The sequence below is a fragment of the Ceratotherium simum genome, chromosome 2, assembly GCF_057802395.1.
Source record: "Ceratotherium simum simum isolate JZ-2026a chromosome 2, ASM5780239v1, whole genome shotgun sequence".
NCBI classification, from domain to species: Eukaryota; Metazoa; Chordata; class Mammalia; order Perissodactyla; family Rhinocerotidae; genus Ceratotherium; species Ceratotherium simum.
In genome coordinates, this window is record NC_141901.1 from 3,306,742 (window position 1) to 3,378,830 (window position 72,089).

At 44.0% G+C, this 72,089-nt stretch overlaps 1 protein-coding gene across 1 annotated transcript; it reads right to left on the minus strand.

Moving 5' to 3' along the window:
* Positions 1-45,925: 45,925 nt before the first annotated feature.
* Positions 45,926-59,931, minus strand: C2H1orf116 (chromosome 2 C1orf116 homolog). The gene is made up of 4 exons (XM_004425088.3): positions 59,835-59,931; positions 54,681-54,866; positions 52,090-52,267; positions 45,926-50,858 (listed from the first exon to the last, which is right to left on the minus strand). Exons 2-4 carry the CDS (start codon positions 54,783-54,785, stop codon positions 49,303-49,305), a joined length of 1,839 nt encoding a protein of 612 aa, XP_004425145.1. The 5' UTR covers positions 54,786-54,866; positions 59,835-59,931; the 3' UTR covers positions 45,926-49,302.
* Between the last annotated feature and the right edge of the window lie 12,158 nt (positions 59,932-72,089).

Consider the following 72,089-nt stretch of genomic DNA (forward strand, 5'->3'; position numbering starts at 1 on the left):
GAAAAAGTGTACTATGAGGAAGCATATGTTTCTAGAAATTATGAAGCATTCACAAATTTGCCAATCTAAAAAAATTCCTGGTGTAACTGATAGCCCACAATTGCTTACTTCTTAGTTTTCACTAGAAATTAAGGTTTCTAAGGGTTAAGAATTCTAATTAACATATGTGGTTAAAACTACTAAAAATAATAAGGGAAACATCTCTGTATACAAAAAAAGTAGGGTATGTTTTTGGGTAAGAAAAGGTAAGAGGTATGGAGATGTTTGGTTAAGGGAAAAGAAAGTAAATTTGTCATAAATTGGTTATGAGAAAGAGGAAAGGATGGAATCTGAATATAAAAAAGACTTTTGTAGAAGGCTTAAGGAGGAGGAATCTTTGGGGAGAAATTTTATGTGTGGTCGGGGCTGGCTAAGATTAAAATGAATTTAATTAAGTGAATGAATTTTAATATCAAAAGTAGGCTGCTGCAAAAGAAAAATTTGGTTCTCTCTCTCTTGAAGGGATAAAGTTTTCTTGGACTATTGGTCTGCTCTTGATGGGATATTATGAAAGGTTTTTTGTTTGTTTGTTTGTTTGCCTTTTAAATGATCTGCCTGGAAAGCAGGAGATTCTATGTTTTATCAAAATGATTTTCTGTGTTTGCTATCTTTATCATCAGGTCTCTGATTACTTAAAAATTTATGAGTCTTTTCTAGTGAAAGGGCTTTTCCTTTTTACAACCATTTAACTTGTCACTTTGTTTAAATGGATAACTGAGTATTGTTTCACAGTGACCTATGATCCTATTTGACCAAGGGTTTTAAAACAGTCTGATATTTTTGACAAACTTCCCCAAATCAAATTCTAAATGGAATCTTTTTGGCCTGGAATTAACTTTTGGATTTTTCCAGAGGGCTCCTAAAACATCTCAAAGATTTGTTCTCTGTCCTTATTAAGAAAAAAAGGAGAGATGTTACAATAATTAGGCTTATTTAATATGTTAAATTACATGGGAAGCATTGTCAAATAAGTTATGATAAACCATCTTAGGTTATATTGTATGAATGAATGTTGTTAGTATAAGTGTTCTAATAATTATAAAATTCTGATATGTCCTGGTATAATGTTATCAGTCATAATTCCTGTTATTATCTTAAAATATTATGGGTCACAGAAATAAGCAAATTTCCTTGTCAATTGCATTATAATGAACTCGTATCAGATCTTTAGCCGTGGGCATTTTTGAGTCTTTTATTATTTACCAACAGTTATTGTTTTACTCAGATGCTTTTACAAAAGCTTCCTGCAAATGTGTTTTATCTTCAGAGAAATTCATGGAAAGGAATCTGAGAAGTGCTCTAGAATACAGGTTTCTGATAACTTTCAGATCATACCACTGAACTGGCTAAGAATTTACACAGCCCTAATGGAGAAACTGATGGCTTCATAGAACTTCTAACAAAAAGACCAACATCAACAGGAATTAATTACTTGGGACTGAATGAACTGAGGAGGATGATTCAAATTTTTTTATGACATTTTTTATTTGAAATATTGCTGATTTTTCTTAATGTTTTGTTTTTCCAGATTTAAGGAAAGCTTTTTCTCTTAAGCTACCTATGACTAAAACATTTATCTTTTTCTTCCTCTTGGTCCCTCCAGAATTCAGAAACTCTCAGTGAGTATTATTATTTCCATGGCAATATAGTTATTTGCATAAGTTCAATAAAAATCTGTTCTCCTTGTAACAAGACACAACTGGAAACATTGGTTATATTACCAAGGTGTTGATTGGCATGTCATACTTGAGAGAGATATGCATAGACTCAGATATGACCAGAAACCTTTAAGGAACTAAAGCTGACTTTATGGAGCCAATAAAGTCCCTTGGAAATATTGGTCTGGTACCTTGTTTACAGGGTTCCAAGAAGCTTTACCAGGGGAGTAAAGAAGTCAATTTCTGGTAGGCCCAGGAAACTCAAAATATTTTGGGGACTTGGTGAAGAGAGAAATTAACCCAAATCTATAGCTATTGCGGGTGAAGTCTGATGGCAAGTCCTTGGTTTGACTTCTTAGTTTCAAGAGGTTTTTAAAAGTCTAATCTGACATTCCTTATGAAAAATTCCAGCAAAGCAGAAAGAAAGATTCCACATGGTCAATCACTATTCTTGCTGCACTTATGTGAATAATCAGGCCAAGTTTATTGAAACTAGACTTAATTTACAAACAAATTAGTCTTACAATGGTCATCTTTGATAGAAGTAGGGGTGATTGTAGAGAGAAAAAAATTATGTTTCAGTAGAAATTATAATACACACTTATGGATATTAGATTCTAGTTCTTTTAATTTTCTTTGAGGTTTGTTTTCTACCTGTAAACTGGACTAGATCCTGAATTCTTCCAGTTTTCTCCAATGTCTGGCTACAATTCTCCAAACTAACATTTCCAATTTTTCTCCCACCTTTCTGACTCAGAATCAATGAGAACTAAAATTGCCCTTTTCCCCTAGCCATGCAAACTAAAGTTGGACAACTTGATATAAACTTCAGATAAATCACCACAACAGCTCATGTATGGACAATCTTTATGCCTATTGCTATGTGACCACTCGGAAAAATCACCAGACCAGGAAAATCTGTCAAATTGTCACTGCCTGCCTTCACTCTATCTGAAGAATGCTTCAAATCTGACATCTAGAAATCTTCTCAACTGGCCACCCTCAAAACTCAGAAACTGGTTTATAATTCACTCCAATTATTAATCATTGTTTTTCTTGTGTTTCCATAGACATGCCTCTTATTAAATAACTGATTGCTTGCATAATATAGGCCTAACTTTGGGAGCCCTCCTGCATCGCTGCCTGCTGAAATGAATTTAACTAAACTGACCTATTCTCAGGACTAAGAAACTGGTTCAGTGAGATATGGAGCAATTTACCACCCAGCTACTAACCTGATTCTGCTCTTCACAGCCATCAGCTCAGCTTTTAATATGTAAAACTTCCAGGGAAATTTCAGAGGAGGGAACTGATGGGGCTCAGGGCATGTTGCCCCAAAATATGCCACTTTGGCATAGCAATTATTTTGAGTTAAAGTTACTTAAGAAACAGCCAGTGCAAGACCCTCCTCTCTGTCTCCCTGAAAGCAGGAAATAAATCTCCCAGGTGAAATGTAGCCTCCCTGCACCAGGAGGTAGAGAGACATCCTTGTCACCAGAGATAGGGAACTCAGGTCTAAGAAGGCTATGTAAACAAACACTGCTTCATTTCTTCACTAATTAGTACCCAAGCCTCAGTTTCTGTCTTGTCAGTTCTTCACAAATTTATTGTTTCTTTGTCCAAAAAGTATAAAATCTGCCTAGTTTGTTCATTTCTTTGGGCCTCATATCTATGAGACCTCTGTACATAAAAATTAAATTTGTTTTTCTCCTGTTACTCTGTCTTATGTCAATTTAATTGTTAGGCCAGCCAAGGAACCTAGAAGGATAGAGAAAAATTTTTTTCCTCCATGACACTGCTTTGGCTCCAGCCCTGTTGCTCATCATAACTGCATCTACCTGGCCTTTCCAATTCTGGGCCTATCATCACCATTGGTATCACTGAGAGAGATTCTCCACCTACCTCTCCTACCATCAGCCCTGGCTTATAGGGAAGAGCCCCAATTGCTCTTTTTGGTGATGCTGGTATCCTTCTCACTGATTCATTTCTTTCAGCTTTTGTGAATGGTGTATTCCATGGGCCTTCTCATGGAACAGAGTCATCTGGTAGGTCTTCCAGCCTTAGGGCATTAAATCTTATATCCCTAGAGACTGCTCCCAAATCCATAAGCTATTCTTTATCTTATCTTATGTTGCATCCCCTTTGATCCAGCACCTTCAGAATCCAGTCCCACATGAACTCCTCTGACTTTTGCTGGTACATGCTGGTTAGGACTTGCAGCTCATTTAAGGTCTATTCCCTTTCTTTTGTTATCAGGCCCAGCACATCCCAGCTGGGCTATGCAGAGACTTAACCCTAGTTATAAGTCCAGTTACTAGGAAGGGAGATGGTGGGAGAGGTCTCCGTATTGTCACCAACCAAGAAGGGTGGTTCAGGGAGTACAGAGAGTAGTGCTAGCTCTTAATAGGGAGAGGTGGGCCAATTCTGCAGGCTCAGAGAGTTTAGAAGAGTCTGGGAGTTAATAATTGGGGGTGGGGGGTCATCCACTCAGATGTCCCATTCCAAGTTCCATGGTCCCACTTCCCCCCCAAATGTCTCCATTCTCTTTGGACTTAAGCTTGTATATGTGTATGAAATAGAAAGGGAAGGTTCAACTTTCCTTTACAGAGAAATTATTATGTGACTTGCCCAACTTGCCTGAAATCCCACAGGAGCTGATAACAAGGGGCTCTCAAGGGCCATTTCCCCACCAAGTACTGAAACAAGCAGATGTATTTAGTCTCCAGATTTGTTACAATGGGACAGGCTCCAAAATGATGGGGAATTTCGTTTTGATTTAAGTTCTAAATAAAGCCTGTTTATTCACACTATCACCTTTTAAGCTCTACAGTGACAAAATTAATTAATTTGAGAAGGCAAATTATCTTCAGAGATCATTACTATTAATCCTTCATTCACCCTTTTTTTTTTTAATGGCTTTTACACAAAGATGCCTAAGAAAACGACGAAGCCTCACTCTGCATTTTGAAAGCTGATGCATAGGATCCCCAATGTTCATACCGTTATCTCCTTCCTAACTGTTCGATTTATGAAGCTGAGGTTTATCTTGAAGGAGAGAAGGTGATGGAATTCTGCAGCCCCACCTCAAAACCGTAGGAGCTTTTCTCTCTAAAAGCAAGACCTGGCTGGATCCTCCCCTCCTCTCTAACAACTCTTTACTGAGCACTCTGTGACCACCCAGCACAGTGCTGGGTGTGAGTAGTAAGGGAGAGAATAGTAAGGCATAAATACGAAGTACCATTCTCAAGAAACTTACTTCCTAATTGTGGAAGGAACATAAAAACTCAAATATCAATACAAACTTATATATTCTAAAAAATAAGACCTCAAAAGAATGAGAAAATTCAATGGGCCAAAGAAGTTAGGAAAGAATTCTCACAGAATCATAAATTATCATAGAATCATAAAGTGTTAGGGAACTTAGAAGCGACAGAATTCAAGTCTCTACTTGATGCACAATATCATCAAAGACTTCTTTGAAAAGGAGCCATTCCACCTCAGTTTGATTACCTCCTGTGACAGGGAACTCACACAAAGCCCATTCAATTTTCAAATATTTCTAATTTTTAGGAAATTCTATTTGAGAAAAATCTAACTACTTTTAATTCTTACTTTTTAGTAATGCTTATACCTTCCAGAAAGAGAAATATAAGACGAAATCTACTCCCTCTTTCCTCAGTGCCTTGAACTAGTCCACTAGTCTTCTGTTTGCTCACCTGAGCGGTCCTCATTCCTTTGGACTCAAATCATAGACTATTATTGATGCAAATAAGCATTCTTTATTGAGTGTTTTCTGCCATAATCTCATTTAAGTAATGAGAGCATATTACAATGACCCCTAGGTCAGCATTACTCTCCCAGCCATTTAGATAAGAATCTGGAGCCTCAGGGAAGTTCAACATGCCCCCCCCCCAGCACCACCACCACCCCCACACTACCTAAGTTGCCCCCTCCTAGATGAACTTGTTTGTCAGTATGTCTTAAGGCAGTTGGGAATTAAACCTGTGGGTAATGTTTTTTTGAGCAGGGTAGTGGAGTGGACAAAATGTATTGGAAAGCAAACATTTCGAAAAGTGAAAACCCATTAGGAAATTGTGATAATAACCAAAGGTGATGAGGTTGGGATGGTAGTGATGAGAAGCACAAGGTCATGTTGGTGTCAGTGGTATGGGGAGCAGGTGGGTGCAGGGCGGGTATGAGAAGAGATAGAGGAATTAATTTAATGAGATCTCAAGTGTTTATCAAGAATAAATGCACCCAGCACTATGCTGGGTGCTGGAAACGGACAGTGAACAAAACGGGTATGTCCCTCCCTTCATGAAGCTTGTGGTCTGGAGGAGGAGAGGGACAGTCATCTGATCAGCATAGAGACAAGTATATATTATAGTGTTGGTAACCATTAAGAAGGAAAAGGAGAGAGCTCTAGGAAAGTGGTCCAGGACAGGTCCGGACAGGAGAGAGCGCTAGCGACAGGTTGGTTGGCGGTTCTGATGGGTGAGAAGCCCATCTCCTAAGCAAGGAGTGATGTGCTCTAAGTTCCACTGCGGCCACCTGCCTGGCCCCTGGCAGGCTGTTGCCTGGACTGAGCGAGAATCTGACCTGGAGCTTTGGATGGCGCGGCCATGAGGCACCCTCTAGTGTTACGGAAGGGAAGTTAATAGCCTGAAAGAGGGAATTGGGCAAGGAAGTGAGAATTTAAGTGGGGACTTCTTTTGGTGGTGGGTGGCCCCATCCTTTTCTGGGGCCAAGGAGAACCCCCAGGGACTGCGCTGACAGCTTGGGGATAAGGTTGACGTGAGCATCCCCTCGGTGCCCCGGAGCACATGCCTGCATCCCAGCCAAGATCGTGAGCGAGGAACTGTCCACCACTCCACATGGTTTACTCAATGACTCCTCACAAAAGCCATGTAAGAAGGTACTAGCAGAAACCTCTTTTACAAGGATGGAAACCGAGGCACAGAGGTTAAGTCATTTGCCCAAGGCCACACAGCTTGTAAGCAGCGTAGAACAGAATGCACAGTCAGTGCTACTATCCGAGTGGCCCCGGCAGGTCTCTTGACCCCAGCACAGGATCTGGATGCTTTGGATGTGCTTGTCTCCGCTTCTCTTTGCCATGTTTTTCCTGGGGGCTGATAAAGAAACCCAAATGAAGCTGCCCAGTTAGGCTGCTCATTGCTAGGCTGCTGCAGTAGTCTAACCCTAAAATCTAACACAGCAAACTTTATTTCTCACTCAAGTGACGTCCCATTCGGGCTGGCGGGGGCTCTCTCTCAAAGAGAGCCACCTCTCAGGAACCCAGCTCCCTCATCTTGTGGCACTGCCCTCTCAACACTTGGCCTCCAAGTTTGCTGAGTCAGGGAACAAAGGGATGGAGGAGGCACACTGGCTTTTAAATTCCTCATCCCAGAAAGGCCACACCAAACGTGCTTGGCCTGGACTAGCCACGTTGCCCCAGCCTAAGTATAAAGGAGGGTGGGGAAAACGTGGAGCCACAGACTATCAGGAGATACTGGGACTGACGCCGAGCCCAGCAGCAGAGGCAAAAGTGAATGAGCACGAGGAGTGGCTCATTTCATCCCCAGAGGAAGGTAGTACCCGCCAGATTGTGGGAGAACACAGCCTGTCCCTGCCTGGAGCAGCCTGCTTTCAGCTTTCGCTCTCTGCCCCTGCCCCAGGAATTAGGGGCCTCCTTCTATGCCCTGGTCCAATTGGCAGCAGGGAGAAAGGGGCAAAGTTGGAAAGGTGGTCACCCCACAGACCAGTGAGAAGTTGCTCCCAATTTGGGAATGGGGAGGAAAAAATAACTTTTTGTCTTTTGGACGTATGGGGAGACAGTGACAAGGCCGTGGAGACTGGAGCTTCTGGAAGTTCAGCCCGGAACCTAACCCCAGGGGGATTTGTTATCCACCCTCCTCACAGATGTGGCCCCCATGGTCCCTGCCTCCTGGTCTTCATGCCAAAACCCCAAGTGTCAGTGTGATCTATGACTTACTTTTAACGAATAGAACACAGCAAGGTGATGAGAGGTCACTTCCCTGATTAAGATGCTTAACATTGTGACACCCATCTTGTGAGGAGACTCCTTCCCTTGCTGGCTGTGCTGAAGCCAGGTGCCATGTGGTGGGCTGTTCTATGGAGAGGGCCATGCGACAAGGAACTGAGGGCAGCCTTTGGCCTGCAGCCAGCAAGAAACAGAGGCTCTCAGCCGAGCGATCCACAGGGACCTGAGTCCTGCCGGTGACCACATGAGCTTGGAGGTGAATCGTTCCCCAGTGGAGCTCACAGATGAGAACCCAGCCTTGGCCAACGTCTTGACTGCAGCCTTGCAGAGAACTCAGCTTCAGCTAAGCCGGGCTGGGACTCTTGACCCAAAGAAACCAAGAGATAATAAATGTGTGTTGTTTTAAGCTGCTAACTATAGGGGAGTATTGTTACGCAGCAAAAGACACTAATACGTTGGGACTGGCAAAAGTGTGAGAGGGAAGTGCATCAGTTCCCTAGGGCCGCTGTAACAAAGTACCACAAACTGGGTGGCCGAAAAACAACAGAAATTTATTCTCTCACAGTTCTGGAGGCTAGAAGTCCAAAATCAAGGTGTTGCCAGGGCCACGATCCTTCCGAAGCCTCTAGCAGAGGATTCATCCTTGCCTCTTCCAGCTTCTGGTATCCCCAGACGTTCCTTGACCTGAGGCAGCATCTCTCCAATCTATACTTCTCTTCTTACATGGACACCAGTCATGTGGGATTAAGGGCCCACTCTACTCTGTACGGCCTCATCTAAATCAGGTGCATCTTTAATGACCCTAATTTCAAATAAGGCCATTCTGAGGTACTGCGGGTTAGGACTTCAATCTATCTTTTTGGGGACAAAATTGCACCCAATAGCAAGAAGAAAAAAGAAAAGAGCTGACAAAGTATCATCTGGAAAACAAACACCTTCTTCATGGGCCAGATGAGCATACCCCTTCCACGCAAGGACTAGTGTGTTTGTAGGTGAGGGTCTCAGAAACTGCTGGTGGAGAGGCCCCTCCCTGGTGTCTCCCAGGACATGCTTGAACCAAGGTCTGATTCCGCATGCCCAAGGAATCCCACCCTGAAGACAGCTTCTCTCAGAGCTGCCAGGGGTGGTTGCACAGCCTGCCCCTCGTCAGGGGATGGACAAGATGGCCCCCTACAAGTCCTTGCATTCTAAGGTGCCCTCATGTCGTTGGTCTGGTAGTGTATTTCCGGCCCTGTCCCGCGTTAATGAAGGGGCCACTTTCTCCACCACGGATACTGGAGCCACCCACAAGCTGGAGCACTTTTTCAACTGAGGGCAGATGCTGCCACCTTGTGGCAGAAAGGCTCCATGGCCAGGGTGACTATGCAACTTATGACTCAGACTAGGGCGCTTTTGAAAGTGAAAGGGGCCCTTTTACTCCTTGTGTTGGGACAGCAGGTGTGAACAAGGACTCTCCCAGGCACACAGGGACATATGGAACATGAGGGTACAAGAGGACACGCAGGGATTCTCTAGAAGGTTTCCACATTGTCCCACTCTCCTGCATTGATTGGCTCCTCTGCTACCCACGCAGGCCTCATCCACCTCACACAAGTAACAATGCATGAAAGAGAGGAATTCCTCTGACCCAAAGCACAAACGAAATCCCCGCTGTGCCTTTGTTAAGACGGAAAAAAGAGCTCTCTTTCCACATTGCCTATGGACTCAACATGCCCCAGAGACATTTGAAGTTTTGTTCTGACTTTAAAAACACATTTTAAATCAATAAAGGAACAAAAAGCCCAGAAAAGGCCTCCTATGTGTGTGTGTGTGTGGTGGCGGTGGTTTCAAAATTGATATATTATTCAGAATTATGAAAGCGAACTTTGTGTTGTAACTGCATTTTACTCTGGCTGCTGACTTCCGTGGACGGCGGGGCCGAGGTGGTGCTGGTGGGTGCTTCAACCTGGCGACTAACCGCAGGTGACCTCTTTCATTCTCAGAGCTCTTTCAGGTAAAGCACTGAATTCAAATCTCAAACTCCTCACAGCTTGAAGGCGTCCCTTCCACCCCTTCTCAGGACGGTGTCGGGGTGCAGTGAGGTTGCTCAGGCACCCCCTGGTCCTCCCGAGCCTCTGCTGAGAGCTCCTCGTCCTGCTTGGTGATGAAGCAGTCCAGCTGGCCTGACCCATGGGCATCACAGTGCCATCTGCCACCCACACCCCGGTCCTTGCCGTTGCCTGTGGTGTCAAGAGGGCCACACTCTGACCTTCCTTACTTAGAACTTAGCTCTCTTCTGGTCTCTCAGCTATCCCACATCTCCAGGGGTGCCAGAACACGGTAAGGTGCTCTCCCCAACGCGCTGTAGTGGGTGGCCCCTCAGAGTCTGCGCTCAGCACCTGCCCCAGTCATTGCTACGTCCCCTCTCCCGGATCGTGTCAGACACGGCATCCCACCAGCAAACAGTCTCTCTTCGAGGCCTGCAGTTTCCCCAAGCTCCACCCAGGTTGTGCAGGACGCAGCCCCTGAAGTTCGAAGATTCTCCAAATCTATCTGGTTGGTCGTTTGATCCACCTACCGCCCGCCCTGCCACACCTGTTGTCAATGTTCCATTCTGAGATGAGGGAGGAGTCAGAACATTCCAGGTGATCCATTGCCTTCCCTTCTCCCTCTGGCACCCGATTCCTACTCTCAGCACCAGAAGACACTTTTCTCTTCCTATGTGGTGGAAACTTCTCTGCCATCTTATCTCATGTTCCTCTCTGATCAATGACCTGTTCTATGATTAGTTCTCTAAGCTCTGTCTACCTGAAACCCCTCCAGCACTTCTTCTTAACTTTCTTGATATAACCTAGAAAACCAAATAGTGGCTGCCTCACTCCTGATGGTTCTTCCCTCCGACCCCTCCACCCACCGTGAAGCCACAGATGTCATTAATTCAACGTATGGGAGCCACAGGCCAATCAGAGTCTAGGCGTTACCAGGTATAATATCTCAAAAAAATACTATCCTATTTCAGTGAGAATTCAACATTTGATAAGTGTCACCAAATAATAAGTAAAGAAAGAATAGTCTTAGCTAGCAATTTAGAAAATAGATGGCTCCAATTAATTGCTTAAATAAGTTCCAAATGGATTAATTAATTGAACAACTGAAGAAAAATCAAATTATTTTTAAAAACTAGCAGGAAGTAGGGGCCAGCCCGGTGGCGCAGCTGTTAGGTGTACGCACTCTGCTTCAGCAGCTCAGGGCTTGCAGGTTCGGATCCAGGGCACGCACCAACACACCGCTTGTCAAGCCATGCATGGTGGCGTCCCATATAAAGTAGAGGAAGATGGGCACGGATGTTAGCCCAGGGCCAATCTTCCTCAGCAAAAAAAAAAAAAAAAAAGAAAGAAAGAAAAAAGAGGAGCATTGGCATCAGATGTTAGCTCAGGGCTGATCTTCCTCACACACAAAAAAACTAGCAGAAAACAGAAATGAGTATTTATCATATCCTTAAAGGACTGATTTTCTAAGCTTTAAAATCATGGAAGAAATAAACTAGGAAAAGATAAATTCAATACTTTTAAAAATCTGCCTCCCTCCAATAACATTATAAATAAATAAAAAGGAAACCAAAAGACTTGGAAACTATTCCCAGCACATATAAGAATCAAGGGCTATGAACTGTGTTATATAGCAGAAACCGTCATTGCTTCATTGTGGTATAAAATGATACCTTTTAGGAAGCAATTTGTCAATATAACCCAGGAATCTCACTATTTGGAATTTATCCTAAGGAAACAATTTAAAAGAAGACTCAAGTTATACATGCTTTTTATAACCCCGTTCATGTTGCACTGTGATGATCATTTGACACATCTGACTCTCCCACCTGACAATGGGGATTGTGTTCTTTTCACCTCTGAATTCCTGATGCTTAGTCCAGAGTCTGGTATATTGTAGGCGGCAAGTAAATGTTGCAGAATAACTATTTTTATCGTATTTTTATTATATTAAAAAATTGAGACAATCCTAATTTTCAACAATAGGGGAATGATTAAATAAAATTTAGTACAGTCACTTGATGGGAATACAGTCAATTAAAATAATAACTATTAAGTGCTACAAGACATGAAAAAAAAATCTTACATCATTGTAGCAAGTATGAATCTTGGACTATAGACTCAGTTGTGTCAAAAATGTAACTTTCCTTAATTTTCTCTAGTGAGCCTTACTTTACTTTCCAAGCCCCATTATGCTAGGTGTTGCACCCCTGGTGTGCTCCAGGGCTGATTCTGGGGCATCTCAGGCAGGTCAGTCCTGTTGCCCCCCCACCCCCAGCTGCTTGCTGTCCCCTGGAGCTGTGCCTGGTACTTTGTCATTACCTGCTCTTGCTGGCATCCACCAGGATGCCCACTGACTTATTTCTCCTTTGGTCATTGATCCATGTAGGACCTAGGTTGGCCTCTGTTCCCTAATGCAGAAGTTTCTCAGGCCAGCCTTTTCAGCCATATCCTATCTGTATCATCAAATGACCCCAGGCGGGTGGGGCGTTCTGCGAGGTTGCGCTGGTCCCCACGTCTTAGCTGGGTCACATTGCCACTGTTGCTCCCACATGGTGCTAAGTGGAAGGACCTCTGCCACGCTTGCCTCCTCCAGGCTCTTTTCAGGAAGGTGGTTCGAGTCTCATGCACGAGGTCCTGGGGGAATGAGTGTGGGATGGGCGCAAGTCACACACCTTCCTTGGATTCTTTGCAGCCCTGCCCCAGCCTAGCATCTGTTATCAAGTCTCTGAAGTGAGAAAAACTGGTTCTGACTGTTTATTTACTTCCAAATGCTTTTGCCTTTGGCCTGGACCTCAACTTTTGAAATTTAAAACCCATTATTTGACTATTTTATTATTTGGTTCTGCTTTAACAACCCTCCAGAGACAGCCTAGGGAGAGCTAAGACATATAATACAACAGCACAAACACGGTAAAAATTTAAACTCATTGATTAATGTATCAAAAAGCCCACTACAAAATGCTAAAACAAGCAAACAGGACCCCCAATTGCACGCATGACTTTTTTACATAACTATGTGAACACTGTCTGTGCACGTGTACAAACTCTGCAACGGAACAGGGGAACTATTAAGCTAGTTGGTGAGGAGAGAGTACGGGTGCTTTATTTTCTTTAACACATTTCCTTCTTATTAGTTACGTGTAAATACCAGCCATGGCATTTGTGAAAAAAATTAATTTACTTTACCTCCAATAATACAGAGCCTCCCTTCCTACATTCCCCACCTGGTCTCCATCATCCCCGATAAGGCTTCTTCGCTGCAGTAAAGCCTGTCTCCTCGCCACAGCCCGCCATGCCAGCTTCTGTGACTGCTTAGCCCAGCAGTCCTCACACTTTAGCTATGTCAGTCACCTGGAAGGCTTGTTAAAACACAGATTGCTGGGCTCCATCCCCAGAATTTCTGATTCAGTCGGGCTGGGTGGGGCCTGAGAATCTGCATTTCTAACACGTTTCCAGCGATGTTGATGTTGCTGGTCTAAGGACCCCACTTTGAGAATCACTGGCTTAGGCCTACCTCCCACCTGAAATGTCTCTCTTTTTTCCCTCCCGCCCTCCCTCCCTCCTTCCCTTTCTTCCTTCTTCCCTCCCTCCCTTCTTTCTTCCCTCCCTCCCTTCCTTCCACAAACACTTAATAGGAACCTAATATGTATAATAGGCATGAGGCACTCCTTAAGGAGTTTTTCTGGCTAGAACCAATCTATTCATCCATGTATTTCACCTACTTTTTCTCAACAAATTCTCAGAACTCTGATTATTTATCTGCACCACCCCTACCACTTATATAATCCAGCCAATGCATCAAAATAATTCTATATTATTTTGAATTTATTACTGCATACCTTTGCAATTGTTTCATACATCTTTTTCTCTCCTTAATCAGCCCTTTGAAACTCAGCGTATCCTCTTTCCCCTCCTCTGTGGGCACAGAACCAATGGGGCCCCCGAGGGGTAGGCACACAGTCTATTAACAGAGCACTGACTATAGAAACCCGGCTGATGCAGCTGCTGTCCCCACCCTCACTAGTCCTGCCCTGTCCTTGCTGGGCAATTCCACGTTCCTGCTCCCCTTTACAGTGACGGAGCCGCCCAGTACCACTCCCAACGGGCTCTGCTTACAACACCAGTTCCCAAAGACAACTGAGCTGAGGAGAGAGGAACAAACTTTGTCATTAGCTCAACATGGTATGTAAAACGAGAATTTCTTCTATTGTGTTGAGAAACGCAGTGTCCCTGCTTTCTCCCATGTATACATGTTATTAAACTTGGTATTATTTTCTCCTGCTAACCTGTCTTGTTAATTATTTGACCAGCCATAAGAACCTTAAGGGAAAGGGCAGAGGGGGATTCTCCCTCTTCCCCTACATTACAAAGCATTACCTCATATACAGAGACTATACATTATTTAACCAACCCTTGATTGGTTAATAATCAATCGCTTTTGTTAATATAAATAATGATTCAGTGAATACCCTTGTTCATTCATCTTTGTACACTTTTCAATGATTTCATCAAATGTGTGTTTTTTTAAAAGATTTTCTTTTTTTATATATATATTTTATAATTTTATTTATTTATTTATTTATTTTCCCCCAAAGCCCCAGTAGATAGTTGTATGTCATAGCTGCACATCCTTCTAGTTGCTGTATGTGGGATGCGGCCTCAGCATGGCTGGAGAAGCGGTAAGTGGGTGCGCGCCCAGGATGCGACGCAGGCCGCCAGCAGCGGAGCGCACACACTTAACCGCTAAGCCACGGGGCCAGCCCCAAATGTGCGTTTTAAAGACTGATGCATATTGTAAAATTGCCATCCACATACTTACATTCCCCTCAGCAGTGTATAAAAGGCCTACACTGTCCCTCACAGGGTGCTGCCAAACCTTAGGACCTTGCCCATCCTATCGGTGAAGGTGTGAATGTATTTCATCACTTGGAGAATGAATTTTAAATGAGTATTAATCATTTGTATTTACTCTCTGAATCGCCTTTTCGTGTCCTCTGCCCAGCTTTCTCCATATTGTTTTTATAATAGCAGATTAAGTTAGCTATTTCAACTGAACCCCCAAGATAGAAGAGATTAACGGTCCCAGAATGAGATGAGAGACAGAGCTGCAGAAAACTCCAGGAAGAGAACCAGTGCGGCCACTCTCCGCGCCCGAGGAGAGGGCCGAGAGTGGAGACCGGGAGGTGGTGAGGCAGGTGTCTATGCGGGCCTGCTGCGAGTGCCCCCCCTCCCCCAGCGAGGGAGTGTGGCGGCGCCTGCCCCCTGCCTCCAGGCTAATGACGCGGCTTCCGTGACCGCTGAGACGGCGTGTGCTCCCCGCAGTTAGGGCAAAGGCTGACTGCCCACGGAATCCAGGGGAGAGGGGAGGCAGGCTGGCCAGCCGCTTTGGGAGTGGAGCTAGCCAAGGAGATTCGCTCAGATTCTACCCAAAGAATGCGAATCTCCTGTGGACCAGAGGTAGAGGTGGCCCATTCAGGAAGGAGAAATGGACTGTAGCCGTTTGAAATCCCACCCAAAAGAGCCCCTGTAGTAGGCAGAATAATGGTCCCCCCAAAGATGTCCCCATCCTAATCCTTGGAACCTGTGAATATGTCACCTTTGACATATTTGTCAAAAGCCTCTTTGCAATAGGGCCTTTGCAGATGTGATTAAATTAAGGATCTTGACCTGGGGAAATTACTCTGCGTTATCTGGTGATCCCAATGTAATCACAGGGTCCTTATAAGATGCAAGAGGGAGTCAGGAGGGTCAGAGCCAAAGATGGAGATTTTTCTGTAACTTTTATATATATATATACATAATATTTATAAACTTCTATCATATTGTATTTTATGAGAACTCTCTCTTGTTTTCAAAATCCTTCTTTTTAAATATATAACATCATTTTCTTGATTCATGGTTGCAATATCTCCTCACATTTCCAAGGGTACTGATTATTGTTTTTTTGCAGAATTGTGTGTATAGTTTTTTTTATCTCAGCATTGTGTCTGTTTCCCCAAGCTCCTTTTCCCTGTTTGTTTATTTTGGTCTCTGGCTCTGATTTTAGAGCCTCTCTTCAAAGGTCTAGTGGTCCTTCTATGTGTGCTCATACTTAAGACTGAGGCAGCTAAACATAGATTTGACTGTGCGTATTTTTGGAGCTTGTCAATCAACTTGACAGGCATCACTGTGGGCTTTCTGTTTTGTTTTTTCAGGCGGGGACCCAGCCGTTACATTGGTGGAAACCTCCAAATTTAGTAGCAATGGTCCTTTACTCTTGGGCTGATTGGCTTCCCCAGAGAATCTTCCAACTCCCTGCCTGAAGGTGGGGGAGAGGGTATCCGCCTCTGCTTGCATTTTTGAAATCAAGTGGAGAAAGGCTGGAGGTTTCACTATTCAATGTAGATGACCAGTTGATTCCCCAGTTCTCAGCTGTGCTTAATGTTTCTGAGTTTAGAGTTTATCTGGTATAAATTCTCTTGCTGGACCCTCCCCGACTCCCCCAAGGCCTGGCTTCCATTCTCTCCACCCTGCTGGGTCAGTTCCCTTCCACCTGCTTTTCATCTTCCACTGTCATCTCCTTTGTCTTTGTGGATTTTTATGGTATTTATTCTTTGACTGTCATTTTAATGGGATTTGGGGACAAAGTGGAGATAAAATACTATATCTACTCCACCACATTTAAGCAGAACTTGGGGTTTTTTTAGATAGGTACAGTTTGATTATTATCCTGCCGTGCTAGGACCAGTGACCAAGGCTTCTGCTCACTCTCTAGGCCGGCGACACTGTCAGCTGTGGGGTTTGCTGCGTGGCTCCAGGAGTGTGAGATTTCCTGAAATATTTGGGGAGGCCTGGTCCCAGGTTGTCAGATTCTGGAGAAATGGTTCTTGGCTGCCACATGTTATAGTATCTTGTTTTATCATTTGGTGAATAGAATAATTCACTTCCAATCATTTATTTAATCTCAGTAAGACCAGCCTTTGTTTTGTGAGTCTTTGAGAAGAAGTAGTAATATACTTGGGGTGTTTTGAAAGAAGACTAGAAAATCATCTTCTAATAAGTCACTTGCATTTAAAAACACACTGATGAGAAGTTAAATTCCATTTTGTGTTAGAAAAGCCCACAGTCCTCCTAAGTGTCTTCGTTACTTTTACACAGAACACTTCATTTCTGACACTTCTGGCACCACATGTGTGGGGTTTCCCACACCAAGCACTTCTCTGACACCAGCTGGGCATCCTACAGTTTAACTCAGTTCTGACTATCTACCTGGAGATGGGGTCAGATCCCACAAGACTGTGCCCCACTCCCTTCGGATTCTAATCGTAAGCCCAGGTTGTCATCTGTGCTTCTGACCGATGGGCTATAAATCGGAGGTTCCCATGACTCCCTCAACCAGTTGGATTAATTTGCTGGAGCGGTTCACAGAACTCAAGAAAACAGTTTACTTGCTGTTTACAGTTTTTTATAAAAGAATATGATAGGGGGCCGTAGTGGTTAAGTTTGCGTGCTCTGCTTCGGTGGCCTGGGGTTCGCAGGTTCGGATCCCGGGTGCAGACCTATGCACTGCACATCAAGCCATGCTGTGGCGGCGTCCCACATACAAAACAGAGGAGCATGGGCACAGATGTTAGCTCAGGGCCAATCTTCTTCACACACAAGAAAACAAAAGGACATGATAAACGATACAGATGAACATCCAGATGGAAGAGATGTGGAGGGCAAGGTGTGTGGAACAGGTGCTGAGCCTCCATGCCCTCTTGCAGCAAGCCCATGAGATCACCAGCCTGGAAGCTCTCTGAACCCTGTACTATTGGGATTTTCTGGAGTTTCTTCCTCACGTAGGCATGATCAGTTATTAACTCCATTTCCAGCCCCTCTCCCCTCTCTAGAGAATGGGGGCTGGCCCCAAACTTCCAAGCTTCTAATCAGGGCTTGGTCTTTCTGGGGACCAGCCCCCATCCAGGAACTATCCAGAAGCCCACCTGGAGTCCCCTCACTAGAACAAAAGATGCTCCTCGTGCTCTTATCACTTAGGAATTTACAAGGGTTTAAGAGCTCTGTGCCAGGAACAAGGATGAAGACCAAATACATATTTCTTATTATAAATCACATCATCACACATTTCCTGCCTGAAACATTCAGTTTAATCTCATCTACAGGAAGTGAATAGTGTGCCAGTTTGCTAGAGCTGCAGTAACAAAGTACCACAAGCCGGGTAGCTTAAACAATGAAAATGTAACATCTTACAGTTCTGGAGGCTAGAAGTTCAAAATCAAGGTTGTTTCCCTTGAAGGCTAGGGAGGGATCTGTTTCAGGCCTTTCTCCTAGCTTCTGGTAGCTTCTTGGCTTGTGGCAGCGTCACTCCAATCTTGACATGGTATTCTCCCCCAAGCATGTCTGTCTCTCTTCACGTGAAGTTTTTTTTTGTTTGTTTTTTGGGTTTTTTTGGTGAGCAAGATTAGCCCTGAGCTAACATCTGTTGCCAATCCTCCTTTTTTTGCTGAGGAAGATTGGCCTTGGTCTAACATTTGTGCCCATCTTTCTCTCCTTTATTTGTGGGACGCCTGCCACAGCATGGCTTGATAAGCGGTGCAGATGTCCGTGCCCAGGATCCAAGCCTCTGTGTGAACTCCTGGCCACTGCCGAAGCAGAGTGCATGAACTTAGCCACTACACCACCGGGCCAGCCCCCTGAAGCTTTTTTTCATAAGGACACCAGTCATATCAGACTAGGGATCTCCACTATTACAGTAGGACCTCATCTGCAATGACCCTATCTCCAAATAAGGTCACATTCTGAGGTATCGGGGGTTAGGACTCCAACATATCAATTTTGAGGGGACGCAATTCAACCAATAACAAGTAGCAACAATGAAATTTGTGAAGGGACATCTGGCTAAGAGAGGCTGCTAAAGCTAATGGAAAAGAGCATATACTCTGGAGACTAACTTTTTGGGTTGGAATTCTGGACTTGTGAATTCTTATGTGACTTGAAGCAAGTTGCTTTAATTCTAGGAGCCTTGGTTTTCTCACTTGTACAATAAGAAGAATAGTATTCATCTTGAAAGATTGTTTTGAGGATTGACTGAAGGAATCGATTAAAAGCATCCTACGTAGAACCAGGCACACATCACTGTGCAACAACAGCTGCTCTCATTATTATTTTATCTGACTTTGGGTGGGTATCTAAGTGCCTCTCTCCTGCAGAGCTGAGGTTTATCAGAGGTCACCAAGTATTTATAATTACACACCATACCAGCTAAAAATATCTGAGTACGCATGCACTCTGTGTGTGTGTGTATAAACATATATACACACACACACATTTCTCACTTTACTAATTTATTATGTACCTTAGAATATATACACACACGGGCCGACCCCATGGCTCAGCGGTTAAGTGCTCGTGCTCTGCTACTGGTGGCCCAGGTTCAGATCCTGGGTGCGCACCAACGCACCGCTTCTCCGGCCATGCTGAGGCCACGTCCCACATACAGCAACTAGAAGGATGTGCAGCTATGACATACAACTATCTACTGGGGCTTTGGGGGAAAAAAAGGAGGAGGATTGGCAATAGATGTTAGCTCAGAGCCGGTCTTCCTCAACAAAAAGAGGAGGATTAGCACGGCTGTTAGCTCAGGGCTGATCTTCCTCACAAAAAAAAAAAAAAAAGAATATATACACATACAAAAGCAATAAAAAGAATGAGATAAATGGAAGTTTGAACAGTTTCTCCCATCACCCCGATGGAGCATCCTGTGCACCCCGTGCATTCACTTCAGAGACTTAGAGATCACCCTTGACAAGGTTAGAGAGACCTGCATTTGTCTCCAAGTTACAGACCAATGACTGTTAGTCAGCTTCCCCACACCCCACACATTCTCCACCTGCTCCACTCCACAGAGGCAACCCCAAGCAGCCATGGCTTGGTGCTCTGGACGCCCTGATAAACCCCAAGTCCCCGCTCTCCCCACTCTAACGGACTCCACCTTTGGCATAGCAAGAGTTTGTCCTGGGTCCAATTTCCCCGTCTAAAGATGGTATTAGATCTCTTGAATGGTGCTTTTCGCTGAACACCTCCCTCCTGGAGCCCTCAATGTCCCGCCCCACAGCGAGTACTATTTGCTCACCAGACCTGCTGCACAGCTGTCATCCTGGGAGTCACTGCTTTCCCGAGTGACGGCCACCGTTTCCTGGGCCCCAGGTTTTCCTGTCTTAGCTGACTCCGTATTTGCTGAATCATGTTGTTAATCATTTACTAATAAAGAAGGTTTGATAGGTAAATTTCTCCAGGCTTTGCATTTCTAAAAATATCATTGTGAATAAAACAATGAATGAAGTTGATCTAATGGACATATATTAAATACTATACTTAATAACTAAAGAAAACACACTCTTTTAAAATATATATATATAAAAAATTCTAGAATTGACTACCATTGTAAATCATAAATCAACTTTCAACAAATTTCAAAGAGTTAGTATCAAACAGATCTTATCTGATCACAAAACAATTATGTTAAAATTCAATAACAGAAACATGCCTACTTTTAAAAAGCCACATATTTGGAAATTTTGAAACAGATCTCTGGATATCTGAAGGGTTAAAATAGAAATAATAATATGAATTAGAAAAATATTTGAATCTAAAAGATAAAAAATATTAAATCTCAAAACTAAAGTAGAACTTTGAGGGAAATTTATAACCTTAAATTGCTTGTATTAGAAGAGGAGAGGGGCTGGCCCATGGCCAAGTGGTTAAAGTTCTGCACACTCTGCTTCAGCAGCCCAGGTTCGTGGGTTCAGATCCTGGGCACAGACTTCCACCACTCATCAAGCCATGCTGTGGTGGCGTCCCACATTCAAAATAGAGGAAGATTGGCACAGATGTTAGCTCAGGGCTAATTTTCCTCAAGTAAAAAAAGAGAAAGATTGGCGACGGATGTTAACTCAGGGCGAATCTTCCTCAGCAAGAAAAAAAAAGATTAAAAAAAAATAGAAGAGGAGAAAAGGCTGGACATTAAATAACGAAGTTGTTTGGATGAAGTATCCAAATAAGATGTGAGAAAAAGAACCACAGAAGAAACCCAAGCAAAGGTGAAGAGTGAAAACGTAAGACAAGGGCAACACTTAAGAAATAGAAAAGAAAGAGAAAATAGAGAGAGCCACCACAGTCAAAGTGATTGACAAAGCTTGGGAAGGCGATTCCAGCAAGGTAAGCAAAGGCACTCATAGATGATGGCAAGAATGAAGAAGGGGTTGCACAGACTAAAGATAACAGGGGAACGTTATCAATGACTGTATGTCAATACACTCATATTCTCAGGCGAAATGGATGAACTCCTGGAAAAAGATAACTGGAACAATTGCCTCTACGTGAAATAGAAAATTGGAATGGTTTTATAGCTGTTAAAGAAATGGAATCACAAAAAAAGCTCTGGGCCCAAACAATGATAAAGGTGCGTTCTCTCATGTATTCAAGAGACAGAGGTAGATAATCCAAACTTACTCCAACCCTTCCAGGAGGCAGTAGGAGGGGCAACACTCCCAAGTTTATTTTATGAGACTAATGGAAGCTGAATCCCCAAACTGCACAAAGACGGTATGAAAAAAGTTATAGATCAGTCTAATTCATGAATATAGATTTAAAAAACCCTAAGTTTAATATTTCGAACATAATCCATCTATGTTTTTCTTTAAAAAACATAAAATGAATCTATTCCAAGAAGTTATATTGGAAAATATCTCAATATAATTTATCCCGTTAGATATTTAAAGAGATATTCATCCCAATAGTTCTACAAGAAGTATTAGCTGACATTCAACATTTATTCCTTGTTAAATAAAATTAAAACCAACCTCTTAGTAAACTAGAAATAGAAGGTAATTTCCTTTACCTGATTAAGGAAATCTATTTTAAAAAACTACAGCATTAACATCGTAAGTCATTGGTTAAACATTAAAAGTATTGCTTTTAAATTCAGGAACAAAATAAAGATTGCAGTGAAGATTTTAGTCAGCTCAACAAGCCCTGAAAAAGAAGAGAAAAGGTAGAAGAATGAAAGGATGGAGTAGAACGCACGTTACCTGCCAATGCTGTGAACACCCACACAGCAAACGCCACAGAGTCTGCAGATTTATTTTTAGAATTATTAAGACAGTTTAGCAAAGTTGCCAAGTATAAAATCAATATACAAAAGTTAATTTCATTTTTTATACTAGTAATAAACAGAAAAGTATAATTTCAAATTTCCAATGATAGAAGCAGCAGAAAAGAAAAAATATCTAGGAATGACTCTCAAGATGTGCAATTCCTTCATATAGAAAATAATACGACTTTTTGAAAGATATTCAAGAAGACCTAAATAAATAGAAAGACATGTATTTGTGGGAAAGGAGGATCAATTTTGTAAATATGCACATTTTCTCCATCTTGACTTATAGAATTAAAGAAATTCTAATCAAAAGCTGGCCATGGTTTTCCATGGCATTTGACAAGCTTCTCTCAAGTCTGTTTGGAAGGGCAAAGGGCCGAGAATATCCAGAACCCTCCTGAGGAAGCACAAGATTGGTGAGGGGACAGCACGTTCTCTCTGATATCATGATTTATTATAAAACTAGAGTAATTAAAACAGTGTCATTCAGGACAGGACAGACAGACGGATCAATGGAACAGAATAGGAGAACCCAGAAACAGTCCCACACGGAGATGAAAACTTGATACTGAGGGGTGGTGGTGCCGATTATTTACCCATATGGGGAAAAAAATCGAGTCCCTAATTACACCATATACAAAAATAAATTCCAGAAGGATTAAGAACTTAAATATAAAAGACAAAAATTTAAATATTTAGAAGAAATATAGGAGAAAAATTTCCTGACTTCAAGGAAAATAAGGGGTTTTTTGTAACGAGACAAATCACAAACTAAAGGAAAAGATGGATATACTTGAATACATTAACCCGTTGTATATATTTGAATACATTGAATACTTTGATACTGTCTATCAAAGTATACCATAAAGAGAAAGAGAAGAAAAGCCACAGAGAGTATATTTGCAACATACATAAGTGACAAAGGAATTTGTATCCAGAATATAGGAAAAACACCCACAAATGATAAGAAAAAGAAAAATAAACGAAGAAAAAGATTGACAAAAGACATCTCACTTTTCACTGGAGAATAAACCTAAAATGGCCCGGAAACATATGAAAAGATGCCCAATAAGATAAGTAATTTGGAAAATGCTATTTAAAAAACTACAGTGAAAGAATATTGCAGTCACGAGATTAGTCAAGATTTTAAAAATCTGATAATGTCAAGAGTTGGAGATGATGTAGAGAAACAGGAACTCTTAAACACTGTGGATGGAAGTGCTTATTAGAATGAGGCTTTGGAAAACAATTCAGGATTATTTAATAAAGTTGAAAATGTGCATACCTTATGATCCAGCTATCCCACTTCTGGGCATATACTCTGAAGAAGTTCTTGCACTTGTACACCAGATGACTTGTAGGAGAAGGCTCATAAAAGTGTTATGTATAACAGCAAATAACTGGAAAAAAAACCAATGATCCTCAACTGTAGAATGCATAAAGTGTGGTATATACATAAAATGGATGACCTATAGTCACAGACATCAACATAAATGGATCTCAAAACATCATCTTAACCATCATCCATTGCTGGTGGGCATGTAAAATAGTACAGCCATTTTGGAAAACAGTGTTTCCATAATATGACCCAGAAATTCCACTCCTAAATTATCCAAGAGAATTGAAATATATATCTATGCAAAAAAAAAAACTGTACATGAATGTTCACGGAAGCATTATTCATAATAGTTCAAACATGGAAACAACTCAAATTTTCCATCAGCTGAAGAATGGATTAAAAAATGTGGTATATACATCCACACAATGCAGCATTATTCAGCCATAAGAGGAATGAAGTCCTGATACATGCTACCATGTGGATGAACCTTGAAAACATTAAGCTAAGCCAGTCACAACAGATTACGTATTGTATTTATATGAAATGTCCAGAATTGGCACGCCCGTAGACACAGAAAGTAGATCAATGGTTTCCAGGTGGTGTGGGGAGTGGGGAACAGAGACCGACTTCTAACGACTATAGGGTTTCTTTTTAGGGTGATGAAAGTGTTCTGGAGTTAAATAGTGGTGATGGTTGCACAACTTTGTGAATATAGTAAAAACCATTGAGTTGTACACTTTAAAAGGGTGAATTTTATGTTGTGTGAATTATATCTTAAAACTGTTATTTAAGAGCAAATATGATGTTCAGTGAAAAAAGGTCATAGAAGAATACATAAAGTGTGATTTCATTTATATAAAGACTGAAAATAAGGAAAATTAATTATATTTAAAAAATGAGGAAAACTAAGCAATTCGTTGCTTAGGGATAGATACAGATATGAAAAGCTATAAAGAAAAGCGAGGGAATGATCAACACAATGTCTGGGGGAGTGGTTACCCTAGAGGGAGCGAGGGCCACAAAGATGTCAAAGGAGCTGGTAATCTTCTCTCTGAAGCTTGGTGCTAGGAATATGAGTGCTCATGGTATTATTTTAACAGTACATATTTTCCTTTAAAGTGAGTTTCAACTCTCTCTCTCTATGTATGTCTATACAACAAGTTTCTATCTATCTATCTATACAAATACATTCTAATTTATGTCTATTTCCTAATTTCTAAAAATTATATCCCTTTTTTCTATCATTACACTTGATATGATTTATGTGTATATTTCCTAATTTCTAAAAATTATATTGCTTTTTTCTATCATTACACTTGATGTTTAGTTTGTGTCCTATTCTTTTTTTGTGTGTGAATGTAATAAATATCTCTGAGGATATTAATTTGAATATTTTAAAAATTCCATTCTTTTCTCTAAATAATCCATTTGTTTACAAACCCTCCCCCTACCCATCCTGATGGTGAAGGCTATTCTAAGATTTCTGGTGATCTTTGATTGTCTATTCACATTTTAAACCATCGGATTGGGGGTTCCATGTACATGGACATGCTTTGCTTCATGCTGGTAGGGTGCAGAGCCAGTAGTTACACTGAGGGACATCTAAAAGCCATTTGGGGAGTATCTTTTCTCTGGGACCATTCAGTTTCTCAAGGGAATAAGCCCTTCATTGTTTTCTCTTTGGGGTTTTGTTTGTTTCTGGTTTTTGGTTTTTGTTTTACTGTCTTGGGAGGTTGGTGCGTGGCTCCTGCGTATCTGAGCAAGGGCTTTGGGCGGCATTCAACTGCTCTGTGTATAGGGTTTCAGCAATGCCCCTCCCGACCCCTTCAAGCCCACGTCTCACTCCTGGCTTCACCCCACTTGGCATTTCCTAGGCACGAGTCCACTGGGTTCTGCAGAGCTTGGCAGCCCCTCCTCTGTTCTGTTTCCCCCGAGGCACCGTCACCTCCTGGCTCTGGGTTCCTGTTCTCTGCTTCATCAGTTGTCACTCCTCTATCTGCTTCATTTCTTCCAAGTATTTGTTGACTTCTCCCATCTGCTGATAACTTCTTTACTGGTCGCATCATTGCTCAGAATTTATACGTTTTAATTCTTTATTATTATTTAGAGGGGTCTTTAAAGGGAGAGGAGAAAATGTGTGTAGGCAATCTGTCATCTTTAATCAGAAGTTAGGTTACCTTTAAAATAAAAATAGTAAGAAGAAAAAGAACGAATGTTCACTGAACGCTAACTAAGGGGCAGGCACTGGTCTAAGAACTTTGCATGCGTTATTTTGTTAATCTTCGCAACAACCCTATGAGGCAAGGGTTTGTTTGGTTTTTGTTTTTTTTTTTTTCTTTACAGGTGAGGAAACTGAGAGACAGATGGTAAATAACTTGCCAAATATCTCAGAGATAAGCGAGTGGTGGACCCAGGATCTGAATGCAGATGGCCTGACTCCGGGAGCTGTGGCCCTAGTCCTCACGTGACGTATGGGTGTCTCCATCCCAGAGGTCCCACAAGCAGTGATGGCAGGTGAAAGAGGGAAAACCCTGTCCCAAACCAAAAGAGCGAAAGTCAGCTCAGAATGAAAAATTGAAAAGCAGCCCTGCCCTTAACCAGGTTGGGAAGACAGACACAGATAAAACCAGCCGCCACATTAACAGGAAACATTGTTTCTTCCAAAGTCACATGGCAGATGTAAACTGTCATCAAGAGTAAGACTGCTGTCTTTGAGTGACCGCTGCTTTCTGATCAGAGATGCTCCCAGACACGCTTTGCTCCACCCATCCATTACTGGGGGTACCCAACTGCTAAACGGCCCTTAGCTCAGGACAGCATCCAATCCCTAGTTAATTTCCACGTATCCTAATCCTGCCTCAGAAACAGTAATCAATTCAGAGCTCAACCCCACTTCCCTGAGACTCTCCTCAAAATTCTTCAGCAGGAACCCAAAACTTACAAAAGATGCGTTCCCTCTTCTCTCTTGGTGAGCCTCATTCTGCAGTTCTTCTGGAATGCCCTCCCTCACTGCATTGAGTCAATGAATGTGATTTTGTCAGACAACAGGTTTGTGCCTGGTGATCTTGGCTGATTAGGCTTTAACGTAGGTTTGCGTGTTCTTAGAGATTCATTCCTTTGGCTTAAACTCATGAGCTTTCCTCAAGTGCCAGAGCCCTGGGAGAGTTCAGACATGAAAAATCTCATGAAAACCTTAGGAGAGAAGGGCGTCCTGGGGGGAACTAAGTTTGGGACTTGGAAGGCACAGGTATTGTCCTCTGGTTGGCCTTAGTACTCTCCTTAGACCCGCCTGGTCTCAGGGCACAGAAGCCTTCCAGGAGTTGTCTCAGTTTTAGGCATCAGTTTCAACTCTGCCTGGGGCAGTGGCAACGTGCCATTTCTGAGCTGATAACTGACTCCATCCCCTTCCCGAGGAGGCACTTACTTAAGTCAGATACAGCTTCAGGGTACGTGTGTCTCAGCTGAGAGAGACGGTGGTCCAGCCCTTGTGCACAGAGCTTCCCTAACCGTGCGGCATCGCCGTGAGAGGGGCTGAGCCTGTCCCAGCCAGGACTGCTCAGCCCTGTTGCTGGAGCACCACATCCAGAGCTCCGGTTAAAGGATTCTCAGGGCTTTGACAGCCACGGATGAGTCGCCATGGACATGGGTTATTATTATTGCTGCTGTTGTTGTTATTGATAACACTTATTAAAACTTGTTACATTGGTATTGTATTTTTCACTTTTCTGAGCACCTTCACATTGATCTTCTTTCTCCCCTGTGAGGTATACACGACACGAGTGATCTTTCCCTTGTTTTACAATTGAAGAAACTGAAGCCCAGAGAAGTTGGGTCACTTGCCTATGTTGGTGACAGAGCAGAGGTCTAAAACCAAAGTGCCCTGACCCCAGTCAGTGGTCACTGCAATTTCTCACAGCAGAAGAGAAGAACACTGGACAGGGAGTGTTGAGGGATCCACCTGAGCCTGGGGTGTCTGAGCTGTGGACGTGCCCGAGGTTCACACCATCCCGTCTTAGTGGGTGGAACTACGGGCCCTAGAAACTGGTTCTTATTTCCACATCTCTAACCCAGAACCTTCCTATTAATCTCACCTCCAGAAGCCACTCAGCTCCAGACAAGAGAACGGAGCAATCCCTGGGCTCAGGTTATGTAAGTGGAGGCTGGGCCGCTGCCAGCTGTCTGGGTGGGGAGGGGTAGAGGAGGGCCCTGCCTCCGCCCTGGCCTCTCAAGGGTGAGTGTGGGCACAGGAATGCTGAGAGGCCGCTCTGAGCCAGGCCAGGTGGGTCTCTGCCTTGCAGCCAGCTCTGAACCAACAAGTTCAGACCAGTTTGTGGCTTAGCCAGCACTTCAGAATGGGGTGGTGGTTGTAGTTCTTCTTTTCCATCCCCACCCTAAACCAGGCTGTCCCATTGAGAAGGAAGGGCCCGGGCAAGATAAGAGGCGGTGGGCCGGGACGAATGTGCTTCAGGGAGAAGGGGACACTCAGGCCTGGAGGCTGCTTCTGCTCTTCTGGACACCAGCCCCTGACAGCAGCTTTCAGGCCCACAGACACTTGGGGGTTTTTACTGGAAGTGTTCCACTCATCAGTGTTTCTTTAACTCAGTTCCACTCTCCTGAAACCACCCTCGCCCTTTCATCCATTCTTCACATAGCAGTCCGAGTAAGCTTTCAAAAATATAAACCTAATCATGTCATTCCCCTGGCCTAAGACTCCAATGGTCCCCTGTTTTGCATCAAGTCCAAATTCCTCAGCATGGCTAGCCAGGCTCTGCGTGCTCTAGAATAGCCCACCTTCAGCCTCACCTTGCCCCACTCTCCTCACTGCTCACCAAGCTAAGCTCAAGTTCCTGGAACAGGCTCTGTGCTTTCCCACCTCAGGACATTTGCACCTGCTGTTTCTGCTCCCAGAATGCCCATTATCCCCACCCCTCAACCCCTTCCCCTCTCTCTTCCCACTTGTATTCTTCAGCTCCTTCAGATGTGAGCTCAGTGTCTTCTTCAGAGACCCAACACTGCACCACACATTAGGTCCCCTTACATGCTCTCATAATACTCCGTATGATGACTGTCATTACCTAGGTAATGTCTGTCTCATCCTTTGCTGGCCTTAATGCTCCATGAGGACAGGGAACCTGTCTGTTCTACTCACTACCATATTTTCAGCACTGTGTGTGAGTGAATCAGTCACATGCAATTTATTGAGGACCTAATACTCAGGTTCAGCAAAGACTGGCCGAGCATCTACTATTTGTCAAGCATGATGCAACTTCATACACAGTCTTAATTAATTCAGTCTCCATGAACTTTAAGCTAGGATTTGGGGTCCCAGAGCTGATGTCCCCACATTGAGATTATGTGTATTAGAGGAGCTCATATGTGTCGAAAAGCACGAGCCTGGCACACAGTAGGTGCCCAATAAATATTTGTTCAAGGGACAAATACATCGAAGAAAGCAACTTTCTGATGAAGTCACACATTTTACAGTTGAGAAGAACAAGATTCCCTAAAGCACAAAGCTAGTCAGTGCTAGACCTAGGATCTGGACCCAGGGCTGGAGGGTGAGTCACCCCCTGTCCCACTCAGCTCTGCTGGTCCACTGGGGAACTCAAAGAGGTAAAAGTCTGGTCTGTCCTGGAGGAACAGACAGCAAAGCTGATACGAAAAAGCTACAGACACTGGAAACAACCTGAAGACACAGTTGCCTCTGTGATTTGGTGCCAAAGAAATTGATATGGACAGTAAGTGAAACTGGAAATCAGAGAAGGGAGGGATTCTCGGAGTAGTGAGGGATGCCTCCAGGGAGGGAGAGGTAGGAAAGGGCATTCCAGGAGGGCGAGACAGCGGAAGCAAGGGCAGGCGGGAACAAGTCAGCTCGAACGGGAAGCCCACAACAGGACCGTGCATGTTCCCGAGTGGTAGGAGATGGAGCATGGGGAGAAGAGGCGGCGCCAGCGGCCGTCCTGCACGGCAGACGGAGGGGCGACTGGACTTGGCAATAGGAAGTCATGTGTGGTTCATGATCATGGGAGCAGCCGCTGCGCTGCGAGTGGAGCTCCGGGAAGATCAGTCTGGGAGCGCTGCACACGAGGAACTGCAGCAAAGAGGAGAGAAGCAAAGGCAGGGCGGAGGGAGCGGGAGGGACTGATGGAGGAGGGAGAGAGAGGCAGCATTTGCTGGGCACCTAGGAGGCCCTTCATAAAAGACATCTCATTTAATCCTGTCAACAACACTGAACAGTGTGTATTACCCGTGTTTTGCTGATAAAGAAGCTGGGAAACAACTTGCCCAGGGTTGCTTAGACAGATAGGAACCAGAACTAATGCCTGGGTGTTTTGCCTCCAAGTCCAGCAACCTTTCCACTGCATCACAAGGTGCCTCAGACAGAGAGCCCAGTTAGGAGGTCCTTCCAGCAGGGAGGTCAGAGGTGGTGGCTTTAGGTCTGGAAAGGGACTTCTCGAGCTAAAATGAGTGCGCCTGTCTCTGGGGCCCAGCTCTAAAAGCATCACAGTGTTCGTGCTCTAACGAGTTAGCGATGAGCTCAGGAGCAGGGCTAGGTCAGTCCTGGGAGAAGTGGCCAGTGTGGAGCCACGCGGAGACTGGAGCTCAAAGCAAAGTCTTAGGAGATGTAGTTAGAGCCGGGCACTCAGCCCAGCCTGGCGGTCACGGTAACAGGGTTCTAGTCCTGGAAACCTCGCTTTGGGACTTTGGGTCAGTCATTTAAACTCTTTGAGCCTCAGCTGCCTCATCTGTAGAATAAAATTTAAAAATCTCAACTTTCCTCATCTTCTGTGTTTTGAGATTAAGATGAGATTGCAGCTGTGGGCAAGTTTTGTTGACTGAGAAATGCTGGGCTGAGGAGGGGACGGTTGTTATCAGCAGAGATCAGGAGGCGTTGAGCTTGCGAACCCACAGCCTGAGGGGCTCACCATGACCTGATGGACGCTCTCGCAGAGCTTCGGCCCTGAACTGGCTGTTTGACATCAACCATTTCTCCCTCTGCTTTATCACTTCCGGTCAACTCACTGCTCATTTCTTGAGCACCCACTCTATTTAAATCTGTAGGCTGAGCCGGTCTTGGTCCAATCTTCTTAACACACTTCTTTTGCTTTCCTCTTCGCTCTATGTTGAAAGAGGTAGTCGGATAAATCCACTGTGCTATTGGTAAAAAGTGAATCACCTATACCTAAATATTGAGACGTATTGTAGTGCCTCTTTCACATTTTCCTCAGCCCCTCTCCCTTCTCCGCTGAATTCACTGTCTGTGGCACATTTGTCTCATAAATTACAAGTATAGCTCCTCAGATTCAGTTGTAGAAGGAAGAAAAAGGGAAAAAAATGCTGACTAGTTTTCACTACTGGTGACCTTTGAAACACAATGCATTTTATGCGTTGGGGAGAGGAAGCCTATGCGTTGGCCGACATGATGCCTGGAGAATTTACTTTCACAGAAAATGCATGTTGGGGTTGGTATTTTCATTTATTTGTGCCAACGCCTCAAAGAAAAATAAAATGCCAGTGTGTTGCTCAAGTGTGTACATTCTAACAAAACAAAACTACCACGAAATATCTGGATGCACCAGATCCATCCCGGTAGCCTAAGGAGATAGTGCTCACAGGGGTCTTTGGGGGCAGGTGCCTCTACAAACGTGCTTGCTGGAGGCAGTCGTGCCTTTAGCTCACTGTCCTTGTCTGTCACATCTGCTCAGCTCTCAACACTTGAAGGAGCTGTGGGTCCCTCTGGAGATCAGAGTCAGAGAGGCCAGTCAGGGGGATCCTGTTTACAGGATCAAGCCTGTAACATGGAGAGACTCAGAGGAGGCGGAGAGGGTGAAACACCGAGGACTGACGGAGAGGCAGGAGTGCAGCACCCGTGGAGAAACAGGCCCCAAAGGAAGGTCAAAATGGACATCGCCCTGGGCCCAGGAAGGAGGAGAGTGTTCTGCTTTACTGAAAATGAAACCCACTCTAAGGGAGCATGCTGAACACTCAGGACTCTTTTCCACCACTTGAGCCCAGTTCCGTTGATCAGTCTGTTAGGTACCTTCTCTGCTCCCTGAGGGCAGGGCCTGGGGAGAGGACAGGAGAAAAGCTTGAGTTCTCTGGGGTGGGCAGGAGCAACCACGTGTTTGGACAAGTGGCCTTTGAGTAAAACCACTCCTTACTCTTGTATGCTGGGAATTCGTTCATTTATTCATCCAACACACATTTACTCAACCCTTGTAAGACTCCGGGCAGCATGCTAGGAGCTGGGAGAACAGAGAAGAATGGAACCCAGTGCCCCCAGTTTTCTGTGATGAAGGCACACAGCTGGGCCTCCTGCCAGCCGCATCACTTTGGTTGGACTCGGGTAAGGAATCTGAGCTCTGAAGACTCTTCTATTTCATAGCTCCTGCATTTTCTTATTTAGAGGTTTATCCTTTCTTATACTTTTCTGGAAAATCCTTTGGAAATAATTCTAGCCTTGACTCAGCTAAACCAAGGAGGAAATGGAAAGAGTCCACACCTGGCCTGGGGTCCCTGGAGGACAGGAGGGGCAGAGGCAGGCGTGGGGGTGTGGTGGCCATTCTATCAGATCAGTACAGGGGTCAAGTGAGGGGATGGGACTGCTGACCACTGTTGGCCTGGGGTCTTCCTTTCTCTTGGGGTTTGTACCTACGAGTATCTGGAGGATGCTTTGTCCAATGGCTGAGAGCAGCCCAGAGGGTTGGAACTAGGCGTAACAGAATGCCGAGAGGCATCAAGGACGCTACGGCCCTCCCAGCCTTCAGTGAGGCCATCCCCCACTCAGGCAGCACCGTCTTGCAACTGGGTTCAGGGCATGGCTGTTACATGGCACCCAGCTCAACCAGTCTACCGCCCTGATTCTCGTCTCCCCATCAAATTCCATTCTCCCTCGGGCAGCTTACCATGCCCCTTCTCACGCAGGCCCTACAAGGTGGGGCCAGTCAGCAGCCGGCCCTCTTCAACTCCTGCTGGAATCATGGAGGAGACAACGCGGCACCCACTCTGGCTCCTGACGGGAGAGCGCCCAACCTTTCAACGCCGCTCCTTGTTCCCTCCACAGCTCACTTCCCTTGCTCTCCTACGCCATCCCCTCCTCAGCCCGGGAAGAGAATGACAAGAATCCTCCCTCTTGTGCAGCCAGATCTTCTACTTTCTTCTCCCCCTCCCCAGAGCCCAGGTGTCATTGCCCCTCTTCCAAGGCCCAGCTCAAGTGCTGGGCCAGCTGAGTCCTGATCCCTCTGTACTGGGGAGGCAGGGCGCACAGGCGGCGCTGGAGCAAAGGAAGGGGGCTGGTGCTCATACTAAAGGGGCACAGGGAGGGGTACATTTGTTTCTTCATACACTACTTCACTCTTAGTGGACTGCGAGTTTTCCACCTCTCATATCCTTGTCCCCAGCAGCTATTCCTCCCCAATCTCTTTTGCACTCACACGCCTTTAGCCATTTTTCTGCATCCAATTCCAATGTGTGTGTGTGTGTGTGTGTGTGTGTGTGTGTGTGTGTGTGTGTGTATATATATATATATATATATATATATATATATATATATATATATTATGTGTTGGGGGGTTTCCCCACAGCACCAAGCAATTCTCGGCCACCAGCTGGGTGTCCTACAATTCAATTCAATTCTGACAGTATCCACCTGGAGATAGCATCAGATCCCACAGGTTAAGGGCTCAGTCTACAAGAATGCCCCCACACACTTCAGACGCCAGTCACAAGTCCAGGTCCTTCTGATCCACCAGCTGCAAAATTGGAGGCTCCATCAACCCTCTCCTTGGGTTCAGTTAACTTGCTAGAGTGGCTCACAGAACTCAGAGAAACATTTTACTTATGAGATTACTGGTGAGGGGGAGCAGAGTATGCCACTCCATGATATACCACTTTGGCATATTGATTTTTTTTAATTAAAGTTACTTGAGAAATAGCTGGTGCAAGGACACTCTGACCTTCCTTTGCCCCTGAAAGCAGGAAATCAATCTCCCATGTGAAGGTGCCCTCCCTAGACCAGGAGGGTAGAGACATCTTTATGTCCAGAGAGAGGGAATTCAAGGCCAAGAAGGCTGTGTAAACAAACCTTGTTACTTCCTCACTAACTTACTACCCTAAGCCCAAACTTCTTTGTCTTGTCAATTCTTCACAAATTTATTGCTTCTTCGTCTAAAAGGTATAAAAGCTGCCTACTTTGGTCACTTCTTTGAGCCTCCTATCTTTGGGGCTCTCATACGTATGAAATTAAACTGCTTTTTCTCCTGTTAATCTATCTTATGTCAATTTAATTATTAGACCAGCCAAAGAACCTAGAAGGGAAGAAGAGAAAAGTTTTCCTCCCCTACACTGGTTTATTATAAAAGGACATAATTCAGGAACAGCCAGCTGGTAGAGATGCGTAGGGCAAGGAAGGGGGAAAAGGAAGGGAGCTTCCATGCCCTCTCTGAGCATGCCTCTCTCCCCAAGTCTCCATGTGTTCACTAACACAAGTTCTCCAAACTCGGTCCTTTTGGGTTTTTAGGGAGGTCTCATTACATAGTCATGATTGATTAATTCATTGGCCGTCGGTGATTGATTCAACCTCCAACCCCTCTCCCCTCCCCAGAGGTTGGAGGTGAGCCTGAAAATTGCGACCCTCTAATCACAAGGTTAGGTCCCCGGGGAACCAGCCCCATCCTAAGGGGACCTAGGGGCATTTCCAAAGTCACCTCATTAACGTAACAAAAGACACCTTTATCACTCTTGTCTCAGGAAATTCCAAGTGTTTTAGCAGCTCCTGCCAGGAATGGAGTCAGGTAAAACTAAACGTATATTTCTTATTATAAATCACAATATCACAAGCCCCTAACTGTTTCTCTCCACCCCTCTTGATAAAATCCAAATGGCCCAGACAATGGCTGCTAATCTGCAAGCACAGGTTCTCTCCTTCTGAGAACCATTATTGATTCGATATTCCTGAAACTAGCTGAACTTTCGCTGACACCCCTCTCCTTCCCCAAATTCGAAGGGAATAAAGGCTTACACTAATGGTGCTCTGGTGGGTTTTCTTCCACAATGCACTACTTGTGATAAAATGGCCCAGTCCTGGAAAGGGTCTTCTCTTATCCCAAGAAAAGTCTCCTGGGGGGAAGGGAACAGGGGGAGACAGGAAGGGGCGATCCTTCTGAAGTCTGGAGGGATCTGAAAGAGTGTGTCAGGGAGGCGATCCTAGAATAGCGAGAGGCGGGTGCAGCAGGCACCGCCCCCAGGAGCTGGCCCCGGAGCCCTTTCTCTGCTTCCGTCATCACCAGGTCCCCTCCACCCAGCCCCTGGGGGGACGGCTCCTCACTTCACCCCAGCACACTGTGCCCCAGCTCTCAGGCCGACTGCCTGTGCTCAGCACCTCCACTTCCTGCAGAGCCGCGCAATATCCGCTTAGTTATCTCTTCTGTGTTTTCCTTGGAAGAAAGGTGATTAGCTGAAGTAACTGAGACCCACCAAGGAGCTGGCACTTCACAGAGGGAGATGGGCCTGTAGAAATGCAGGCTCAGGGTCTCTCGCCTGAGGACAGGACCCCATCTCAGTGTTGTGCTTTGGGATCCCCAGGGTGAATGCAAGTCCTTTTTGTCTCTCCATGTGGTTAGCTCCCATCTCTTTCCGAGCCAAGTACACAGTTCCTGGGTGTGAGGGGGGCCTCATCAGAGGGGATCGACAGAAGCTTGATAGCCGGGCCAGGGTCCAAACTGCACCCCATACTACGGCCACACACTTCTGAAAGGACAAAGCGTTCCTCACTAATGCCAGCTTCCTGCTCCTGCTTTCCCTGAATCGAATCCAAGCTTATTCAGAGAGGAAGAGTCTCCAAGGCCAGGGTCCTATCAAAGGGCCTTTTGTCTCCTGAGCTTAACACTGGCTCATTGTTACCTTCCCGCCTAGACCCTTCCAGAGGCCGGAGGCCGCCCAGAGCCTCCGGTTTCGGTTTTTGGCTGTGAATGCAATGGTGCAGGAGGAAGAGAGAGGCCCATCTCTGGGCAAGAAGAACCCCCTGGGACAGGCTGGTGTGATGCATTTGCTCAGGGCTTCCTGTCCAGGGGTGACCGGGGCTCAGCAGGATGACAGGACACACAGTTACCTTTCTTCAGGTGGAGGGACTCTTACATCTTTCCTTCCTCCCTTCTAAATTAAAGCCTGTTAAAGAATTCCCCTTGCTTTTCCCCTTGCTTCTCAGGTTAAGCACGTCATCTTTCAAAAATGGAGCCCAACATCATTTGCTTTCAGTCGGCTTCCTTCGATCAGCTCCTTCAACACCCTATTCCATGCCCTTCAGTGGTTACGTACCCACCTGCATTGTGCTCTTTCTGTGGCACTGTTCATCTGTGGGCTCCATCTCCCACAGTGAAAGGCTTTCTGAGGGCAGAATTCATGTCTCCCCCATTAGGCTGGAAGCTCCCTTCTTTCCAACTCAAAGCCTGAATAATACAGCACATTATGTTCTCTAAATGTTTGTTAAATACTGATTTTAGGCACAGCTCTCCGAAAGACAGTGTTTGAAAGGTCTGTGTGGAAACAGACTCTCTGTCTCAGGATTGAACATAGGCTGTGTGTTATTTCATGTAGATCAACAGTCCACCTTCAACAAGGTACTGCCTTGACTACAATAAATGATACAACACGTGTTTATTAGATTCCTCCAAGTCTTGAGGGCTATTGCCCATTTCAGTAAGGGGTGAGGGATTTTAATTACTCACCTCCTCTCCACCCTGACACACCCAACTTCCATTACTGAGAAGTGAAAATTTCAGAGGGAAGAATTAACTCCCAGCCCGTGTTCTACTGGACAGACCCTGGCCTGGTCCAACACTGGTGCCCCCTGGGAAGGATCCCAGCTTGGGCCCGAGTGGAGGCCTCTGCGCCAGCATTCCAAGGAGCTCTTCCTCCACGCCTCACATGTCCTACTAACCAAGGAACTCCCACATAGCCTCAGTATCTCACAGAGCACTCCTTCCACCTCCTGCCCTAATTGAAACATGCCTCCCCAGCCCCCTCCTCCAGCCCCCTTATGTCAAGGGGCTGGGATAACACTGGGAGGCAGTGTCAATGCTCTGCTTACCCCAGACCATTTCCAGAACATGCCTTTTCTGCCCTCATCGGTATAGCACCACTTCTCAGTGCTTCAAGAGTGTGTCCTGGGGCTGACCCCGTGGCTTAGTGGTTAAGTGCGCGTGCTCTGCTGCTGGCGGCCCGGGTTCGGATCCCGGGGGCACACCGACGCACCGCTTGTCCGGCCATGCTGAGGCCGTGTCCCACATACAGCAACTAGAAGGATGTGCAACTATGACATACAAGTATCTACTGGGGCTTTGGGGGAAAAATAAATAAATAAAATTATTAAAAAAAAAAAAAGAGTGTGTCTTACAGTTCCTTTTCAGTAGCCTTCACATACTGATAGCGCCTTCAGGTACTTTCAGGTGCAGGAGTGGGTCTCACAGGTTCTGGGAATGAGCAAGGGTGGCAGCAAAAGCTGTGGATTTAGCTTAATTGAGTAGAAAACTGGGGCAATTGTCTTTTCCGAACAATTGTTTTCTGCTAGGGATGTTTTTATACGGTAGCTGTATAATGGCGAATGAGGGGGCCTCAGTCAGAGGGCCAAGGGTGGAGATAACCCTGCACTCCCACAAACCTGGCTTGACCCAATTCCACCTTCCTTTCTCTGCACGGCCTGAAGAATACATGGATGCTCTCTGACCTCATTTGGGCCTTCAATGTCACAACACACATTCCTTTCTGTCCTTGTTCCAAATGAACTTTACTTCTCACTCCTAGCCACAATGGCTACTTTCTGCCTTCTCCTCTCTTGTCAAGCTCCTTACTCTACCCCTAATTTCCTGGCTGGCAGCAGTTGACATCACTGCCAAATTAAAAGAGAAAAGACAATTCACTAAGAGGGAACTCCCTCCATTTTCCACCCACTACTCGCAAAGTTATTTATTTTTTTTACGTCTCTCCATCCTTTCCTTCTTTTTTCCTGACCTGGAGGAGAAGGTGCCGGCCCTCTCTCCCAAGAAGAATTCATTCTTGTTCACTAGATTCTGTCCCCTCTCTCCATCAAGAACCGTGCTCTATAATGGTCACCTTTCCTACATATTTAATTTTTTCCCCGCTGACTCTTTCCTCCTAGCATATGATCATGCTCAAATCTATTCTATCTTAGAGTAAACAATTAAAAAAAAAAACCCTCCTCGACCTTTGATGACCTTCTGTCAATTTCCCTGGCTTTCTTCCTTCCGTCACAGCTAGGCTTAACTCTGTACTCACCGTCTCCACTTCCATTCACTCTACAACCCGCTCAAGTTAGGCCTCCACACTCAACTTTCCACCAAAACTGATTTTGCTGAGATTGTTGGTGACCTCTTAATTTCTAAATCCAATGGATGTGTTTTACTCATTGTCATATTTGATGCATGTGGGGCATTTGATACTGTTGACCATGTCTCCTTCTAGAAGCTCTTTTTTCCTTCAGTTTTCACAATCTGTCTCTGTCTCTCTCTCTTTCTACTGCGTTTCAGAGAACTCCTTTCATATATTCATTAAACAAATATCTGTCGAGTGCTTACTATGTGCCAAGAATTCTTCTGCAAGATGGGCAAAGTCCTTGCTCTCACAGAGTTTAAATTTTAGTTGAGAGAAAAAGAAATTGAATAAAATAAGCAAACAATTAAACAAGAAAATATCAGATAGTGGTGAGTACCATGTGGAGAATTAAAGTGTGATACTATGAAAGAAAAGATTGAATGTTATCTTTAGGTTGAGCTTCAGCAAAGGCCTTTCTGAAGATCTGAAATTGAATCCAAAACTTGAAGGATGAGAAGGAACCAGCTATGTAAAGATGAGGGGAAGAGAATTCTAGCAGAAAGAGTAGCCAAGGCAGAGTCTCAGAGCTGGGACAAACTCGACGTGTTTAAAGGAGAACATGTAGATGTATCTGAGCAGGGGGTCCTGGCCTGGATAGAGCCCTGGCGCCCACGAGGATGAGCTGGTAAAAGAGACTGAGAAGGAGCAGAAATCACCTAGAAAACAAGAGAAAAAAGTGTTTCAAATAGAAAGGAGTTGTCAACTGTGTCAAATATTGCTGAGAGAGAAAATAAAATGAGAGCAAAGAGAACCATTGCCAACATGAGCATCACTGATGACCTTGACAAGTGCAGTCTCAGGGGCATAGAGGAGACAGAAGCTTGTTTGAAAGAAGTGGAGAGCGAGTGCGGGGTGAGAAAGGAGAGGCTGTGATGATTTTAAGGAGCGTTTCCAGAGGAAGAGCAGAGAGATGGCCAGACAGGCCACATGTGCCGACCAATATGGGAGCCACTAGTCACATGTGGCTATTTAAAAGTTTAAATGAAAATTAATTAAAATTAAATTAAACTAAAATTTCAGTTTCTCAGACACATTAGCCGCATTTGAAGGGCTCAATAGGCACGTGTGGCTAGTGGTTACCCTACTGATTAGAGCAGATATATTTATATCATTGCAGGAATTTCTACTGGACAACCCTGCTCTAGAGGATGTGGGGTTAAGAAAGGTTTTTAATTTTTGTTTGGTTTGGTTTGGTTGTTGTTAATTTTTTTAACATGAGAGAGACTAGACACAGCGATCATGTAGAGATTGGAGGTGCATCTTTCTTCATGGACTTCTCTTCCTTTACCTCCCTTCAGATGCTGGTGTCCCCAAGAAATCCACCCATCACCCCTGCTCTTCTTCTTCTACCCATGCCCCCCTGACAACCTTATCCATGCTCATGATATGTCGTTACTCATCAGTTGTCCTTGTTATTATGTCTCTCTCCTGAGCTACAGACCCACAGTCCACCTACCTAGGGACCATGTTAACTTAGAAGTCCCACAACAATTTCAAACTCTGTATGTCCAAAACTGAACCTCCTCTTCCTCCTGGTCCTACTCCTGTAGCACCTCCATCATTCCATCCACTTGCCCACGCCAGCAATGTGGGAGTCATTTTGAACTCTTCTTTCCTCTTCACTCTATATCTGATGAATCACTAGGGGCTTGTTAGATTTGTGAACATACGTAGACTTGCTTCTCCCCTCTCCCTCTTCACTGACTTATTTAAACTCTCACTGGGACTGTTGGGCACATTGTGGATTAGCTAACAGAACACTCCCACCCACCCCCTTCTCCCAGGATGGACTCTAGGAGAGAGGAGGGGGAAGGGACCCTTACAGCTAGAGGAGGCTTGTCTCATTGACCTAAAAGAAGAGTTTCTGAGCAAGATTTTGCTTTCCTGATTAAAAAGGACAGCTACAGCTGATGCCGCACTTTCTTTCCCCTCTTCCTCCTTTGAATGCTGACACCATGACCGGAGCCACCATCTTGCAACCACTGAGGGAAAGGCAAAGAGAATCACAGTGCCTCCAGCCCTGACCAATGCCAGTAGCGCCTACCCCCAGATTTCTCAGGAAATCTGGATTTAACTTAATTGAGTAGAAAACTGGGGCAATTTCCTGAGTTCCAGCCCTCTACCAAATATTGGGAAAACAAAGATGAATAAGACAAATCCAGATCATAGAGGAGCTTGTAGTCTAGAGAGAAGAAAAGACAATAAAATGTGATTATAATAAAGATAGTAACGGGGCCAGCCTGGTAGGATAGTGGTTAAATTCACGCACTCTGCTTCAGCAGCCCAGGGTTCGCAGGTTCGGATCCCAGGCGTTGACCTATGCACTGCTTATCAAGCCATGCTGTGGCAGCATCCCACATACAAAATAGAGGAAGATTGGCAAAGATGTTAGCTCAGGGCTAATATTCCTCAGCAAAAAAAAAAAAAAAAAAAAAAAAAAAGATAGTAAGGATATGGAACCATAGAAAATAGAGCTCTAAGAGAGAAAGGGGCAAAGCCTAGAGAGAAGAAGGTATTTCAGACAGAAGAAACAGCATGTGCCAAGAAAATATGAAAGAACATGGTTCACTTAGAAAACTGTCTGTGATGTACCATACCAAGGGATGAGGCTGGGAAAGCAGGTGGCAGGAGATGGTGGAGGGCCTGTGTGCCATGCGAAGGAGTCTGAACTTTCTCCTATAGGCAATGAAGAGCCAACGGAGGATTTAAAGTAGGGAAGTGGCAAGATCAAGTCTGCATTTTATGAAGGTTACTCTGACCAAGGCTGTGGGGAATGGAACACACTGAGTGACACTGAAACAAGGAGACCAGGTAGGAGACTATCAGTCAAGGATGCTCTTGGCTACAGGTAACAGAATCCCCTCTGTCTTAAATAAAAGGGTTATTTTTAAATAATTTTAAACTTTAAAAAAGTTGCAAAAACAGTACAAAGAGTTCCCACATACCCTTCGCCCATCTTCCCCAAATGTTAACATCCTACGTAGTACACTTGCTAAAACAAGTTGGGATGTCCTTTTCTGGTGCAGGATCCAACCGCGCTCGGATTCCACATTGCATTTATTCGCTCTGTCTCTGTCGTCTCCTCCTATGTGTGGTAGTTCTAACAGTCCTTCCTTGTCTTTCAAAATCACGGTGCTGTTAAAGAGAACTGGCCAATTATTTTGTAGAATGTCTCTCAATTTGTGTTTGTCTGACGTTTCCTCATATTTAAGTTCAGGTTGTGCATTTCTGGTGAGTACACCACAGCTGCGACGTGTCCTTCTCAGTGCAGCAGAATAGGAGGTACGTGGTGTCAATATGTGTCATAATTGGTGACATTAGCTTTGATCACTTGGCTAAACTTGTGTCTGCCAAGTTTTTTCATTGCAGAGTTGCTATTTTTCCCTGTTCAATGAGCAAGTGTTTTGCAGGAGGATACTTTGAGACTATGCAAGTATTCTATTTCTCATCATACTTTCTTCCGTTAATTTTAGCATCCATTAATGAATGATTGTTGCCTGCAATAATTAATACCACGGTGTTTGCCAAATTGTGATTTTTCTATTTCCAACATTCCTCCTATATTTATTGATTGGAATTCTACTATGATGAAGAACTATTCCTTAAAGCCCATTTAATTATTTTTATTTATATCAGTATGGAATCATGTATATTTATTTTATTCTATGTGTTATAGTCCATGACTATCATTTATTTTGTTGCTCAACTTGTCCATGTTTGGCAACTGAGAGACCCTTTACAGGCTCTTTTGTCCTTTAGACATGCCCCCACCATTTTTTGAGTATTTCCTTACTTTTTGCCACCACAAGATGTTTTGGGCCCATCTTGTCCTTTCCCTGTCGTCACTCTGGAATTCTCCAAGGGCCTCTGGAACTCCTTTTTGGAAAATGATATTTAGAAACCAAGATCTGGGTGGTAGATGTGCTCATTGCAACAGGGGTGTCATGGCTACTAGGTGCTCTCAGCGGAGAGATCTGGGAAATATATATATGAATATCACACATACACACACACATCTATATCTTTGTCTATATTCGTCTATCTGTATTTGGATTAAAACCATGAGTCTATACGGATACCTCCAATACCAATCCAAAATCACAGGGTTCATTCTAGTCTTCCTCATTTTCTTATTTACAACTCCCTTCTCCAACAGTGGGAAATCTGGCTCTTTTATCAATAATGTACAGTCAGGAGTCACTTAATGATGGGGATACATTGAGAAATGTGTTGTTAAGCAATTTTGTCATTGTGCAAACATCATAGAGTGTATTTATGCAAACCTAGATGGTACAGCCTCCTACATACCTAGGTTATGTGGTACTAATCTTATGGGACCACTGTCATATGTGTGGTCTGTTGTTGACCGAAATGACATTATGCAGTGCGTGACTGTAGTTACTTATTTGCTCGATCATATAATACACATAAATTCAAAATGCTAACCCATAAATGTGAAAAACACATTCATCAAATTCATCAACTAGAATCTGTCTTTAGCCTTTGACAGCATGTAGTCAAAATACATTTTTTTCAAAGTTACTTAGATTAGTTCTTTTCTTCCCCACTCCCACTCTCACTCATAATAATGAATGGTTATGTCGTTCACTTTTAATACAATTAGGTTTACTTTTTACTGTTTCTATTCCATTTTGGATCCTTCCACCTTCCTCTTCCAAAGACACACACATCCTGGTTGTTATTTGTTCATTATTCATATATACATTATCTGGATATAGGAAACATCATCACGGTTCTAAAATCTGAACTCTACACAAAGGTATCCTCAGAGACGTGCTATCCTCCCCCTTCCTTCTACCCTGATCCCGTTCCCCACTTTGTTCCCACAGCTTCCCTACCCACCCTGTAGGTAATCAATCACATTAGTTTTTGGTTTACCCTTCATGTATTTCTTTTTGCACAAATGTGCAGACACGTGCGTTTTCTTAGGGCCTCTTCTTTCTTCCGTAAAAGGCAGTGTAGTACAGATGAAAAGGCCATTCTGGTTGCTGGGTGGAGAGGGGCTGGGGGAGGCTTGCGTGGATTGAAGGGAACACTTAGAAAGCTGCTGCTAGAATCCAGCAGAGAGACGATGGCACTGGTGCAGCTGTGGTGGTAGGGAAAAGAGGAAAGAGGACAAATTTGAACAGTGTTTGTGGGTGACATTGCCACGATTTGGTAACTGATTACTGAGGGCGAGGGAGAGGGCTGTGTCATGGATGATGTTTTGGTTTCCAGCTTTGCTGATTGGATGGATGCTCGTGTTGCTCACTGAGATATGGAACACAGTGAAAGGATCAATGACGGGTCCCCCACATGGGTCTGTGTTTGGACGTGTTGAGTTTGAGGTGCCTTTGAGACACTGAAGAGGAGAGGAAGTAGGCAGCTGAGGCATAAAGCATAGAGGGGAGGTCTGAAGAGAAATTTCTCAAGCAGTTAATTCTCCCCTGGGCTTCTGGACACTTAGGTCAGGAAACGAGAGTGCAGCAGCACAGGGAGATATTCAGGTCCCATGCAGAAGAATAAGAACAAAAAGAGAACCTTGGTAGTCACCCCAACCTCTTCTTGCAGGAGGTTAGCTGCTCAGGGCCAGCGCCCACCAGAGGACGCGCCTTCCCAGTGGGCGAGGTCAGAGGCACAGGGCTGTCCCTGCTTCTCAAAGTGGAGGTGAGATGGCAGAATATTCGGGCTAGAGTTGTAATGGATTTCAAGTCACCGTAAAATGCCGATGATGCCACATCGAAATAACTTCAACTAAATGACATCCCTACCACCCATAAGACCTACCTGGAACCTTGGCTAATGCAGAGGAGCCCCCGCTTGAAGGACTGGGTGGGGAGTCACTGGGAGAGAAGACCAAATCTCTCCCCATATCCAAGCAACTGGAGGCTCTGCTGAACCCCTTGGGAAGACGGTAATGGGGATTGGTGGGAGTTGGACACGTAGATGCCACAAGCCATCTTGCGTTATGTCGCCCTCCCCACTTTCAGGAATGAAGGTAAGGAGGTACAGTCCTCTGGAGTCTCCAGAGCTCGTTTCCACAAGACATCCCTATTCATGGATGAGAAATTTTTTGAAAAATCTCTTGGGGCAGATTCTCCTGAGTGTGGGTGGAGGTAAGAAGGATTTCCTGGGTGTGCTATAACACACCAGGAGAGAAAAAGAGAAAAGAAAGGGTAGCATAGGAGGTGGTGGTTGGCTGTATGTGAGTGTCAGGTCTCTCGGCAGCCCCCATCCCAGTCTTCAGGTCAAAACTCATAAAATCACAAAATACTTAAAGGAACTTGATTTTCCATGGGGAACAATTAAAGGCCAGGGCTGTGAGTCTGGACTGATAGCAGTGGGGATGGTGAGGGTGACATGTGGTGGGCAGTGTGCAGAGTGAGAGGGTGGGCAGGTGTGGGGAGGCCTCCAAGCAGCACACACAGTTGTAGATAGAACACAGGAGGATGGTGAGGAGATTGGCTGCAGGAGGGTCTGGAAATTGGAGGATGGCTTTTGACTGTTTCAGGTTGAGGATTTTTTTTTTTTTTTGAGGAAGATTGGCCCTGAGCTAACATCTATTGCCAATCTTCCTCTTTTTTTCTTTTTTCTCCCCAAAGCCACAGCACATTGTTGTATATCCTAGTTGAAGGTCCTTCTAGTTCTTCTATGTAGGATGCTGTCTCAGCATGGCTTGATGAGTGGTGAGTAGGTCCGTGCCCAGAATCCAAACCCACAAACCCTGGGACGCCAAAGCGGACCGTATGAACTTTACTGCTACACCACCGGGCCGGCCCCAGGTTGAGGAATTTAGGTGTAGGGTAAGATTAATTCAGTCCTCAAGGGGGATCCATGTGGCATCTGCATTACATATCTATGATAATAATATTAATAGAGCGCATTTATTGAGCAATATGCTAAGTGTTTTGTATATGTATTATCTCATTTGATTCTGTTCTCATAACAACTGGGACAGGTAAGGATTATTAATGCCTCTACAGGGTTCGTTCCTGTTACAATTAAGTTCAATTTTTTTACTCCATTCTTAAACTAAATAATAACTGTAGGACAGCATACAGTTCCCTGAACCAGACAAGAAAGGAAGCTAAAGGAATCAAAAAGAAATCAACGAAAAAGGAAACCCAGGTGCAGAGTCTGGCAGCCTGACTCCTAAGCCTGTGCTGTTGGCCACTATATGTTCTCAGTCTCCTCCCCTCCTTCTTCCCCTCCCCCATTCATCCATCCATCCATCCATCCTTCCATCTTTCTGACTATATCTATATCCACTTATAGACATAATTCCTCTTTAGGTGGGAGGTTGGATTAGATAACCTAAAAGTTTCCTTCCAGCTCTCAGGTTCTATGAGGTGTATTTTACCTTAGACTATATTGTGATTATTTTTGGCAGGATGTTGATCTTCCTAATGAAGTTGCTTGGACTTGTTGAAACATACATTTCAGGGCTGGCATGGATCTAGGAGACAGTCCAGTTAAGTCCTCCATTTTATGAGTGAGATGAAGTGACTCACTGAAGCTCACATGGTCCAGAGCTTTGCCAGGATACCATCCTGCTTCAGATTATTTTGAACTTTGGATACATGGCAAGTGGTAGATAAGGCTAATGATCCAGGTAGGCAATGAGCAAGAGGGAACGAGGGCCTAGAATTGGAACATCACCCGTTTTTACCTCACTTGTATGCTACGTCAGTGATGACGATCACGACAGTGGTGGTGATGGTGATGATGGCGATGACTCCTACAATTCATAAGGCCCTTATATCAGAAGGGATTTGGAGAGGTCATCCACTATACCTTCCTGCCTCCTGCTAACTAATGCCTGATTCATTCCTGAAAGATGCCTACCCTACTTTTAAAAAATGCTCCAGGAATCTTAATACCTCTTCTAGCCCCATCTCTTTCTGATTTTAGCCCAAGTTCCTTCCTGTTATATAAGTTTACTCTTTTCTTCCATTTTAAAATAAATATGTATACAATTACATTTAGTTCCCCAAACTACACAGCAAAAGGAAGTTAAAGGAAGCAAAAAGAAGCAAATTGTACGGTCATGGGTAGCAAGAGACTGATAAAAGGGGAGCTGGGTTTGGGAACACAGACACTGGTTCAGCCTTCACTGAGACACAAACACCACATTCACGCTGATCTCTTTCTTTTCAAATTCCAGGAGTCATGGCGTGGGTGAAGTTGAGTCACCTGGAGGGTGTGCCAAAGCCTAGTTGTTACTTTGCACTTTCATTTGCAGCAAGATCTCTCCCCTGTCCTCTCAGAGCTGAATTGGGTGAGCTCTTGGCTTCCAACTCTTTCTACATTTGCTCCCTTTGAGAAGGAAGGAACAAGACCCAGAAGACAATACTATCATTTATTGAGTATCTACACTGTGTCAAGCACTGAGCTTTACATATTTATATCACTCATTCATCCCCAGATCTTGAAAGGATGGTCTTATCTCCATTATACAGATGAGAACTCTGAGGTTCAGAAAGTTCGAGTTCCAGGTTCCCTGATTGTAAGTGATCGAGTTCGAACTAAGCCCAGATCTGTTATGCTCCATAGTTACTCCCGTGAAGGAAAGGAGCTTGGGAGCATTTTAGCTGCATTCCTCCCTAGATTCTGACTGAGATGGACAGGATTTCTCCTGCTCATCCCCCTGGTCCCCACCTCCTCTAATCTATGAGCCTACAGCTTCATATTCTGACAGTACGATCCTTTTCTTCCTACATGTACGATCATGGATCAAGGGTTGGAGTGGTTCATCTCACATGCTTACACACATTGTAGGCTCTTAAATCTTCACCTCCAGCTCTAACTCATAACATCACAAAGGGCCTGCTCTCTCTTCTTTCACTTGCCCTGCCTTCCATGGAATAAACATCAACTTTTGCACACCTGCCCACCCCCAGGTTACAAGGTGGTCTCTGCTGGACCACACTTCCCACTATGTAAGGAGGCACCTGAGAGGTGCCTGGGCCCATCCCCTGGCCTCTGCGTAGGCTAGCAGGGGGGCCTGCCCCACCGCGTTGGAGTGCAGAACTCCCAGGTAGCACATGAGTGGTGATTCAGAGGAGCAGCTGCCAACACATCTGAGAGCACAGACCCACTGTGCTAGTCTGAGCAGAGGCCAGGCGCATGGTTTGCTCCCAGCAGCAGTGAGACTGCAGCAGGTAAAGCAGAGATACAAGGCCACGTGGAGGGAGAATTGCTACTTGGCATTTTAAAATCAAATGAATGGCTTTTACAAACTTCCACCCAAAATCCTTCAAAAAGGGGTGAGAACAACCCTGACCCCACTCTCACCTTCCACCTGATCAGTCTAAGCTGAATGAAGAGCAATTCTATATGGATACGAGAGGACAGATAAAGTTCAGGATGGGGATGTCCTCACTAGGTCCCCTTACCCCTCTTCAAAATGGCGATAACTGGGTTTGGATTTATTATCCGATTCTTGAATCCCGAAGACCATCCTTAGAGAAAAACATGCTCTTTGAAGGGTGAGGACATGGGGAAGCATGGTATCTTTAAGTAACAAGGGAAGAGAGCCTCTCAAATTAGGAGAATTGGAGAAATGGGCATGCCACTAGGATGAGGATGCAGAGCAGGAGGGCAGGCTGGATGTAACTGTTTTGTCTCGGAGAAAAGTGAAATTTACGCCATGTTGGTCGGCCTTGTGTTGATGCCAGGGCCCCAGACCCCTACCAAGTCTTACTACAGCTAGCCCCAAGTTTCCTTCTTTATCAGGGCAATTAATAAAAAATCAAGTGATTGTTCCTCATGTTGTGTCTTGAAACATACATATGAAGTTCAACCAAATACAGTGTGTCGAATCAGTCCTCCAGGAGGGGGCCTTCCGTCTTCTGGGGAGTCTGTGATAAGATGTGGCTTGGCCCATTGTAGGAGTCCCTGTCAGCTGTGACAGAGCATGTCTTCTCCCAGGGCCAGGAATAAGGCCCCAGGCATTCGGGGTGCGTGTGAGAGTGTGCATAGAAACTGTCACACCCACACCCCACATACCATATCAGGGTGGAGCCATTTGTTGTCCTTACCTTAACCATCTCATCATTTTCTGAAAGGCTGAGCTTTGACGGTGCTGGGTCCCTAAGACCACAGCCCAGAAATGCTCAGCAGACCTAAAGGGCACCTTGCCAACAATGGTTCCCTTTATCTGCCCCTCACATCTGGGGATCTTGGACTCCAACCAGGTCACAGGCATGAATCACATTTATTTCCTAAGGGGACGCAGGGGTCATGTCTAGCCATGTCTGATGTCCAAGCTTGTACTCACAAGCCCACACCACCTACCTATATTACCCTCTTCTGGCATTTTCTCAAGTTGCATAACTTGATCAGGGAATTTGGGGTTAATAATGAGTTACTATATTACTACTTTTCAAAGATAAAATTAAAAAAACCACAACACTAAACATGATCCTGAACAACATTTAATCTCTGATGTTTCAGAAGACACTTTAGGATCTCGAAGGGCCTTAAGGCTGAGCCTTTGATAGTGACTATGATCCTTAGGGTGCTGTGTGGACATGCAAAAGTGTGGCTTGAGGGGAGGCAGTGTGCAGCACAGAATGGGAACCAGGAGCCTCAGCTTTGTTACTATACAGCAGAGTGACCACAGACGAGTCACTTCCCATCCCCAGTCAGATAGGGTTGGATAGGAGCGTCTCTAAGGTCCCTCCCAACTCTGATATTCTATGAATAACTAGCAGAGAACGCATTATGTTGATTTCTCATAGGCATTGAGGAAATTAAAAAAACTTGCAGTAGCGTGGACATGGCCTGAAACAGTCCTTTGGTATTTATAAAGCCTCAGGCTTGGCCTCCCATCTCAGTGTTGGCCCAGTCCTGGGGTCAGTCCTGTGCAGACTGAGATAGGGAGCCGGAAGAACAGGAATATAAGAGTCAGGGACCACCACACGGTGTATTATTGAATTTATCAAGCCCACGGACAAGGACCCTCCCCAGTGGAGGTGTGCCGTTTGGTCCCTTATCCTGCCTTCTCAGACCAACAAGAGCTCTTCTGCTCTCAGTCAACCTAGAGTTTTAGTTATAGGAAAGTGTCCTATCCTTGGGACTGGGGACAGTGAGAAGACAGTGGGGGAGAGATAACAAACCAACTCCTCTTGGCCCCAGGCCCTGTCCACAAGGCCAGAACTGAGAGAGGGATCCACTATGGGCCAGTCTCCATCCATTGCAGGGGTTCTGGGAGACCCACATTTCATGTGATTCTGCATTTGCCTAATGTCTCTGACACACCCATTGTCTCATTTGACCTTTTCTCTCAGGCTTAGTCACTGCTCTCCACTCAGTTCTGGCTAGGCTGAACTCGGCACAATGTAAGAAAATCTCCAACAAGAGCAGAACTCTGAGCAATGACTCCTTGTGTCATATAAATAGCTTTGGTGACAGATACAGCCTATAGTACACACACACACACACACACACACACACACCCTCTTGTGGAAATCATCTTCAGGATGATTCATGCAGGCACTCACTGGCACAACCACTCTAAATATAAATGTATGCTTGGACTCAAATCTCTCCCTCCCCTTCACCTCAGAGAGAAGAGAGCATCGGAGAAAAGCCTACCCCTACCCAAGCCCTGAGTTGTGAGGTGGGAAAGGCTCCCGAGTGGAGCCCTGAGTCTCTTCTTGTGTGAGGGGGGCAGGAGGAGGTGGCAATGGTGGTGCTGGAGCCAGTGCCTACTCCTTCAACAGTCCCAGCTTCTTCAGAGCCTCCCTTCTATGTTCATCAGCGATGCCTTTTGGGGAGATCTTGACACTGACACAGGGGGGTCGAGGCAGCTTGTCACGGCTCTGTCCTTGGTAGGACAGGCCTTTGGAGCTCTGCTTCTGCTCCAGGTCGGCCAACTTTCCCACCTGGATAACTGCAAAGTCCTTCTCCGTGCCCAAGGAGGCAGGGCGGGGCCGGGAATTACGTAAGACATTGGGCGAGATCCTGTCCAGGAAGGAGCCTTTTCCCAGAGAGGTGCTAGTTTGGGGGCTGGGATCTTTGTTGGCCGAGAGGTAACTGCTCAGCCCCACGCCTGAACGCTCCAGAGTGTTGGACTTGAAGTTCATCTGTCTCAGGCCAGGGATGTTGCTTTCCTGGAGAGTCAGCCCTGAGTCTGGCTTTGGCTGAATTAGGGGACTATTTACCCTTGGGGCCTTAGGGATAGGAACTGGCACGGATTTGGCAGCTGGAACCTTCCCTGGAGTGGGTTCCTGGGCAGGAATCAAAACCTTGCCTGAAGAAGATCCCTGAGCTAGAGCCGGAGCTGGAGCTGGAGCCTTCACTGGAGAAAGTCCTTGAGTTGGAGCAGGAGCTGGAGCCTTTCCTGCATCCAGCACAGCTGCAGAGACCTGAGCTGGAACTGGAGCTGGGACAGGGGGCAGCGCGCGAGTCTCCTTGGGTCTGATGGAGCTGGTGGGCTTACTTAAGTGGGGGCTGGGCTCATCTTGGTCCTGGGGTAGCCCCAGCTTTTCCAGCGCCTCTCTGCGGGCTTTCCTCTGCTCCTGCAGTGAAGAGGAGACCAGGTTGGACTCTCCAGGGGCAGCCTCAGAGTGGCGGGACAGCCAGTTCTGGGGATCACTGTGGAAACTGCTTCGGCTGCTCTTCAGAACAATATTAGGTGGCAGCTTCCGGGGCTTAGGGGCTGTGAGGGGAGCCAGTTGGGCATTTGGATCCCCTCCTGATGGGATGGGAGCATTTTCAACTCTCATATTCTGAGACAACTTAGCAGGAGGAGGCTGAGGTTGTCCTGGTCCCATCATTGAGCCTTTCTCATTGGCTTTTTGGGACATGGCCTCTGAAGAAGTCTCCTTTCTCTCCTGGGGGCTGAGTGACGTGTGGAGCTGGGGCGTGTGGCTCTGCTCCCCTGGCCCTTTGGGCAAGCTGTCTTCCCCACACTGCTTGGGCTGGGTGTCCCGGAAAGCCTCCGGTGGGGGGATGAGCGCTGGGTCCAGATCAACGACAGCCTCCCGGGGGCCGGCCAGAGCCCGGCGAGGCTCACTGCTTCGGCTGACCTGCTCTTTCTCAGGCTCTGGGACAAGTCCCTCAGATTCCCCTGGGATGTGGCTATTAGTCTGGGTGGTTCTTCTCCTGAGGTTCTGGTTCCTGCCAATGTGGATATTTCTGGGGAGGCTGTAGGAGCCAGACCTGAGGCCCAGGCCTCGCGGCTCAGGTGGATAGGGTGAGCCGGACTGAGTTACTCTCCTTGGCTGTGGTCCTTGCTGAATGGTCGTCTCCTCTGAATGTCCTGTGAGGGTCCAGGAGAACAGGCAAAGAAGAGTGGACAGAAGTGAGAACTTTGCTGCTGAGGGGAAAGCAAATACTTCTGAAATCTCCAATTAGCAGTGAATGGGTTTTGGTTTTGGTGTTCCTTTGCTCTTAAAGGGGCAGTACTCTTGTCTGGATATCTTTTAGACTAACAGATCAACACTAGCAGATTCCCTTCAACCAAGGATTAATTTTTCACGATGTTTGAGGAAAGGGCAGGATCACTCCATGTCCTTGCCTCAGGCTCTTCCTAACCCTCTACAGATGCACCAAGGTTGGGGAGAGATTCAGGACAGTCCCTCTAGCTATCCTGGGGCTCCCAGGCAACTGAGGCCAACAGAAGCATTGAATGTGAACAGTGTGAACGGGTGATTTGCTCTTGATTTGACCAGGCATCCGCCTTCTTCCACCTTCACTTTCTGTAAGCACCTGGGTGATTCTGTAATGGCTACAGCTGTCCCCGCACTAGAGAGTGACATGGGCTCTTTCTTTCCAGTCAGCTAGGCAGGTGCATCAGGCCCACTGGGCCAAGGAATCAGTCTCGGGCAGCAGTGAAGCCCCAGGTCCCCATTTACTGCTCTATCTCCAGGGAGGGTCTAACACCTCATCAGTAAATATTTACTAAATGAATGAATAAATCATTGCAGTCCTGATACCAGTGGGATTGTCCTCAGGAGTAAAGTGCCCTCCTCACCCTGGGACTCGTTGCCACTCTTATGTGCCATTCTGTTCCCCTTCTACTGATCCTCAACACCACTGGCTCTCCACAACCTCTCACAAGGGCACCACTTGAGGAGCCCTTCCCTTTTCTTATCTTCTGCAGCCTCATCCTCTGGGTAATCCAGATTAGCTCCCTAGACTGACTCAGTCTCTCCAGAGCCATCCACCCACCCCTCCCTGATTCTCTCCCCCACCTCTTTGGTCATATCTCTTTAGAATTTCTCCACCAGAGATGGGAGCTGGTCAAACCCCTTTCCCTCCTAGGCCCCTGATACTTCATAGAAAGACATAGGAAGCTGGCTTGTCAGCAGTCCCTCCTTCCCTCCAGGGACAAGGCTCTATCCTAGCCAGGAGAGTGGAGAGGAGTGCGGTTGTCCCGTGTTCTGCTTGTGACCCTTAGAGCAGAGGGCAAACAAGATGAGAAGTGGCCAGCAGGATGTACTGACTTTCTGGATTTCACTGGAGGTGCTACTCCAGACAGTCTCTCTTACCCTGGGGAGCAGCCTGGGTTATGGGCAGTGCTCGGGGACCTCGAGGAGCTGTAGCTTGCTCAGACTCGTCAGTGAACAGTCCACTGTCAGCCTCAGTGTCCAATGAGCCTATGGTCTCCTCCAGGAAGAGCAGACACTCCTTCTCTTCAGCAGACAGGAAGTCGTAGCTGCTGTCACTCTGGAATGAGGAGAAGAAGGAGAGGAAGAGAGAGCTGTGAGAGGGAGCTCCGCAGAAACTGCAGAAACTGGCGGGGCCTGAGAACCACCCTGCATTGGGGAAGGAATGCTGAAGAGCTGGAAATCTTCCCACAATGCTACCCTGCAAACTTGCTGGAGTTGCTTCCTGAAACTGCAGGCACCAGGGAGGGCAGAGACGGTCAGGCTGTTGTCCAACTAGCACCCATTTCTGGTAGCCAGGCAGGCGGATGGCAAGGGGCCTTTCTTTTGCTCAGCCCTGGGTGGAATGCTTAGGTGCACAGATCAGAAGCAGTTCCAGGTTGTAATTCCTATACTTCTGTGTGACCTATGTCAAGTATTTTAATTTGTGTGTCTCTGATTTAGCTCTAAGTTATATGGGCAACATAATGATTTGACCTTAAACTAGAATGGTATTGCTTTTAACTTTTCAAAGTACTTCTGTATATTTGATCCAGCATGTCAAGGACAGTATGAGGACAAACAGGAAATACAGCCAGCTACTGGCTGCCAGGTCAATGAGAACAGTGGCATGACCAGCCACAGATAAATTCACTAAATAATTTATACTTGACTTTGAAATGCATTCCATACAGGATTTTTTCCCTTGTGTATTTACTTTCCTGATGGCATTTGGATCTGGCTAACATTCAAATAAGTGTGCACTTCTTGAGCAAATATTAACTTAAGGGTGGGGAGGTGGAACAACTTGATCGATATGGGAGAGGGGGAAGCAATCTGGTATTAAATATTAAGTAGATATTAAAGTAAATAATTTTCAATATGAGAAAGCACATAGGAATATTGGGGAGAAAATGCTATGGCCATTTCAGATGGCTACTGCCCATGTTCTACAGGGCCAGGAAGATCCATGGAATAGTCGCTCTCCAAAGTTAAAGGTCGAAGGGAAAACCAAAAGGGCAAATGGGAATATAAGAAATTTGGCCTGAGTCCCTTCCTGGCATCTCCACCCCTCTTTCCAATATTTGAGTCTCTTCAGAGTTGTATATTCTCTAGACTCAATCAGATGGCCAGGAAAGATTTTGAGACAGTTTAAAAATATCCTGAGGGGAAGGGAGGCTGTGGTTGGAATATCCCTTCCAGTTCCCCTGGCTCCTTAAAGAGCTATCTGTCAGTTGACTGATTGAGGCCAACATGTCAAGGGAAGCCCCAAATATAGCCCTTGGAAGCCCTGAAGCCCACGCCAGGACTTTCTTGAACAAAATCTTCTTTACTGACCATTTCCTCCTAAAATAGCTTGCCAGATAAGCCAACTCTGAGTTTCTCCTTTGCAGATGCTTCACTTTGAAAACCTTTAATCCCTGTCATGCTCTGTGTCCAATGGTATGTAACTACTCATATTAGCCTCAGTCTAACAGAAACAGAAAGATGTCTCTGTGGCCCCATCACCTCGGGTCAGAAAGAAATTATATACAGACTGTCTGCACTTTGGGTTTTGTGTGCGTGTGTACACTGCTTTTTCTACTCAAATTTTACATATAAAAACTCATTGACTGTATGAAACATCCTTGACATGCAGTAGAGATCCTTCCAATCCTGAAATTTTCAAATACCTCTATAGGATATAAAGCAGTAAAGTATAAATTCTCAAGGGTTATTATGCATGTGACAAGTACCAATAACAAAGGAATGCTTACAGATATGGGGCAGATTTACTCCTTCACACCAGCCTTACAACAATCGAGATTTAAATTCACGCCCAGAAAAATTACAGTTGATTACATGCCACTCACAAATGTTAAACAGTGACTTTGGAAGGTTCTCAATCTCTGCTCATAGATAGGCTATTTGTTTTCTACATAGAGGCATGTGCTAAGTGCTTTATATGCATCTTATTTACTCCCCCCAAGAACCCTATGAATTCAGTGTTAATACTATCCCCTTTTTAAAACTGAGGAGACTGAAGCTTAGAGAAATTAAGTAATTTGCCCAAGGTCATACAGCTTATAAGTAGAGAACCCAGATTTGTTTGGCTCCAGAACCCAGGCTCTTACTCCCTTCTCTTTGTTCTTTGTAAAAGGCTGAAGTAATGCTGCTCATTGCAGAGAACTTCAGGAATCAGTGTGCTACAAGGATCTATCTTCTAGTTTCCACCAGGACCTCAGATCATTGGTCTGCTCTCTCACCTCAACTCAACCCCGCAACTTAATGAAAACTAGGAAGAAGTCTTATTTGTCCTATTGCTCTCTGGGGTTGTCCCACCCTATTCTCTATAGAACTAGGGGTGACTCAGAGGCAGAAAACACCAATTGGTATGATTCACCCCCTGACAAGGAAGATAAAAGAAAGAGAAAGAGCAGTGAGCAAGGACAGTGGTGGGCAGGGCAGGGCAGGTATGCAGAAAGCGGGCCAGGTGCAGGACAGAGATTACGTACAGATCCAGAGCGGGTGGAGGTGATGCTCATCATGCTGTCGCAGCTGCTGACACGGGTCACAGGTTCCGAGCCAGGCCCCGCTGGCCAGAGCTCCCTCTCGGGCATTGCCCGAAGCAAGGTGCAGGGACGGCGAAAGGGGCTCCCAGAGGGGAAGCGAAGGGAAGTGAAGAATGTCCCAAGCCGGGCCTGAAAAGAGAAGAATCAAAGCCACGTGTAAGCCTAGCCGAGGCTCTGGCAAGGCTCTGCCCAGGCCCTGGAGCAGCATGGCGGCAGGGACACCAAGCAAGCAGAGAGCTGGAAGGGGCCTTGAACAGCCATTACCCAAACCCCCCAGCTTGCATGGAAGGACAATAAGCTGGCTCACATACATGCAGAAGGATGGACTTAGGTGGTGGAGAAGTAGTTTAGTCAGAAAGGAGATTCTATCACTTCTTTTAGTCACTTTTTTTCCTCTGAACCAGAGAGCTTAACCTGCATTCTCATTACTATAAATATTACAGGGGTTAATGGCTTGGGTTCTGGAGGTAATTGAGTCTGGGTTCAAATCACAGTTCAGCCATTTACAGTTATGTGACTTGAGGCAAATTACTCTTTAAGTCTGTTTTCCCTCATTAAATGGGGTTAACGTAAGGATTAAATGTTTGTTAGCACAGTTTAGTTGGTAGTAAATACTCAAACACTTAATGAATAAGTGAATAACTACTACTGTTCTTGTAATAAGAAAAAGACAAGATCTATTTAGGATTAAAATAAATTGAAGTAAGGGAAACAAGAGCTTAGAAAAGGAGGGTTTGGGTTAAATGGGAAACTATAGGCTTGAGAGAAGGGACAGGGCCCTTAATAGTACCTACTTCATAGGGCTGTTGTGAAGCCCTATGATGAAATACTCCATGTAAAACACTTTTTGCAGTGCATGGCCCAGTAACCATTAGCTGCTATCACAGTCAACATCATCACAACCACCACCACCACAGCCACCATCATCACCCTAGTCTAGGAGACACATGCATGGCACCCACAGTGGTTGACACAAACCCAATTTCCCTGTTGTGTATCATGCCCCTCTGATGTCGTACTTATAATGAGGTTCCCTGATCTGTGTCAAATGAACAAGAGAAATGTCCTATGTGGCTTCCTCCCCACTCGACCTCATAGGGGAAAAAAAGTTGCAAGTTCATTGTGCCATTGGTAATAGCAAAGGAAGGCAGTGTCATCTTCTTTCTGAAAATCCCAAGGATCTTCATATGTCTGTTTGTGGGAAACACTCCACCAGAGTTGGAAAGGCCAGAGATGACTCTCCTATGTTAAGATGAAATTCTAGAAGAATTAAGATTAAAAGACAGTTCCAAGGCCAAATAAAGAGTTGGGGGAGAGCTAGAATTAGAATATAGTTTGTCTGATTCTGAATCAGTATTTTCCCCACAACATCATGCTATGTTTCCTGCTCTCCCAATACTAGGTAAAATGTCCTAGAAAAATGTGTTCTATTTGAGATCTTGGGACTTGGAGTTTGGATTCCAGCGCAGGTTGGCCCTTTGACCTCTGCCAATAATTGCTTCCAGCACCAAAGTCAGGTTTGAGCTATGCTGGGTGAGTCAGCCTGCCAAATCTGTAGAACTGACAAGCACAAGGCCTCATGGAGCTCCTCTTCTGCTTGGCAGGAAGCCCTCAAGTGGGACAGGTAGGGAGGGGCAGGACAATGGGGAAGGAAGGGGGAAGATCCCTAATGAGCCAGACACATGTAGTTCATAAGGGTTCAGAGCCTCTCAGGAGATAGAGGGAACCAGAAGTGACAAAGACACCAAAGAAGCCTAATGATACATCAACATCAGGTAAGATAGCTCTTAGAGTTCCTTCATGAGGTTAGTTCCCCAATACTCAGAACCTCAAAGAAACAGAAACATGAGAACTCATGCAGATGAAGTTCAGTCACCTCAGCTATCCACTCCATTAATGACCGTCTAGGTTCGGAAAATACTAACTCATTCCTAACGTTATGTAGGGTTGAGGCCATTACAGCAAAGGGGATCCATGTCCATAAGTCTAGGCATATAGAAGGCATGTAAAAAATGCTGGATGAATACACCTGTCTTCTGTTCTAATGTCCATTGAGTCGAGCTGTTGGAAAGCTTATTTTTTTGGCTTCTACCCTATTACTGTAAGCTATTTCTTAAACATTTCATTTCCCAGAGACTATATATGACTCAATGGAATTTGGGCAATGCTTTCAGTCCAACTAACATTTATGAGCACCTGATAGGTACAGGGTGTGCAAAACTTTATAAGATGAAGGCATTGTCTCCAAGAAGTAAATGTAAATCCAAGGGTCTAGTTTTTGGCTCCAGTTTTCTTATTTGTAAAATCAGGGCAGTAAATATTAAAATTGACTCATTGTAATTAATGTAATATTCTCTGTGAATGGGTGAACAGATGCTGCCTCTTCCTTTCAGAAAATTACTACCCTTGTTCTTCCAAGTACACTTCAGACTTTACAGTGGTTTACTGGCTTCTCCTTCCCCCTAGGGCAGCCTACCACACTCTCATTTTGGAACCAAGGATGGCCTAAAGCAGCTGGAAGAGACAGAAGCAATATGAATAGCACTGCTTCAAAAAACAGCATCGTATAGCTTACAAAGTGCCTTCAGATATGCTAATTAGATCTTCAAAATAACCTGATAACTTAGGCAGGATGTGACATTTTCTTCATTTGACAGATGAGAAAACTGGGGATCTTTCCACTTCCCCTTCCTAAGGGAAGTAGGCAATGACCTAAAACTGTATCTACAAGGCAGCCTGTGGATCCCCGCTCCTCAGAGGGCATCTCAGGGACTGTCCAGAAGCAAGAGGGTCATGTACCTAAAGAAGGGTCATCGGCCACCCTTGACTAAACACTAAAAGCCCTAAGATCACCCTTCTTCTTCTACCTCATACCTTAAACCCTGGAAATTATCTGGTTCAGCTTTATGTTTCCAGGCCAGCTTTTTGCTCCAACAACACATACTGTTAGAGTAAATAAACGACATCAAATGCCATTGAAGATCCCATCATCAGGCGCTACCTAATCACTGCAGAGATAAATCTGAACCTGAAACCAAAGCTGAATGAGCCCTAAGGTACTTGTACCTCATCTCCACACCTTGTCTTCTGACTCAAAGAATCTGAACTGTAAGAAAGTCTTCTCTTCTTCCCACCCTTCCACTCTCCCTCACCACTTGGCCTCACGTGGATGCTGCATTTCCTTCTACCAACTTTACAACCTTGAAACTTGGAGGCTATTTCAGGGAAGCCATCGAAACCTGAGGTATTTCTACCTGATAAGAAGCCTGAGAAACAAGCAAAACACTCAAGATGACAGTTTGGTATCTTTTAACCCTTGACCTCTTTGGGGGACTTGAGGGAAGGAGGGAATGGGTTAAGAAATATGCACAGCCTATAGTCAGGGCCACCCATGCAAAGGCACATTAAATATTAACTACTCCACTGAAACCAGCTAAGACTTGGAGGAGAGTAAATAAACAGCATGTGGAGTTCTGGCATCTGGAGAGGGTGGGGTGGGGAGAGGGCTCCAGTCCCATTCCAGTTTGGCTTCTCTGTACCTTCTAAACAGACCCAAGGCCCCCTTGTCACCCTCCGCCCATGATCCCACCCCCATATCCTCCAAGAGCTCAGCCCCTCTCTCCAGTAGTCAAAGAGGTTTCCTATTGCTCTTAGACTGGATATCTCTGCTTTTTGCTGACTACCCAGAAATGTGCCTTAGGAGAACATCCTAAGAAAAACGTCAGGGAGACGAAAAGTTGCACTGTGTGTGTATCCCTCTCCGTGAGCACATGAGCAAGTCTCTCGGTGTGTTTAGGCAATGTTACAATCTCCTTTTTCACCAGTGGGTTTGAGGGAAAGGGTGGCTGAAATATCCTCTGCACAGAGAGATTTGTTCGACACTGCAAGTTATCACCATCGACGGTAGCCCTCAGTCAGTGAGTTTGGTGGGCTGTTCTGTGGTGTGGGCTAAGCTAACACCTAATGCTCCAGTTGCCAGGACTGGAAATCCAATATATTCACTTAGGGCTTATGTGCACCAGGCCCAGGGAGCCTGGCACTGGGGTCTTCCCACTTCCCTCTCTCTTGCAGCAGGAGGAAAAGAGGCAAAGTGAGGGAGCAGAGCGCTAACCCACCAAGATGGATAACGGAGAGCTGACTTGCTACTCTGACCTGACTTCCACATCCAGCTTCTGTGTACAGGGAAACCTGCCACACAGACTGCTACTGGGAACCTGAAGGAAAAAAGGCAAAACCACTACGGGTCTGGTTGTCCTCTCTGGACTCTGCCACACTGGTTTGGCCTGAGCCCCACTTGGAACTCCTAGCAGACTCCACATGCCACTGTGAAATATTAACACAGATGAGGCCCTGGCAGAGCCGAGTAGATTTTTGTTTGCCAGTCTCTGTGTCTATTAACAGGTAAAGTCGGAAAATTAATTGAGTTGAACCCAAATAAACCCCGCTTTGCAACCAGATTATCCATGGGTTTTCTAAGGATGAGCTGGTAGCCTGAGTTGGAGTTTTCCCCATGTAACCAAATCTCATACCGCCTTATAAACGACCTAGTACAGCTCACACCTTACACAGCTGTCCACTGAGAGCTCCATTATCATACTACCGTTATGGAACACACACACTGCACCCTTTATTCAAATAAAGATAGACATTGAGTTTATAAAGCCATGGGAGAATTTCCTGTTAGAAATGCAATGGAAGACCAAAGCACTCTTCTCCCCTGGGCAACCCCCTGTTTTGACTCCCTCTACTCCAACTATTCTCTTCCAAAATTGCAACTCAATTTCAATTGCTCAGAGATGGAAATTTCCAAAACAGACCTATTTTCTTTTCTTATTGTCTGCATTATATGCTTATCCAACCTAAACAGGCAGATGAAAAAAAAAAAAAGCGTTCCAGCTCTGGTCTCCACAAAAACACTCCAATCTCAAGAAGCTACCAACCTGCTCTGATCCCAGGCTGGACTCAGAGAGTTGAGGAACACAGAGGAAAGCCCCTAGCTGGGGCTTACAAGCCTCCCCACAACCCTGCAGCTGCCACTTCCCACAAAGCCCCCGTCTTGCTGCAGAATAAGCAATAGTTGGTTAGTGATTAACTCACCTTCACTGGGTGGGGGCTGAAGAGAGAAAAGGAATACCCTTATATTTCAAAGGGCAGAGACAGAGACAGAGCTGCTTCCCCTGCCGCCTACTGTTTCCTCCTTTTGACCTCCTCCTGACTTACCTGGACAGGTAAGTGCTTCATCTGCGCTGCTTAACCCACCCTGCCACTGCCTCTCAGCCAATCCTGGCCTTCCCTCCCTGCTTCTCATTCCAGCTGTTTCTCCAGGGAGGGTGTGGGAGGGGAATGGGCAGGGCGGTGCTCCTCTCAGCCAATCATCTCTTGCCCTCCCCTTCCTCTGCTTAGAGCCAATAAAGAGCCCTTAAAAAAATAAAAAAGGAGGGCTGGGAGGAGGAGGGACAGGTTTGGGCTGACACTGAAAGAAGAGAGTTGGCAGGGAGGGAGTAGGCAAAAAATATTATTATTATTAAATCTTGATATAAAGAAACACAGTCCACTGGGCAATATGCTTTTCTATGCGTCTGTTTGAGACTATCTAGAACCGCCTCCTTCCACTTGGAGCTAAGTATTCCTCTGAATTCTCCAAGTTAAAATCCTTTGTTGCCAGTTTTGCTAATAGCTTTTCTAGCCATTCAGAATCACTTTCATCCTTAAGCCTTTTCCTTGCAGCTCATAATTCCAGCAGTTCCACTCAGGACAGCTGAAAAAGGTGTCTAAGGCTAGGGGTGCCAGAGCCGAGACACCCTTGCCCCACTGCTTGCCAACGACCTTCTTGGCCTCATTTATTTCTGGGGGAAATGAAACCATTTTCTGCCCCACGAGGTCCCTGTCCTGATGAAAAAGTGACTGGACAGCCTTGAAGGAGGGAAGATGCATGCTGTCATTTGGGTCTCTGGTCTCTTTTAGCTGTTCATGGAAGGTAGTAATGAATATTAAGAAATAAAAACAAAATAAGTTACCAACCAGTTTAGCAACTCCTGTCTCCTTCCACGGGCAGATTTTTGGCACCTGTAGTTAAAACAACCTGAAGAGAGTAGGGAGAGAGGAGTAGGCGGAAGAATCCAATGCTTTCAGGAAGAAATCTCCCTTCAAGTAGGGAGGCCACTTTTACCAGATATGACTTTTCCTTAGAAGCTGGTTTTTCCTGCATATAGGTTATCCTTGATACCAAAAGAGCAGAAAGAAAAATTAAAATCACTGCACATAGTAATTGCCAACATTTATTAAGCTCTTGCTATGCACTAAGTATTGTGCCGTGCTAAGCACTTTCGTGCATTATTTCATTTAATCTTTATTTCAACTTCAAAAAGTAGGCACTGTTAATATACCAATTTTTACAGGGAGATTAAATAACTTGCCTCAAATCACGTAACTAGGAGGTGGCAGAGCAGGGATTTCGATTCAGGCAGTAGGACATCAAGTTTGCCATGCACAGTATAATGCCAGTCAGCCTCTATTTTGAAGAATATCCAAAGTAGGAAACATGAAATATACAGATAATTTGCAGGTTCTAATTCTAATAATTAGACTCATCCTTTCTCATGACATTTCTGTCTTGTAGCTATTCATATCTTTTATAACAAGATGACACATGTCTTTCATTTTTCTCCTTCTCTGATCATAGTTGGGCAGGAAATAAGAAGTGCAATGATCCTGGGTCCAAGGTAGAGAAGAGGTGGGGCAGGACAGGGAGGAGGAAGGAGGTTTGAGGAAGCCTGGGATAACCCAGTATCCTGTCAGCAGCATATAGAAAACAGAGGTGACTGAGTGTTTAAGGGCAATGACCACTCTTCCTGATGTGTCATTCAAACACGAACAATGTCACAATACTAACAAAACAGGAAAGGCATCTCCAAATCAGGAGTTCAATGCAACTAGAGTTACACCCATGGATGTGATTTGAATATTTGCTTAAAAATGAATTGACTTAGGAGCATTAACCTCAAAGATGATAGTAGGCACAGTCTTGTTTGTGAACAGACACAGTTTATCAGTTTATAATGAAATTAGGATAATTAGGAAGGGCCCCTATGTTTTCCTGGGTAGATACAGGAACATAGGCAAAATGATCTTTCTGTTCCTCTCTTTCCTTTTAGACATCTCTTTTTGAAAATTATGAAATATTTCAGATACTCTGGCATAACAAACACCACTGTACCTAACACCTAACATTCTATTTTCTGTTAAAAAAACAGAATCTTGACACTACAATTGAAGTTGCTTACAAGCTTCACCCCCCCCTCCCACCTCTTGGCTCCTCAAAACACACATACACCCCAGCTGAAATACATCACTATTCTGAATTTGGTGTTTTTTATTCTCCATATCTTTAAATGTTTTCCTTGGAATCTTTCTTGTTTTTGCTTGGAAAAATATCAAGTCTCTAACATCAAAGTTCCAAGAGAATTGGGGAGGAGGCCTAGACTAGGGAAAAGAGAGAACTTCCAAAGTCATAAATACCTGAAAGACTAAGGCTTCCCAGTTGATGTGGGTCATCATTTAAGGAGGAATGTGTGTCATTGCTCCTTGTATATGAATTCCTGTTTGATGACCTAACTGTGAAATCTAATTACAGTCCAGCTCACCTGACTCATCTAAGGCCTCACTCCTCTGTCCTCGAGTGCTGTTGTGGTGCTGTCATCTCCTTGACTGTCAGAAACTGGTTTACTGTTTCCTTTCTAAGTACACCTCCCCACTGAAGCATCTGACTTCCCCTACACAGTGCACTTCCCCTACACACATACACACACCACTTCAAAACTGAAATATACCACAGACAGTCATTGGCCAATCTTTTCTCTTTGGGCCCCTTATAAAGTTGGACTCTGCAAAATAGAGTGAACCTCTATTTTAACCATTCATGATACTTATTCATTCACATTACAGTCACATCCTGTTAGTGTCTTTCTTCTCCTTTTCTCTCCAAAGAACAAATGAAGTTACTTTGAACAGGTGTCATCACCATCCCTAGGAAACACTGGGTGCCCACTATGTTCATGGTATTGGATGTGACACTATACTCTGGGTCTCTGAGGGTACTTCTGACATCAGGGAGAGGAAAGGTTTTGCTCCTCAAGTAGTAGCAAGAACTTGCTTTAAAGAGAAACAGCTGCAGAAAGATGCAGATGATTATAATTTGGCTATAAGCCATGGAATTGATAGATCAGATTAAGACATCAAACAGATCACCAAGTTCTCACCAAAGTGATATCAGTGCTAAGCCTAAAATAATTAGATGGGAACTAAAGGGTGTAATTAAGTAGATTTTGATGAAGGAATTCTGAAATTACTTAATCATTAAGTAGTCCCTGGGAGCAGTTTTTTTTCTTTTTTTTTCTTTCTTTTTTTGAGAGCAGTGTTTCTTTGGCCCACCTACCATGGAAATTGGGAGGATTCAGCTGTCCTTTTCCTCCCAGTGCTAATAAAAGCTTGAGGGCTGAGGCAGTTTATTAGCATCAGAGAGTTTTATAAGGAACGTCAAATCTTAACATGTGCAAAATTGAACCCAGCCTGCCCCTACCTCTCAAACTTGTCCTCTCTCCTCCATCCCCATGCCAGCTAATTGCATCATCATACCCATTCTCAGCCAGACTCAATACTTCACAGCAATCCTCCTGTATCTCCTGTGAGATTACTCTCATATCTGTTTCCACCTCTTCATCCTCTCTACTCTGGTTCAAGACTTCACTATTTGTAGGATCGTGGACCATTAAAGTTGGAAAAGACTACAGAAATTCCTTGTTTCACATCTTCCATTTTATAGATGCACATCTGAGTTGTCATTCTTCTCAAAATACTTTGATTTATTTTCATAGCATTCAGGATGAAATTCAAAGTCCCTGTATGATGTAAAAAGACCTTCATGAGCTGGTCCTACATGATTCTCTTATCACATACTCATCCATATTCTTTACTGCAGTCACGTCTAATTTTCTGACACTGCCATGCTTTCACGCTTCTGAGCCTTTGCACATGCTGTACCCTTTGCTTGAACCCATTCCCACCCTGTCCTCCTGGCTTAGTCTTATCCTTCCTTCAAGGTTCAGCTCCAGCACCACCTTCTTTTGGAATAGGGTGTTAGGTGCTGCTTCACTGCAATCTCTTAACACAATGTACGTGTCTCTAGATCTAACCAACTAGGATGTAACTGTCCTCTCTCTCTGTAACATTTGAAATCATGAAAGGTATCAAATTTTTCTATGTATAACTCTCCTATCCTATTGTAGTCATTATATATTAATTCCAAAACCAATGATGAACTTTTGGGCAACTGAAGTTCTTTACTTAAGAAACTTGCCCTAAAAAATTCTTTTTTTGACATCTTTCTGGTAGATAATCCATGCAACAATTTTGCATATTGTTTTTCCCAAATCTTGTCTTTTGACATACTATTAAACTGTGGCTTACTCTTAGAAGTAATAGGCATTGGCTCATCAGAATTGTTTTCAGAGGTTTTTGACCTTTTGATGTCATGAATATACTTATGAGTCTGAGATACTATGAAGGCCCCCAGTTGGTGATGCTTTACATTGCAGTGAGTTAAAACATATCTGGCAAGGGGCTGACTGATTTCCTTTATCTTTCTTAAAATGCTTCTAACATTCTTTATGTTCTTTACTTATTATTATGGGTATCTAAAAATTGTTTAATAAATAAGAAATATCAGTTTTAATAGTATTTACAAAAAACTGTAGCTTACAGCAAATATTCAATACTAGAAAATGCCAGGGAACATTCTTGAATAACATTGGATCTCCTAGCAAGCTCCTGATAGCTGTACACAGAATAATTTGTTAAAATTGCCCATTTAAGAATTTATTTTGGGGCTGGCCCTGTGGCATAGTGGTTAAGTCCAGCGCATTCCGCTTCAGTGGTCTGGGTTCCTGGGTTCACACCCTGGACATGGACCTACACCACTTGTCAAGCCATGCTGTGGCAGTGACCCACATACAAAATAGAGGAAAACTGGCACAGATGTTAGCTCAGGGCTAATCTTCGTCAAGCGAAAAAAGAGGAAGATTGGCAACAGATGTTAGCTCAGAGGGAATCTTCCTCACCACCCAAAAAAAGAAAATTTATTTTTCTTCTTAAACTTATTTCTTGGAACACTCTTCATAGAATTTGCATTAAGTATACAATAATGTATTAATATTTATTTTATTCACTGTTAGCAGTAGACAAGGCCATGGAATACACACTTATAATATGGCAACAGTTATAAGCAAGACAGATTGATTAGACTGTAACCACTTCTCTCCCACCTGCTAGCGTCCAGGTTCCCAGAAATGTCAACTTTAACCTTCTATACCACGTGTCAGCATTTCTTACTCCTCCTTTGGTTTTAACACTGGATTTCTTCAAACCACTAATATCTCTTGTTGTCACACAACAAGCAGATTGGCACCACTATAAATTCATGAATAACAACCTCAAACTCTATACTGCCAGGCAATTACCACATTTTTCTAGGAAGCTGGATTGCACATTTTCCGCGACCAGTCTTTCTTCTCTCTCCTCAAACTTTCCACCCCTCTTTTGCCCCCTTCATTTTCAGATAATGATTTTGCCACAAAATTTGAAAAACTCAGTAAGAAAGCAGCAGCCGAGAGGCAGGAACTCCACTTTCCCATCACCAAATTTACAAACTTACCTTCTTATGCCCCCATTTTTTTCTTCTTCTCTTTTGATACAACAAAAGACTTGTTCTTCCTATGAAACCCCCTCATCCATACGTGCTCTGGATCTCATCTCACGAGCTCTATCCCTGCAATCCTTTCTCCTACATCATCATTTTGACCTTTCTACTAAAATAATTCCCATCAGCATTCAAATATACTATACCACAGTGTAGTGTCTCTGGAACCAAACTGCCTGGTTTGATTCCCTGCATCTCCACTTAAACAAATGCTATTGACAGGGGAGCTATGAGACATAGTATGTTTACTCTTCCTTTTCCATTTATCATTTTTGTCCTTCTACACCCACCCATCATGTAAATCTCCTCTCAATACATTCAAATATAGTAGTACACTATCAATTTCATCCTGAAGAAACATTCTCCAGAGCATTCTGATCTCCATTTGGATAGGTTGTTCTCTAGCCTGCTGCATGGCTGCCATTTTGATAGCTGTCTTCATCATTCTATTGGGAAAAATCCTTTCATCTCTTTCTTTTGTTGGATTACGTGGGTCTCATATCTTCCTCTTTCTTGAGTTAGCTCTCTTATTTTGGTAAAACACATTCTCCAGTAGTTTCCTGAGAAAGAGTGCATAAGATCGTATATGTCTGAAAATATGTTTATTCTAGCCACACATTTGATTGATAGTTTGGGTGTAGAATTTTAGATTAATGTCTGCTAGCTTTCAGTGTTGCTGTTGACAAGGCCAAAGTACATTTATGTTTCTAAATTTAGGCCTTTCTCTTTTGTTTCCAGTATTCTGAAATTTTCATGATGATGTATTTTGGAGTGAATCTATGTACTATGCTGCTAAATCTTTCTAATCTGGAAACTCATGACCTTCAGTTCTGATATATTTTCTTGAATTATTTTTTTGATGAATTCTTCCCCTCCATTTTCTCTCATCTTTCTTTTTGGAACTTCTATCATTTGGATGTTGGACCTCCTGGACCTCTAGCTCTCTCTTCACTTTGCTACTGGGAGATTTTTTAAAATGTATCTACAACTTTCTGTTGCATTTTCTTTCTGCTATTGTATTTTTAATTTCCAAGATTATTGTTTGTTCTCTGAATTTTTATTACATTTTTCTTTAGTTTCATTGATGCAAAATCTTCTCTTATTACTTTAAGAATATATATGTAAATATAATGTTAGTGGCTTTCTGCCTCCATAGTCTCTATTTTCTCCAAGTTACTTTTTTTCTGTTTGTTTTGGCTTTTGTGTTTCTTGTTAATGAATATCTTCAGATGTCTGACGATTCTTGGCTACCCACTCAAATTCAAGAATTTGGGAACAAAAAGCTAACTAAGTTTTGTGGTATGGATGGAGCTGGTTGATTGGGGACATCACTGTAGAGAGATCTCGTAGGGCCATTTGGTTGGAAAGTCTTTGATGTCAATATTTTTAGTCTTTTTTGTTGGCCTGGTTGGAATCCTCAGAGAAGAGTCTTCCAAAATCCTGCCTGAAGGGCATAATTCTGGCAGCTAGCATTCTTGAAGCCTAGTGGCAGAGGAGGGTTGTTGGTCTCAACATCCAGTACATAAAAACATCACTTCATCCTCTTAGCTCTAGTACAGAAACTCTCTTTTACCCTCTCCTGAGAAGGGATATAGCAAGCTCTTTGTTGCTCAGAGTAGGAGAGGAGATCTTGAGAAGTCTGTTCATTTCTGTTTTTTTAAATTATTTTACTGAGGTCATGTTGGCTTAAAACATTGTGTAATTTTAGGTGTACATTATTACATATCAGTTTCTGTATAGACTGCATTGTGCTCACCACCAATAGTCTAGTTTTCATCTGTCACCATACGTATGTGCCCCTTTACCCCTTTCACCCACCTCCCTAGCCCCTTCCCCTCTGGTAACCAGACTCTTTACCCATCTTCCTGGGTTTTTTCACCCCTGTTTCTAGAGGTACTAATATCACCAATTCTTGAATTTTGTGTGGGGGGGTCGCTCCATAGAGAAAATACAGTTGCTGGCTTAGGATTCAGCTTTTTCAAACTGCTAGGTCAGTTACCACTCATCTAACTGCTGGCTAGCATCTAAAATTTTCTTGCTATTATCTACCCCACCATCTCTTTGTCTTTGCAATTTTATGCCTTTTAAAATCTCATTACTATCATTTTATTGCAATTTTGGGAGAGTGGGGATCATTGAATATGTTCAACTTGCTGTCTTTCACCGGACATCCTATTTACTCCAACCCATATCCATCTGGCATCTTTCTCCACTACTCCCCTGAAATAGCTCTTGCTATGTTCATCAATGAGCTCCAGGTTGCCAAATCCTACAGACTCTTCTAATCTTCCTCTAACTTGATCTTTCTGTAACATCCAACATAGTTGGCCACATTCTGTTTCTTAAACAACTATTTTCTCTTGGAATTCAGGCCACGAAATTCTCATGCATCTCTGATCTCTTCTGAACTCTCAGTTATCTTTAGTGGCTCTTCCTTCTTTAATTGACTTCTAAATGCTGGCTCTTTTTCCTTTACCTGATTTCTAAATGTTGAAAGTTCCTTGGGGTTTGGTGCTGAGGCTTCCTCTCTTTACACCCTCTCTCTAGCTGATCTCTTCCATTCACATAACTTTTAACTCTCTATAGGTGAACAAATCCAAAATTTAGATCTTAATCTTTAGACATATTTTTTTAACTTCAGACCTGTAGATGCCTTCATGACATCTCCTTTATATGATTCACAAACATCTCAAACTGAATGTCCGATCTCTTATTTTCTCTATTCCTTCCAAATATTCTCCCCCTCCATCTTCCATGAGTCATTAAATGTCACTTTCATTGACCAGTTGCTTAAGTAAAAACCCTGAGAGACATTTTAGATGCTTCCCTCTCTATGACTCCCCTTGTCACCAAGTCCTGGAGATCTTATCTCCAAAATATATCTTAAATCTATCTCTTCTCTTGACATTTACCTAGTCCAAACTGTCATCCATTTATTAGCTCTTCATCCTTGAGGAAGTTACTGAACCTCTCTAATCCTCAGTAACCATATCTACAAAAATAGAGATGATAATAATAGTTATCTATCTCATAGAGTTATTATGAAGATTTTACATGAGGTAATACATGAAAATGCTCAGAACACTGAAAGTGCTCAACAGATGTTAACTATTCTAATTATTACCATCATCACTTACGTAGGTTACTGCAGTAACCTCCTCCTAACTGGTCCTCCATTTCCACTCTTGCATCTTTTAACCCATTCTCCCCAGAGCAGTTAAAATAACTTGGAGAAATATAAATCTGGTGCCTTCCTTAAAATGCTTTAATGTCCTCCCAATGATCTTAGGATAACTTTATTCCTAAGTTACACATTAACTTCATTCATTCACATGTTCATTCATTCAAATATATATTGAATGTCTACTGTGTGTCCAGTACTTTGTTAGGTACTGGGAATACAATGGTAATAAGAGAGAACCGGTCCCTGCCCTCGCGGACAAACTACTTGGGAACACATATATAAAATAAACAAGCAAACAAATGTGGTAAATATAAATTAGGGTAAGTGCTTAATATAGCTTACAGATGCTGCAAATCTGAATCCTTGCTCGCTTCTAAAACTTCATCTCACATCCCTCTTACCCTGTTTATCACACTGTGGCCAGAGTGGCATGGAAAATATTTCATTTCCCCCTGCAACATAGTGTTTGCAAATGCTATACCCCATACTTGGAATGTTTTTCTTACTCTTTGACTAACTCCTACTCATGCTTCAGGTTTCAACTTAAATGTCACTTTCTCAAAAAGGCTTTCCCAGATTCACCACTTTTAGTTAGATTCTCCCACCCCATTATTCTCTTCATAGTACCTGTATTTCTATTCCTTTATAGCATTGTTTGTGTTTTTTCCCCCAATGTATACACAGCACCAGGCCAGTTCCTGAAACAATGTTAGCATTCAAAAATGCTCATTGAATGAATGACTATCCTTGTAATCCTAAGGTATTTGACACCATATTTTAAAGAAGTAGAAGTTCAATAAGGGTTTGTTAAATTAAAGATAACTGCTTAACAATTTATCTGAGATATATTATGACTTTAGCTGCTTCTAGCCAAATCCAAGATCATTTTCTCAGTCTTCATTTTTACAGAGTAAGATTAAGAAAAAGGCTAGATGTTAAAGGATGGGCCTAATGGAAAGGGTCACTTTGGCAGAAGGTCAACATAATTCAAAGTCTGTTCCTTAGTTTTATAGGTTTAAAACTTGATTTTATCAGTTCACTCCATAATAATCAAGCTCTGGAAGAAGTAATTCAATCCAATAAAATTCATAAGAGAAAGATTTATCAATCCTAATGCAAAGTAGTCGTCATAGTAGAAGGAAGTTTGGAATTCTAACAGCTATAAAGTTCTGTTCACAATTAGGATGGATAATTTTGTGAAATATCCCATATAATAGACTTTAAAAAATGATTCTTATTCCATAATAAAGGACACATTTTCTATTTAGTTCAATATAAATATCCAACATGGGCCGGCCCCGTGGCTTAGCGGTTAAGTGCGCGCGCTCCGCTGCTGGCGGCCCGGGTTCGGATCCTGGGTACGCACCGGCGCACCGCTTCTCCGGCCATGCTGAGGCCGTGTCCCACGTACAGCAACTAAAAGGATGTGCAGCTATGACATACAACTATCTACTGGGGCTTTGGGGGAAAAAAATAAATAAATAAAATTATAAAAAAAAAAAATTAAAAAAAAAAATCCAACAGGATTGAAATGAACTGTGCTAGAAATATTCATGGTAACTTAATAAACTGCTTCTTCCTTCTGGACTGTTCTAAATAAACATTGACAAATTCTTACTACCCCTCTCTTCCACTGTTGATTGAAAAATTATGTTATTAACTCATTTGCTTCATACCTGATATTTCCATTTCCAAGACTATATCTTTCCCCCCCCCCCCCACAAATTTTATGGTAGTTGTTTCTTGATTACCAAAAGAAAGGTGTTGCTGAGGACTTCCATTTTCAGTAATGTTGGACTAGGTAATTCAGACAAACCCTCTTTGCTAAAGCAGTGGGGAGCCAGAAACATAGTAAAGAATTTGAAGAACTGCCAGGCCTGGATCAGGTATGAGGATAGAGGTTTAGTGTAGTGCACCCAACATTTGGGGCCACTTTCCTCTGGAGACATATCTCTGTTCCAGAATGGTTGGCTGAGATGCTGAGGGGTGCTTCTCACAGCTTCACAGAAGCAGGGGATCAGGGACTGCAGCCCAAGATTCACCAAGGGATGGGACCTAGGGAACCACACTCACTGTAGGTTGGGAACTCAAACAGCTGCATCCCAGGAATGAGCATCTCTCTTCCAACACCGGGGTGGGGACTAGCTGTGTTGGACTTACAAAGTTATGGTGATGTCTATATACTCTACTTTATGAGCCAGTTAAGGGGTTATCAGGAATAATTTTGTTTATAATTTGTATCTAACTTCAGCACTAATTTCAAACCTGACTTGAGTAGGCTTCAACTCCCAATTAATAGCTTTCAGCCTACTGCAATTACTCAAGTGGGTCATCTTTAGGGTTTTAGAACATGGCCAAGTCACTGTGACACCTGCTCTAATATCTTAAGATTCACTAATGAAGCCCTTCAATTGAATACAGAGGAATGCCATCAGAGTAGGATCAGAAAAGTCTTGTTGGTGTAGAGAAGGAATTTTAGGAGAGCAAGGCAGAGAAACAGTTGAGAGAGGCAGTTACTAAAGCAAAGAAAGAGAACTATTTATTCTCAGAGCTGGTTCCTCATGAATTCTTGATTTTTTTTCTTTAAACTCACACATAGGGAAATCATGAAAGTTTTAGTGAGCTTCAGGAAATATCTTCATGATAGCCTGGCATTTGATTTCCTCTGATAAAAACCCTCAAAATCTGTAAAAACAACAGAGACAAAAACAATCCAAGTCAGAACAAATTTTTATAATAAAAAAGTATTTGAGATGCCTGCTTTTCTATTCTTGAGTCTCTCATTTTAGGCTTAGAGATATAAGATAAGCATTGTACATACTACTACCAAATATGGAAGCCCTGCTTTGCAGCCTCTATATTACTAAATAAGAGCACAAGCCATTCCTTTCCAAACACTAACGGGATGGTAAAGAAGAGAAAAAGAAAAAAAATGCTCTTCTTCTAGGGAAGAAGTTCTTTTTGTAATTTTTCATTCCATAACTAGCATTTGAAATAAAATTTTCAAGATGTCGGAGGGGTAATGACTTCTAGCTCTATTTTATCACAATGCAGGAGGCTACATCACTTGAGTTTTAACATTAAAGCATCCCTTTCTATTTGTATTCAGATTTTAAAGTAAATTTTACTTTGCAATATTCACCCCTTATTGGTCTGAGTTCTTTCCTCTAGAGCCTCAGAGAATAAATCTAATTCTTCTTCCACACAACTCCTTTCCAAGTTTGAAGTTAGCCATCACATCAATCTGAAATCCCTTTTCTCTTCTCCAGGTATCCCCAGTTCCTTTAGCTATCACATGACATTTGTTAAACCTTAGTTTTTCATCATGTTTTACAGGTAAAACTCTCATCCAAACTCCCAATGCAATGTGGCTAAAGCAGGATACATTAACACTATTATAGCTTCCTTTTTTCTA

Coding starts and splice junctions, on each gene's coding strand:
- C2H1orf116 (XM_004425088.3), bottom strand. CDS start 54,785: ATGCCCGAGAGGGAGCTCTGGCCAGCGGGGCCTGGCTCGGAACCTGTG. Junction 52,268..54,680: donor CCTCCACCCGCTCTGGATCT/GTACGTAATCTC, acceptor TCCTCATTCCAG/AGTGACAGCAGCTACGACTT. Junction 50,859..52,089: donor AACCCAGGCTGCTCCCCAGG/GTAAGAGAGACT, acceptor GGACCCTCACAG/GACATTCAGAGGAGACGACC.